At 32.8% G+C, this 67062-nt stretch overlaps 3 protein-coding genes across 3 annotated transcripts; 1 reads left to right on the forward strand and 2 right to left on the reverse strand.

The window, feature by feature from the left end:
* Nucleotides 1-12347: 12347 nt before the first annotated feature.
* Nucleotides 12348-13172, forward strand: LOC133326597 (uncharacterized). The gene has a single exon (XM_061535226.1). The coding sequence runs from the start codon at nucleotides 12348-12350 to the stop codon at nucleotides 13170-13172; it is 825 nt and encodes a 274-aa protein (XP_061391210.1).
* Nucleotides 13173-13276: 104 nt separating this feature from the next.
* On the reverse strand, nucleotides 13277-21606 carry LOC133326598 (protein cortex). Its single transcript, XM_061535227.1, has 7 exons — nucleotides 21526-21606; nucleotides 17471-17605; nucleotides 17134-17383; nucleotides 16086-16268; nucleotides 15566-15946; nucleotides 15360-15509; nucleotides 13277-13554 (listed from the first exon to the last, which is right to left on the reverse strand). Exons 1-7 carry the CDS (start codon nucleotides 21604-21606, stop codon nucleotides 13277-13279), a joined length of 1458 nt encoding a protein of 485 aa, XP_061391211.1.
* Nucleotides 21607-38261: 16655 nt separating this feature from the next.
* Nucleotides 38262-60529, reverse strand: LOC133326599 (structural maintenance of chromosomes protein 5). The gene is made up of 15 exons (XM_061535228.1): nucleotides 60453-60529; nucleotides 59946-60315; nucleotides 59707-59885; nucleotides 57353-57599; nucleotides 48003-48296; nucleotides 47845-47946; nucleotides 47572-47780; nucleotides 47336-47499; nucleotides 47146-47275; nucleotides 42525-42730; nucleotides 42229-42446; nucleotides 41952-42173; nucleotides 41659-41883; nucleotides 38416-38691; nucleotides 38262-38357 (listed from the first exon to the last, which is right to left on the reverse strand). The coding sequence occupies exons 1-15, from the start codon at nucleotides 60527-60529 to the stop codon at nucleotides 38262-38264; spliced, it is 3015 nt and encodes a 1004-aa protein (XP_061391212.1).
* Nucleotides 60530-67062: the final 6533 nt, after the last annotated feature.

A 67062-nucleotide genomic window follows, 5' to 3' on the forward strand; every position in this document is an offset into this window, starting at 1 on the left:
TTTTCGGTACGTTGAAGTTCTTTCCCCCTTTTTCCAATCTGAGTGTCTATAAATTTGAACATTATTGGATCATGGACAACCTACATGCTTTTCTTTCGAACCGAAACGTTGATGCGTAAATCTACTTAATCTAATAAATCGAGTACAACTTTCTTATATTTATTTTTCTGAAAGTGTATGATTTTCTCGATCCTCCCGATGGACTAATGCAAATAGTACGTTTTTTAACTTTTTTGCTTCTTTCGGTAATTAAATGCTAATGGTAAAATTTGTAGTACGTTTTAGTACTTGTGTACCCTTATAGTACGAATTTCTAATACAATATTCTGCAAAGCGCATCATATTATGGGAAATTTTTGTATGTTACTTGTTACAAAATCCCCATTGGAAAAATTTTCGATATTTTTTGTATATCCTCGACATAAAGATCCCGCCAATTATTCATAACATCGAAAGTCCAGTGTGGTTAGAAGACTCATTGGAAATAAATATCTGTACTTTTAAGTAGAAGTTTTAAAAACATTTTTGTTTTGAAGTGCCAACAATTTAGTACTTGTGGTGTTTAGCGGCTGGTTTGCATAGTTTCACTTTTTTGTATATGAAGTCTCGTCCGTTTTTCACTACATCGGAAGTTTAAACCAAAATACATAATCATTCGTTGTAGTATAGATCCATGTCAAATTGGAAACTATATTTTATGTAACTCGCAGTAATTTTTAGTAAAATATTTTCATAAAACATTTTAATTGCCACAGTCAAAGATAAATACTAAAATTCAGATATCTTTCTCTAAACTTTCCTATTTAGTAATTTTTAGTACGAATTTTCAACAAAAAATACATTTTTTAATTTGTTATTGCTAAATATACATACACAATTTGTGGACTCTACCTCTACTCCTTCTGTCGTATACAATATTTAGTTGTTTACATTGTTTTTCATAGAAAAATCCTTGTACCAAATTCTATATCCACCCGTACCGCCGTATACAATATGTTGGGCTTTTTAGTACATTTTAATCTTATAGTTCCAGATAAGTATTTAATAAGAGTTTCTATCTTTATCCGTTTTACCGCACCCAATATTTAGTACTTGTATACTTTTATTTATTTATTTTACCGCTTCTAATCGCTCAATACCCATGTAAAATTTTTAGTAGTTTCCATACTAACATTTATTAGTTTGCGTACTAACAATGGTACAGAATTTTGTACTTATATGTGAAATAAATAAGTAACATACTATGTTTCAGTTGTCCTTTAGTTTTTAGTACCATATTAGTACTAATTTCAAAAAATTATGCACAGCGAAGTAATTGTAATAGTTAAATCAACATACCACGTTTCAGATTTCTATTTCTAAAGGTTTCATTGTATTTTTTATTCAGTACTTTTTATCACCTCCTAAGTACTAATTTGTAATAGTAAAAGCTAATTCCCATCTCTATCGGTTCTATTGTAATATAATATTCATAACTTTTTAGTACATTAGTATTCATTTCCAAATTGTTCCATTGTAATATAATACTTTTTAGTACATTAAGTACAAAATTTGTTCACGGATTCCCCTTCGCCTATCATTGACAAAGCTGCATTCAAAATTTCAGAGTTCTACTTCCAACCGTTCCGGTGTAATATATTTTTAGTACAATTTCAATACTAATTTCCAAAGGATATTTTTGTACAGCATTTTATATGTAACAGCTTAAGCTTCATATACATTTTCAGATAATTATCTCTACTGGTTCCATTCAAATCCAAATTTATCACACATGCCCTTTGGATTATTGTTGACAAAGCTGTATACCAAATTTCAAAGTTCTACTTCCGACCGTTCCGGCGAAATACAGTTATAGTACTTTTTAGTACCATTTTAGTACTAATTTGCAACAAATATTTGTGCACGTCGTTCTTGTTTTCATAGCTTAAGCTACATACAAAGTTTCAATATGTATCTCTATCGATTCCATTTAAATATAATATTTAATACTTTTTAGTACCTCTTAGTACTAAATTCCAATTTTTTTCATAAATACCACTTCGCTCATCATAGACAAAGCTACGTGCCAAATTTCAAAGTTCTAATTCTAACCGTTCCCCCGTAAAGCAGTTTTTAGTACCTTTTAGTACGAATTTCCAAAAACCCTGCCTTATCACACGCCTCCCCACCAAACCCAACCTACATGCCAAATTTCAAGTTTCTAGCTTTAGCCGTTTCGTCTGGGCGTTGATGATCAGTCAGTCGCTTATAACGCAACTCTTTTATATATATAGATTAAATTCTTTCAATAAAATTCAACACAAAACTACTATAAATATAAATACATGCTCTAAACAAAACCTAGTAAATGATATTAAAACCTATAAGATTGCTGCCACAATTTAACAAATTTTATATTTTTATTTTATTATTCTACTAGCGGGCCCGGCAAACGTTGTCTTGCCTAGCAATATTGTTTATGTCTAATTTTCGGAATTTTAGGATTGTTTTTATGCCCTCCAACATACATTTCTACTACTTATAAGATATTTGATATTGGAAATGTTCAACAGAATTGCTTATAATGTAATATTAGGAATACTTATGGAGCAGAAAATCTCTCTAATTAATAATATCAATATTGACACAAATATTCGGATAGCTCCCATATAACGGTATCCCTTAATATTCGGTGTTTTATATTCGCCCAAGCTTCCAAATATCCTCCATCCAATAGTACCCCACATTTTTTGATGCTGTGTCCAAATCCCCCACACGTTTTTAAATCTAATTGGCTGTAATTTGGCATTTGATTCTTATTTGGTAGAATGAATCGCACTAAAATTATCTACATTTTTCCACTCTTTGAGGTAGCTCCCATATATTCGGCATTTTGGGAAGTTTGCTCCAGTGTGGCTGTAATGTTTTATTTTGGATGATCAAAACCTCTTGACCAAAAATTAGCAATATTGGTAAAATTTTCCGTGTAGCCCCATATAATAGTATCCCCCATTGTTTGGTATTTTCTCATGTGGTGTCAAATCTTTCTTCCAAAAATTAATATATATCCATTCTCATTGTAGTAGCTATAATATACCATAACTGCATATTGAGGGGTAACACACATTTATGTGGAAACATTTCTATTTAGGTCCAAGCTCCTACATACAGGTCCCACTCCATTCTGGAATTGTGAAGACTTTGACAGAATTTTCTCATAGAGTATCCCATACATATTTCGCGTTTAATTTTCGGTACGTTGAAGTTCTTTCCCCCTTTTTCCAATCTGAGTGTCTATAAATTTGAACATTATTGGATCATGGACAACCTACATGCTCTACATGCTCTAAACAAAACCTAGTAAATGATATTAAAACCTATAAGATTGCTGCCACAATTTAACAAATTTTATATTTTTATTTTATTATTCTACTAGCGGGCCCGGCAAACGTTGTCTTGCCTAGCAATATTGTTTATGTCTAATTTTCGGAATTTTAGGATTGTTTTTATGCCCTCCAACATACATTTCTACTACTTATAAGATATTTGATATTGGAAATGTTCAACAGAATTGCTTATAATGTAATATTAGGAATACTTATGGAGCAGAAAATCTCTCTAATTAATAATATCAATATTGACACAAATATTCGGATAGCTCCCATATAACGGTATCCCTTAATATTCGGTGTTTTATATTCGCCCAAGCTTCCAAATATCCCCCATCCAATAGTACCCCACATTTTTTGATGCTGTGTCCAAATCCCCCACACGTTTTTAAATCTAATTGGCTGTAATTTGGCATTTGATTCTTATTTGGTAGAATGAATCGCACTAAAATTATCTACATTTTTCCACTCTTTGAGGTAGCTCCCATATATTCGGCATTTTGGGAAGTTTGCTCCAGTGTGGCTGTAATGTTTTATTTTGGATGATCAAAACCTCTTGACCAAAAATTAGCAATATTGGTAAAATTTTCCGTGTAGCCCCATATAATAGTATCCCCCATTGTTTGGTATTTTCTCATGTGGTGTCAAATCTTTCTTCCAAAAATTAATATATATCCATTCTCATTGTAGTAGCTATAATATACCATAACTGCATATTGAGGGGTAACACACATTTATGTGGAAACATTTCTATTTAGGTCCAAGCTCCTACATACAGGTCCCACTCCATTCTGGAATTGTGAAGACTTTAACAGAATTTTCTCATAGAGTATCCCATACATATTTCGCGTTTAATTTTCGGTACGTTGAAGTTCTTTCCCCCTTTTTCCAATCTGAGTGTCTATAAATTTGAACATTATTGGATCATGGACAACCTACATGCTCTACATGCTCTAAACAAAACCTAGTAAATGATATTAAAACCTATAAGATTGCTGCCACAATTTAACAAATTTTATATTTTTATTTTATTATTCTACTAGCGGGCCCGGCAAACGTTGTCTTGCCTAGCAATATTGTTTATGTCTAATTTTCGGAATTTTAGGATTGTTTTTATGCCCTCCAACATACATTTCTACTACTTATAAGATATTTGATATTGGAAATGTTCAACAGAATTGCTTATAATGTAATATTAGGAATACTTATGGAGCAGAAAATCTCTCTAATTAATAATATCAATATTGACACAAATATTCGGATAGCTCCCATATAACGGTATCCCTTAATATTCGGTGTTTTATATTCGCCCAAGCTTCCAAATATCCCCCATCCAATAGTACCCCACATTTTTTGATGCTGTGTCCAAATCCCCCACACGTTTTTAAATCTAATAGGCTGTAATTTGGCATTTGATTCTTATTTGGTAGAATGAATCGCACTAAAATTATCTACATTTTTCCACTCTTTGAGGTAGCTCCCATATATTCGGCATTTTGGGAAGTTTGCTCCAGTGTGGCTGTAATGTTTTATTTTGGATGATCAAAACCTCTTGACCAAAAATTAGCAATATTGGTAAAATTTTCCGTGTAGCCCCATATAATAGTATCCCCCATTGTTTGGTATTTTCTCATGTGGTGTCAAATCTTTCTTCCAAAAATTAATATATATCCATTCTCATTGTAGTAGCTATAATATACCATAACTGCATATTGAAGGGTAACACACATTTATGTGGAAAAATTTCTATTTAGGTCCAAGCTCCTACATACAGGTCCCACTCCATTCTGGAATTGTGAAGACTTTGACAGAATTTTCTCATAGAGTATCCCATACATATTTCGCGTTTAATTTTCGGTACGTTGAAGTTCTTTCCCCCTTTTTCCTATCTGAGTGTCTATAAATTTGAACATTATTGGATCATGGACAACCTACTACCTAATAGTGTTGTAGCATTGTACCAATACGGATGTCCCGACAGATTTAAGGAATATACATATGAGAAGATATAAAAAGTTTGATCTTAACAACATTTTTACATGTTATTAGATCTCCTGACATATTGAGGTATTTGTAATTTTATAGTCACAGGTTCAATACGAATAGGTAACATCACTTTTGATATGAACAGAAAATATCATCGTACATATCGCTCATTTGCTGCGAGACAGGCATAATTAATAAAAGCGATTTTGCAGAAAATGTATCATAAGTTTTCAATTTACTCACACTTTATATGGGACAGAGGAACTTCTACAGATTCTCAATTAGAGTGTGCAAGAAAGATTCATATGCTTTTTTTACACAACATGAGGTCTATTATAGCGATCAATCGTCATTAATTCGAAAATAACGTTTTTTGAATTATGCCTGTCTTGTAGCAAATGGGTGGTATATTAGTTTTCTCTGTGATAAGTTCAAGATACTAACCAACGATTAGGCAAATAAACATCATTTAATGGTGCCACCTGATTTCCCGTGGCATAGCAACATTTTAGGTACTTTAAGAAATAAAATGTCCCTATGGAACTATTATTATTATTTTAAGAAAATAATCTTGGACATGGATCTTAGAATCAGAAATCTATTCCGCATGTCTTCTGATTTTCACCCTTGCATTTGTCCCAAATGCACGGGCATTATTTTTAAAATTCTTACAAAAAAAATCAATACAATGTCAATCCAATTGAAAAAAATAATATTTTCAAAATGTCAATTATAATTGACAAATAAAAGCTTAAAGGAATGATACGCTACCAATTTTCGCACAAAATATTTCAAAATAAAAACTACAACGTGGTGTAATAAAAATAGCTCAATAATAAATTCGTGGAAATGCAAATATGCTGCAAAATATTTTTTTGCAAATTTTTCGCGATTTTCAAAATTTCCTCACCTTTTAAACCTTCCCTGAAGCTCCACGAACATTTCAAGACTATGATAAGAAAAATCCGTTCAGCCGTTCTCGAGTTTTAGCGAGACTAACGAACAGCAATTCATTTTTATATATATATGTAGATAGATAAAATGTTAAATTTGATCCTTGGCTATACAATTCCTTGTATCCTGAACCTTTTTTGGGAAACTCTTTTTCTATAGGGTAAATATTGATGATTGTGCTAGCCATTATAAAACCCTGATTTTTGACACCCTCAACCAAACTTAAACATGTTTCGATGTATGTTTGAGGTAATTGTCATGTTTAAACATCCAAACACGCGGTATAGTTTCTTCAGCGAAGGGGGAACCATCATGTTTTCCAACACGTTTGTATAAACAATCTGAACAATTACTTCTTAAATCTCGCAAATAAATCAATCTGCGTACAATTATTGACCCACCTCCATGCTTCCCAGTACCCTTGCAATACTGAGGTTTGAATCTTTAAAATTTCAGAGCTCATCTTTTTGTACAGTAGAGTTGCTTTAGTTGTCATACATTTATTATATATTTCAAAATGAATTTAAAACAATTTAAAACTGAAAAAAATCATGTTGGTTTTTTCAGTTTTAAATCGGGTACTTTTTTATTTTTTAAAAAAAGTTATACGGCATTTACTATCTTTGCAATTTTAGTTGCTTTAGTTTTGGCCATAACTGTATGTTTTTTCCGATTTTATCTATGTGGATCACATATTTCATTTTGTCCGATTTTATGTCAATAGCCCTCTAATGATAAAGAACGAAAATTTTCACATTTTTACAAATGATATGAGTTCAATTGCGCGGAAAAAGCTGAAATTGGCACAAAATATGTCAAAAGATAATATTTATTTATATTTAGTTTTATATTATGTTATTAATCTGATTTCACTTCTAAAAAGGATAAGTAATAACTACAGAGACCATGGTAAGTAACAAAGAGGAAAATAAAGATAAGCAATTTAAGATGACATTAGTTCTCGCGTTTATAAAATATATTTTTTATACCCTTCACCACACTGTGTACAGGGTATTATGTCTTTGTGCATATGTTTGTAACAGACAAAAGGAAACGAGATAGACCCATAGTTCCTTTTGAGAATATGCATAGAATCACTTTCTGAGTCGATTTATGCATGTCCGTCCTTCTGTTGATGTTCAATTGTAAACAAAGTACAGGTCGCATTTATAATCCGATTTGGATGAAATTTGGCACAGCTCATTTATTTGGCCCAAGGACGAACCCTGTGTGCAATTTTCAATAATGAATTAAGTTATGAGGAATCATTCTTGAGGTATTTTCACCCATAATCGAAGAAAAAATTATAAATATTTTCCATATGTATAATTTTTATAAATTTTTAAATTTATTACCTACGTATTGATCTACGTACCGTGGTACTTGTGCCCATCCAAAAGTTAGCACTGCAATTCATTAAAAAATTGGACTATCTAGATGTAGGAACTCAAAATTATATATACATTAAAAGAATATATATTTAAGTCCATGTTTAAATGATAATCTATCTAAAATTATCATAGTAATTTCGTTATAGCTTTCGAATGGGCTAAGCTTTTTAATTTATTTTTTATATGCCCCTCTGCAATTTTTTGTGGCTTTAGAAAACATGGAGCCATTACAGCGCTAACTTTATATGAGTACGAATGTACCACGGTTATTGATCTATGTATCCTTTTTTGGTTATTAACCGTAGGGTTAAATATGAAAAAAATATTTCAAATCCAAATAGGTCTACCGGGTGGGGAATTCTTGCCATATTCTTTTCATGCTGTCAAATTTTTATCGCGAAATACCAACCAGAACAGGACAAAAACTCAAAATATATTAAAAAAAAGGAAATGATAGTTACGAGCAAGGTTTATTAATAAGGTTAACCGGCAGGCGAATTCATGCCTTATTCTTCTCTTGCTGTAAACTTTTTAATCGCGAAATACCAACCAGAACAAGATAAAAACTCAAAATATCTTTCAATAAAACGCAATGATAGTAATGTGCACGTATATTTTGGTTGGAATAAAAATATTTTTTGCTTATTTATTCTTCAAAGAATAAATTTGATAGACAATGAAGACTTCGAATTCGCCTCCTTGTTAACCTTATGAATAAACCTTGGTTACATATTACTATCATTACGTTTTTGGAAGATATTTTGAGTTTTTATCCTGTTCTGGTTTGTATTTCGAGATTTAAATTTTGACAGCAAGAGAAGACTAAGGCATGAATTCGCCTGCCGGTTAACCTTATTAATAAACCTTGCTTGTAACTATCATTTCCTTTTTTTAAATATATTTTGAGTTTTTGTCCAGTTCTGGTTGGTATTTCGCGATAACATGGATAGTAATGTGCATATATATTATCTCAAGTCTAAGTTTGTTTTTTATCACATTATTTTATTTTAAAATGAGCTGCGCTCAAACGAATTTCCTGGTAAAATATGCCTTGTATTTATTTATTTCAAAAAGTGTATGAAAAATGTTTTTGGTATGTATATACCTTAAATAAATTCACCATTTTGTTTAAAAAAATATTATAATAATGTGTTTTCATAGTAAAATCTCAAAAACATCATATGGCTCAAAACATCATATGGCCTGTCTTTTACACTTTATATCAAAGTATGTTGTGCACGCTTTCAAATTTTGTCATCAAATGATTCCCATGTAATGCAAAAAATAGAACACACAAAAACTAACAGTAAATTATTGATATATTCATATAGTGCATACGATAATGAAAAAGCCAGAGTTATTTGACTTGTTGTACTGTTCCTTTATTTTTATACCCTCCACCATAGTATGGAGGGTATATTATTATACCCTCCACCATAGTATGGAGGGTATATTATTTTGTTTTTCCGTTTGTAACTCATTGAACTAATCACTTCCGACCCTATAAAGTATATATATTCTTGATCAGCGTAAAATTCTATGACGATATAGCCATGTCCGTCTGTCTGTTGTAGTCACTCTAGCGTCTAAACGAATTGAGATAGATATCCAAAATTCGGTCCACGTTTAGGCATAGCTCCCATATAAGGGTACCCCCAATTTTGCGGTATTTTGGGGGGTTTCATCGCATTTTTCGACCGAATTCGCTGAAATTAGATACTTTGTGTTCTTGTTGGGTAGGAAATCTCTATACTAAAAATTATAAATATAGGTCAATTTTTTCGGGTAGCCCCCATATAAGGGTACCCCCCAATTTTCGGTATTTTAGTGTTCTTGAGCGCGGTTTTCTACCGAATTCGCTGAAATTTGGTACATTGGGTTCTTATTGGGTACCAAATTTCCCCACTAAAAATTATAAATATCGATCTACTTTTTATGGTAGCCCCCATATAAGGGTAACTCCCAATTTCCCGTTTTTTGGGGGGTTTTGATCGGATTTTTTTCCACCGAATTGGCTGTAATTTAGTAATTTGAGTTCTTATTGGGTAGCAAATCTCTCCACAAAAAATTATAAATATAGGTCAATTTTTTCGGGTAGCCCCCATATAAGGGTACCCCCAATTTTCGATATTTTGAGGTTCTTGAGCGCGCTTTTCAACCGAATTCGCTGAAATTTGGTATTTTGTAGTCGTATATGGTAACAAATCTCCCCACCAAAAATTATTAATATTCAACCCTTTTTATAACCCCCTTTTTATATTAAAATAGTTATCTGATTTATTTCGTGTGTTGGGGTTGGGTAGTCGTTACGGGGAATAGTCAATGTTTACCCTACACAGACTATTTAGCCATCTGTTGTAAGCATTCCGCCTTCTAAAGATATTGTTATAAAAAAAAATCAAACATGACTATAATGAAATATATCCGCAGACATTTAGACATCCCCTCAATATAGTGATACCTCCTGAAGGAAAGAATTGAGACAAAAAATTAAAATATTTGGTTCAAAATTGGTATATACCGGTCATTAATTAGGCATAGCCCTCATATAATGATATTCCAAATATTCACTATTTCCTACACTATGTAATCAATATTGGTCCCCCTTTAGGCATAGTCTCATATGCCTTTGTAATCTAAATTACAGTAGTTTGAGGTTTTTATACTCTACCATACGTTATCAGTATCAGTCCACTTTTTGGATCTTACAGATTTTAAGAAAAATCCCCATTAAAAATTGCTGAAATTTGTATTTGTTGTACATAATAATTTACATAAATCGGTTTGTAGAATTATAGGTATATGCCCACTTTTTGGTATGTTCCCTATATTTTCATTGCATGTATCTGTCAGTATAACTATGGTGGAGGGTATCCAAAGTTCGGCCCGGCCGAACTTAACGCTTTTTTACTTGTTTTTACTTAAGTTTAATTTGGTTGACTTAAACTATATTAAGGGCAACATACAATTTTGATAAATAAAAAAATTAACATCAAATATAACACTGTGCGACTCGATGTACAAATTCTGTTTAGTTGGAGTCCCTGGATAACGAAAATGCCATTGGTTTTTCTGGGTAACTTCGAAAATTAATTTCATAACGGTAAATATAGAGAAAAGCGTGGTCTCATAGATTTTCAATTTGAAACGCGAATAACTTATTTACTTTACAACGAATTTATATTAAATAAGCTTTCGAAAATGAGAAAAATCAAAAAAATCGGTTAAAAAATGGACGACTTATACACATTTTTGTATTGATTTTATGCATATTCTCTAAAAGAACTATGGGTCTATCTCGTTTCCTCGTTTCCATATTGTGTTTGTAACAGACAAAAGGAAACGAGATAGACCCATATTTTCTTTAGAGAATATGCATAGATACAATACAAAAATGTGTATAAGTCGTACATTTTTTAACCGATTTTTTGATTTTTCTCATTTGCTAAAGCTTATTTAATTGTCTTTCCCGTAATATAATAAAAATTATATGGCTTGATATCATAATTTCATCGTACAGTCCGAAGAAAAATAAATTTTGTCATTTTATGCGTATTTTTTCACATTTCAGCCACTGTAACTCAGCCAATCCTCAACCGATTTACAAATTATATATCTTGTTTGAAAGGAAAATTCTACTTTTCAAAAGGAAGAAAAAATAGTATATATCTGTTAGAAAGAACTGAAGTTATACGCGTTTCAAAGTGAAAATCTATGAAACCATGTTTTTCTCTACATTTACCGTTATAAAACTAATTTTCGAAGTGACCCAGAAAAACCAAAGGTATTTTCGTGGTTCAGGGACTCCAACTAAATGGAATTGGTACATTAGAACCCCTGAAAAAAAAATTATTTTTGTTTTGTGTCACAGTGTAATTTGTGTTAAATAGTGAAAATGTTTAATAATTATCCATAATTAAACTCATTCGTGACATATTGTATGTATATACAGTAGTGGACATTCGTTTTGACCGCATATGATGTTTTTGAGATTTTACTATGAAAACATTATTATTATATATTTTTTAACAAAATGGTGAATTTATTTAAGGTATCGAATATATTGCATTGGTGTTATCTTTACCTTTCATTCATATGAAATAATCTTCACGTCTTTTTAACGGTAACATTGCCAAATACACCACATACATAAAATTTAAAATTATTTACTTAAGTCTTGAAAAGGGGAAATATCATCCCCGGTTTGACCTCCCGACGTAATCTTACAAAACCCCGACCCACTTGTCTTTTAATTTTATACCCTCTTTTTTTAACGGTAATAATTTGATGTGTTCAACAGTATAATCATACAATTTGGGGACGCAATTTTGAAATATACCAACCGAACGTATAACATTATCCAAATAATCTTAAAATATATGGAAAAAATATACAAAAGTCAGAAATCTTCATAGGCAAAAAGGAATCTAATGATGGTTGGGAATAGTGCGAGTTTGGTCATTGTGGTTTCATATTAGAAGCTATTATTCATCGTGATAAAACATGACAAATTTGGTGAAGAAAAAAATTTGAATTTTAATTAGCCTAAGATTTGTGATCAACAATATTTCAAAGGTGAAAGTATATATTTCGATTTGGGCCATTAATATAAATTAATATGTAAGAAACAACGAACATTCAGTTAATAATGAAGCGTTTCGGGTATAGTACAATATTATTGTGTCATCTGACACTGAGTCTGCTGATCATAAAAAGCGAAGTTATTGCTGCAAGTCGTAAAGATAAAATAATCGTTGCCGGTCGGGCCGTTTTGCAGAATGAAGGAAGTTTTCAAGCCGCTATTATATACAAACAGAATTTGACATGCAGCGGATCACTTCTTAAGAGTCATGTTGTGTTAACATCCGCTTCGTGTGTGCGGAATTTCGATTTATCAAAAGTAAAGGTTCGATCTGGAAGTAACGCCTTCAAAAAAGGTGGACAATTGCGTAGTGTTCAACAAATTGTAATGCATCCGTTGTACCAAAGTGGTGAGCACTCCCATAACATTGCTCTGCTAAAACTTAATAGAACTTTCAATTTAACATCGCCTAATATCGACATGGTTCAGTTGCCTACACCAAAACAGTCGGAGTTACCATCGTCCCTCTTCATATATGGCTGGGGAATATCCAGCTTAAATGTTAATGGATCTCTAAGCAAATATTTGCGTGTCTCCAAATACAAAGTTTATTCCAACACAAAATGCCTGCGATATTTACCCGAAAACGACAAACATAACAACCAACCCCCCTTTTGTGTGGGAGATCGCAGCAAGCATTTCGATATATGCAACGATGACAGTGGGGGACCAGCTGTGGATCAAAACAAGACGCAATACGGCGTGGTTTCACATGGAGGGAAGTGCTTTCCAGAAGATATTATAATTCTTACGAATATAATACCGCACTTGCCTTGGATAAGGGATGTACTTCAATCGTGGAATGAACAACACAATTTCGTATATAAATAAACATAATATAATTTAATACAATACAGAGAACATCATAATAAATAAATAAATCGAACGTTACAATACGATGAGAGTACACATAGTTTTCTTTTGCAATATTATAATTATTTTATATTATACCATTTGCGAAATTGATTTCCGTATTTGTTCTCAATTGAGTTGCTTTCCTTCGGTCCATTTAAGCGTTTGAAATAGTTTGGACATCTTGCTGGACAAAATTTCCACATCGTAAGAGTTTCATCACTTCCGGTCGTAGCAACACGGGTTCCATCCGGACTCCACGTAAGAAATCTCGCCCCACCATCTGGAATTCTAAGTATATCCACGATTCGATCCAGCGAAGACATAACCAATACTTTATAATCATTGCATAGAGCTCCATCTGCAGAAAATATATAAAGGAACAACTAAATAAAATTGTAAACTATATGTATTAGAAATATTATATAAATTACAACAAAAGCTTTTAGTTTTTGTTCACTAACTACAGCAGCGATCAAGATAATTTCTTTATTTTAAAAAAGTAGATTTTTTAACTCATAGCAGTGTGGGCTTTAATTCAAGAAATGTTTACATTGTAAAACGGAATTCAGTTTAAATTTAGCTTTTACAACATAAATTGTGCTTAAAAAATGTTTTTGTACGAATCTTTAAGATTAATAAATTTATATCCGCGATTGAAAGAAACAAGTGAGGGGAGCAGTATTGTCGGACGGGGCCGACTCTACACACAACTACCACGGAACTCGAACTTTCTTCCGATGTTTATTCTGAGCCTGGACAATATTTCGTGATATTTGCACCCTCTTGCCCGATAGAGGCCTCTTTCTTATATAATTGTGGCCTAGAGATCGACTCGAAAAACATAAAAAATTAAGTTCTCGGTCCAGTTCATCCCAAAATTGTTATCTGATCATCACAGACAATTATAGGCGTTGTCCTTGACCAAACTGGAGCATCATATAGCGATCAGCACTATATTTCCGTTTTCTAGTGTGATAATGGGTTACTAAATAATTTAGGAATACGAAAGCACATGTAGTGTAACTCCCACATCCGAGTACATACGACAATATAATTGGTATCAATTTAAAGACCAACCACTCCTCTTGGATATATTATCAACTTCTCGGGTCTATGTCCTTCAGGGGTAAGTATATACGCTGTAGAATACAAATTTTGTCATTTTTCAAATAAAAGTTAGGGTCCATTTGAACCGCAAAATATTGACCAATTTTTATCAAATCTTTATTCTTTTTCCCGATCCCTTCCCCATGTAAAATTTCGCGGTGTTTGGGCCATAATTGCGGCCTCTGTGGCGACCAGAAAACCCGACAAAAATTAAGTATTTCATCCCCTAAATATTAACTGATCTTTGCCCAAAACAATAGGGGACTTCATTGGCCAACACCCATTCTACATGCAAAATTTCGTGAAGATTTGTCCATAACTGTGACATGAATCGTGTTTACAAATTATAATAGACGGACACATATGTCTAGATCGACACATATGCTTTTCTAAGTGCCTGTAAAGGTTTACTATTGGATTCAAGTCCAATTACTGCAATTCATAGATCCATAAGATATTTCGTATATTTCTTCCTGCACGTGTCCAGACCAACTCATATGGCTGTTATCGAATAACCATTTCAACAACTATTTACACCGAAGAATTGGGACTTTTAATGTTTGTGTAATTTAGCTACATATATTGTTCTCCGATCAGTTCTGGTGAATATAAGATTCATCATGCCAACAGAAATTAACCGAAATGATTTGAACTCCCCGAAATACCGAGATTTAGAAATTACCGTTAGATGGGGGCTATTTTAAATTATATCTAATTTGGTTGAAAAAAATGCCGAAGATTTGGGGGGCACCGTTATATATGCACCGAACGTTGACCGATATATTTCATTTAATACCAAACATCATCAAAGCCCTATCTTAAGTATTGCGAGCTCTATCGTGATTTTAACAGTCTGTCTGACATGACGGATGGACATAGCGACATAGATTTTATTCTGATGAAGACTTTATATATATATATATACTTTATGGGATCTAAGTGAATAGCCATCAGTGTTGCAAACGGAATGACAAATTTAATATCCGTTCCACCTTATGGTAGAGCGTATAGAAAGTCAAAGAAACCTGATTAATATGTTGGTTTAATTTTATTTACCTTGACTAGAAGTGCTGACCAATAGCTCTCCTGTGATTTTACTGAACGATATTGAATTGATGGCGAATTTTTTTCCATTTTGTTGGTAATAAGCAACTATTTTCTTGCTCGGCACATGCAGTAAAACAATGGATGCCGGAACATCTTCAGCTGAAATTGTTGTTACGTTTTGGAAAGCAAACATCTAATGATCCTGTTCTACTTACAAATAGCCAAATCTACACCAGTCCATGGGTGCCAGTCGAACACAACGTTCAACTTCCGTCTCGATTTCATGGAAAGGCACTCGGTGCACATATTCCAGTTGTAAATCACAATATTGCCCTCCGCATCACCAGTAGCCAAATAACGCATAGTTGGTGAAAATCGTATAATCGTTATCGGAAGTTGATGTTTTTGTAGTTTTTTGATGGTTGTCAGTTCTGGCACCGATAAAACATATACAGTACCGAATCGAGTACCACAGACTAACTGAGTACCTGTCGTATTCCATTCTATGCACAGCACATCACCATATTTAATAGGGAAGACCTTGCCACAAAGGATTGAAAAATCATCCGTTCGTGCCACATCCCATAATTCCAAAGCTGAAAGGTTAAATGATAGTGGTTATAATATCTGTACAAATTGTTGTTGGTATTTAAAATAATAGATATTCGATGGCGTGAATTTTTTTATAAATAGGCCAAAACTACGAAATACTGTAATGATTATTATAGCACTTACCGGGGAAACTTATACATTTGCAACCAATGGCCAAGAATTCTCCAGATGGACTATATGCCAATGATCTCGGACATTGGATATTAAATGCCATTGTGATATCATCTTTGCTTTGCCAGATTATTACATCTTGCCCAAACGACAATGCAATTTGGCCTTTTGTTGACCAGTCCACTAGATTTTGTTCTACATTTAGAATATATTTGAAAAATTAAGTGGACATTTTACCCTACTGAACCATTTTGCTGGTCATATGAAAAATGGATTATAGGAAAAGGGTATTGTAAATTTAGTACTATTAGGAAAATTGCTGATTATTTTGTGTAAAAATATAGTTGTATTTGAACTTATCTCGATGTTCTTCAAATTATGGAGCATATAGGGATAATGAGTGGGTTTATTTTTGTTTTGGTTATTCCCACACAAAGCTCAGAAATTTGAATCCGGTTTGATTCATCGTAATATTTGATGGTTTACATTGATAAACTCTTTTTGTTGCAAATTTGGTACTTTTTAAACATGGATTAAGTGAAAGTATGCTAATTCTTATATGTTCATAAAAGGTTGCGAGTATATATCTGCCGGCAACAACAACTAATAATTTCCTGTCTATATCGGGTAGTTGTAGTATTACATGGTCTGCCCCATCCGACAAAACTGCTTTGTCTACTTTTTTATAAATTTAGTGCTATCTCGCCCGTAGTTTATGATAATTTATTGTATTAAACTATTCCAATAAATAAAATTTAGAAAATACATCGCATAAGTAAGCAAAGCAATACAGTTGGATGAGGTCACATTGGATGTTGTTAAACATGTATTCTTTATCCGACCATATATATCTATACCATATGCTCATTCGTTGGTTGAAATATGACAAAAATATAGTATTTTTATTTATTTGGTCCCGGAAATATTCATCGATTATTACCACGCGCTATAGATGTCGTCTAGAACCAGAACTACATGAACAGAAACATCTAACAACTTGGTACCATTTTACACTTTCGTTCGTAATCCGATTAGGTTTTTGTTTATATTGTTTATTTACCACAATTAGTATTATAATCCGGCAGATCAAATGTTATGTCCGAATAAGCACAGGGTTTAGCGCGAGGTTTGCATGGCCAGTCTTGCCCTATTTTACCAGGATCTCGTTCTCTGATTCGTATACTAGCCGTTGAAATATTGGATAATATTGCAGGATCTACAAGGCTATATATTCGACCGTCATTCATTTCGTTAATGACATTCATCATTGGTATAAAGGCATTTTCTCTCCAGTAGTTTACATTTGTACACTAACATTGCAATTGTTGACGAAACAAAAATAAATAATTAATTAATATTAATATAAGAACATTGCTGATTTTCAAAATTTGTATTACTAATTGTAGGACATCCCGGGAAGGTTTGCCAATTGCCAGTTTTAGATTCCTTTCGCAGGTAGACAGCAAAAAACGGCGGGGAATGAAACGATCGCCATAGGACAGTGGTATATGCTTGTCAGGCGGTACATTGTTCTGAAAATGCCAAATTATTTATATTTGATTTTGTTATTATTCAGGTTAAAATAAATAAAATCTACGATATACAAGAATAAATACACAAAAAAACTATAGGTTGTATTATAATTTGATTTTTATTATTGGATGGATTTTTCTTAAATACTTTAACCCTTTTGAACCCCGAATTTTTTCCGAGATAGGATATTTGACTTCACTACATCCTTGGATTTGGACGATACACTACCTTCTTTCTGAGGAATAAAAGTAAAATATCAAGAAAAGAAAATATAATTTCCACGAAAAATACTATTTAGGTCCTTTTTTACAAGAATCATAAATAATTTTAAGGATACAAATTGGTATTGAACCCATTGTTCGAAATTTGTTATGCATGTATCATTAAATAATTTTTATTTTTGAAGCTGGTTTTAATTATTCTTGTAGTCTCAGCGCGATATCTAAAATTTCTTGATTTCAATTGTTGTACTCGCGAATATGAGTAACTTGCTGCAATGTAATAAATGAACAGCATACCAGTAATATTCATCGAAAGGACAAAATACTGTATCCATTTCATCCCAATAATAATGAGAAACTGTATGATTGATCGTATTAAAATTTCTAAATATTTATAAGGTCTATGCCGAAATTGCATGCGCAAAAAATGAATGGAAATTATCCGCCTTCTACAAAAGTTGTCAGTACACTTTAGCTACCAGATGGAATTTCGCAAAATACTCCTTGAATGAATGATAACGTTCTGTTCTGATGAGTGCAAAATTTATGTAGGTCTCGATTTTTGGTATAAGAAAAAACAAAATACTTACAAAACAAAACTTTACTTATTTTAACTCAATAATTCGTAACAATTTGTACCATTAAATGAGTGCCAGATGAGAGAGAAATTTTACAAGGTGTTCACTGAGAATGTATAAATTCTTACTGGCCAAATTAAATCAGAACAGATTTGCATGTCTATATTTAATAGACATATTCCATATTTTGGAGAAATTAAGCATTATATATTGTTGGATTATACAATATATCAAATATCTAAAATTGAACCCTAACAAATTGCTTTTTAGTATGGAATTGTTTATACGTTTTGCTGAACATCAATGTTGATCGATAACTTTTGTAAATATTAATATGTGATGAGCAATTTGTATAAGAAAAGTAACTTCGTAATTTTTGTTATCAAAATTTATTTTCCAATTGCGAAAAATATTGGATATACGAGAAGCTGTAATCAGAGAATAATAACTAGTGATAGGTTAATGGTACAAACTTATTACAATTTTTTTCTTGTGGAGCCCTTTTTCTGTGAGTTTTAACCCTTTGTGGCCGAATGTTGCCCACAGGCAACAATATATATATATATATATATATATAATAAAAGCTAGTAACTTAATATTTTTTGGTTTACATATATCAAGTCCTGATTATGGACGACACATATCAAAAGAAAAATCTAAGTTAAGCGCTTTTCAATATAGAGAAAATGTCAAAAATGTGTAAAATTTCTGTATACAGTCCCAATTACTTAAATCGCTTCGTATTCAAATTGGACGAAAGGCTCCCATATTTTTAATCTTGTAAAAATTAGCCTAAAGAGTAATTTCAGTGATTTTTCACTGATATTCCATTTGTTTTTCCATTTCATTGGACTTTTATTTCTCGGAGAGAATGTACTGAATCTCCGGAACGCAGGGATCGGGGATGGTCCGTGAGACGATTTTTTAGGTTTTCAACTGTAAAAAAGGTGTAAACGTCGAAAACCTCATATACCTGTATAAAATATAATAAAAGTAGTAATAAAAGGGAAGAATATATAATATTTTTACATATTTCTGAATATTGCATACACATCGTGATAAAAAATTTTATCACGATTTTTGAGAAGAAAAATTTTAAATTTTATGTGGGGGTCAATGAAGCATATGTAACTTCCATATCGATAATGGAAATAAGTCTTTTGTCAAAAACCTAATGGTTTTGCGTGGGTTTCCGACGCTTCTGGTGTATGTATTATAATTCGGAAATGCATGTCATTTACGTCACTGTTTCTGACGGACCATCTCTGGCAAGGATCTAGCGAAGTCAAATGTTGTTCATATCCTATTTATGATAGTTGCATTAAATCTGCGCACAGAAAATCATTCTATGATCACTGATAAAGGCTCAAAGGATTAAACTAACGAAAACAGATGTTTTTAGTTTGGTTTACAACATTGTGGTAAACTAAACTTCCATGTTCAGTGACTTCACTGTAAAATATGTTTATATGTATATATCGCTCATTTGCTGCAACGCAGGCATAAGTCAAAAAAATCGATTTTGCAGAAAATGCGCTTTAAGTTTTCAATTTACTCACACTTTATATGGGACAGGGAAACTTCCACAGTTTCTCAATTAGAGTGTGTAAGAGAAATTCATATGAACTTCTGACACAACATGAGGTCTATTATAGCGAACAATCGTGCACCATCAACTCGAAAATCAGGTTTTTTCTTTTTTTTGAGTTATGCCTTTCTCGCAGCAAATGAGCGATATGTCTTTATAAGACGTTACACTACAGTTTTAATTAATTTAGTCAAGCAATTCAAACTTTATTATTGCGCCAAATCTTCTGTATGAAGACAACTTCTCTACACACTGTCCTCTTGGATTTTGGGCAATTTGATCATATAAATATTATGATCATAGCCGAAGAATTTAATACGATGCGATAATATTAATACCAACAATATCATTTAGTGATGTTCGGATCATACAGAACAACCAGAAAGCCCAACAAAAATACCCTTATTTACCTGTACCTTGTTTACAAATTATATTGATTCAGCTAGTCAAGATACGACTAAACGACTAAAACCTGGTTCTGGCACCAATATTTCCGTGCGTTACAAACCCTTGGGGTCACAAAAACATCTAAAACTCTCACATCATACTTATGTAGGGTTTGACATATTTGTATAATCTATACACTGGCGATATTGGGAGGAAGGTAGCCGAAAAAAATAAACTTACGATGAAAATTAGTACAAGTCACAAAGCGGCATTTATATACTTATTTATATTGGCAGACGGGAAGTTAGTTTAAAGCAATTCATTTTGTGAAATCATTTCTTCATAGGGCTTCATAAAACTTGGACACGGTCCAAGCAATATTTAGTCGTTCTACACGTTTTCAAACAGCATACAAGCGAACATTTGTTCATAACGTTGTATACTCGCAAAAGGGTTGTGAAATAACACAAAATAATAGTCATGCATTCGAACGCTGGGGTAACCGCAGATGCAAGGTTGAATCACAGTTACGGCCGAATACACGACAGATACAATTCCAAGTGTTCAATGCCGACGAAACCAAAATAGTTGTAGACCTTTTGGGGATGGATCAAATGTACATGCTTCTGGTTCAGCACTCGTCAAATTGATACGAATTAATAAATCAGCAATTGAATTTTTATTCTCAGTCTAGAATTCGCTGTTCATTAGTGAAGTGGTGGGTGGTTACTGTTGAATTTTATTATCAAAGTGATTTTAAGTGCAACCGCAAAGAATGTCAACAAACCCATACACAAAGGACTACATGGAGTTATAATTCTGTCAACAACACAGTGCCAACTAACCGCAGAAACACCCGTCCAATAAATACACTTAATATGGTTGGGATTTTTTAGATCAGCAGTTATCCAGATCCCTTGGGGTTTGAAAATCAAAAAACCTTCTACTGGCCTACTAAGTCCCAACATATTGAGTGTACAACACAATGTGCCAACCACAATCTCGAATAGTCCATCACGCGTTTTCATAAACATACAGAGGTGGTCGCGTTTCTGCGCTAAATTGGAATTTTCATGTGGCATTGGTTTGCCATTAATTCACTAATGCCCTTTAAAATTTCAAATAAAAGCATATTTCATACTTACCGTGGTTATTTCGTTCTCCCATTGATCGCCCCTTTTCTTCACCGAAAATGTAACAGTCTTCATTGCGGAATCATTCCTCATCTTCCCGCACATCACAAAACAGCGCTGTTTAATTTTCTGATTTGTTTAAATATCACAAGATCTTATTATTTGCATTTATTTTTGTGTTGTGTATATACATACATACAAACATACATATGAGTGATAAAATGAATAATCGATTTTTTGCTGTCGCCTTTTCCATCGATTCGTATGATCACCCAAAACTTATGCAAAAAAAAAACTAAATTGTAAACAATGCATAACATGGAGCTTTGGACATTCTCGGTTTTAAAATTTTTTAAAAGTTTTAAAATTTTGTATTTTGATTTAATTCGAATCTACACTAATTCAAGAATGTCCCTATGAAATTTTAAGTGAAAATCTCAACAACTCTGGAAGATATAGTCGATTTATTGTGGTAGCATCAAGTGACGGCAAGAGGGCTTTCAAACTTTAAACGCATTTTTCTACAAGTTTTTGCGTATGGCGGCCACGATAACTCAAAAACTAATAATCCGATCGATTCCAAATTTTGGGACGTTTCTCTGTGAGTGTATAGCTATCGTTTGAACTAGGATAAATCCAATCGGTCAAGATCTTCCTTATTTTTTACTTGGTTTGTGATAAAAAATAGGCGATTTTCCAAAAATATTTTTCAAAGGTCCCCCATTGTTGATTTTTGAGCGAAGCCAATAATCCTAGTTCATACGGGAGCCAGGCATGTACCCTTTCTAACACCTTTGGAATTTTCGGATTCCGATGTTCCAGTGAGGAGTTTATCATGCCCGCCATCAAAAATAAATTTTGTAAATTATTTTTCTCTTCCTTTAAATCTTCAAATACTTATCTGCAAAGTTACAAACCTTGATCTTTAAAATTTAATAATTTGTAATTAAATGCTTATTCTGTTTTCCTGCTGGGTAATTTTTAAAAACATAAAATGTCATATCGAAATTGACAGATGGGATTTGCACTTTGTACCATGAGTATATTTATTGTTGTGACAAAAATGACAGAAAAATTTTGGTTGATTCAAGGTGTATTTAATAAGGTGTAAGTGACAATCATATGGTATCAAACTTTTTTCTTGATTGTTTGTAAAGTAAATTGTCAAAAACATTTTCAATACTACATTTCGATTTCAAAAATGGTCTTTAAATGTAGGCTTTTTTAATAACAAAAATTCAAGAAAACTACATTCATAGCGGCGGACGGAAAGGAAGTCTAGGCATAAATCACTTATAACGTCGTTCGCCGAATGGTCCACATATTTAATGTTATGTGTGGAAATCTATTCATAAGTCCCAGCTACTCATAAAATCGAGGAGATTATGCTTGCCTATATAGGAATGGGACCTTGGTGCTTGTCACAATCCTCGTCGGAGGTTAAATACGCCTATGGAAAGATTTTATACGGTCAACACAATTTCCATGATTTAGTTTTTGGCCGGGGATTTATGTCCTTCAATATTCTTTACGAAGGCAAGATTTGAAGCCACTCCATAGAAAAAATAGATTGTAATTCACAATATAAACAATATCACAAGGAGCCAAGGGCTGCATGTGGGAAACTTAAAATTAACCGCGAACAGGTCTTAACATTATTTTTCACTGACCTAAAACCGCCAATAACCCAAGAATATACAAATTCATTAATTATTCCTCAAAGAATAGTTCTTGACAGAAATAAATTAATAATTGTTTTTGTTTATTTTTGTTTAAAACTTATTGTCAGCATGACAACTTAATTTCTATAACAACAATGTTGTTTTTGTAAAATATTCGTTGTTGTATCTGATGCATACACCTTATTAAATACACCTTGGGTTGATTTTAAAACATTAACAAAATCAACCACATATAAATTCACAACCGCTTCAATAGGGGTATACGTAAGACCATGGTATAATAACAAGAAATAGGTTAATTGTACCTGCTGATTACAATTTTTACTACGACGCCGATATTATTATTTTTTTTTTTTTTTTTGGGAATTTGACTGCACACATTTTTATAAAAAATATATGCATATCAGCTGTTTCTCATGTTTACTATCAAAATCCATTACTGTGAATTGACTTCCATTATGAAAATGTAAGCAACGTGCAAACTTTTGCCATCAGACTTGACCTTATTAATAGATCTTGAGTCCGGCCTTTGTATTGCCCCCAAAAAAAAATGTAATGGAAACTGGAGGGGGTAAAAAATTATGACGCTTCCCCGGTATTTTCAAATATACTTACAGAGTACAGATTAGTATGAAAAATGTGTGTTAAAATTTCGGAACCAGGGAATGTGGTCTATAGGTCTGTTTGAAAAGTGGCTAAACAGAAACCATAAAATTTGGTATGTCTTCGCCAATATGAAAATATAATTTGTTTCTCAAATGAAATATGAGTATATCAAATTGTATATCAATCGGACAGAAAATTCGATTTTAATGACTTAAAATCAACTTTTACCATACATAAGGAAATACGTTTTGTTTTTCATCATAAAAGATTGACGCGAGGCTATACCTAAAACGAGAAAAATATTGAGTTGTCTTTATATGAGGTGCTATGCCTTTATTAGGCATGTAGCGATTTAGCTCAATTTCGATTATGAATTTCATATTTGTTGGGTTTAAACTGACAATTTCGAGTACATATGTAGCATGATGCAATAATAAGGTGATGTATACCAACAAAAAGCTTTGTTTTTGTCTCGATTATCTGTCAAATTTTTCCATATTATATTTCAAATGGTGTGCAGTGTTGCCGCACATTGAATTCAAGTAGAAATTACCCACTTTGACAGTTAATCAAGACATCAGCTGCGCTAAGTGGACTACCTATTCATTGTGCCATGATATGTAGTATCACCCATACTATAGTGGAATACCCCCTTTTATATATAAAAAGAGGTTTATATGGGGACTACCCCTAAAAGGGGGCTAATATTAATAACTTTTGTGAGGGAGACTTGTTACCATATACGGCTATAAAATACTAAATTACAGCGAATTCGGTTAAAAATTGCACTTAAAATCCTCAAAATACAAAAATCGGGGGTATCGTTATAAATATAAAAATAATTACTTGTTGTTTACTATAATTTAAAACTACAAATGTTTTTATGCATTTTTGAACTAATGGGAAGCAATTCCGTTATAAATAATATATATATATATATATATCATTTTAATACTAATCTTATCAGCTAGCATTTGGTTTAAGGATTGGATTTAAAATCCATATTCGAAACGCGCTTTTATATCCGTGGCATAACTATACAAGGTAGTCTCATGCAGTCATATATTTCTTAATAAATTTGCTTTTGACAACATGCAAAATTTAAACGAATATATCTTCCTTTGAAATGAACGAAAATCATGTGTCCAGTGGCAAAAAATGTTGAATCTTTTATGTATATATTAATATTTTTAAGTTCCCTGCCTATAAAACCTATAAATATAAATTGCAACATTCTTAGTTAAATCTTGAAAAAAATTGGTCTGTTCCAGTACTGCAAGAATCTACTACTTTTTACTACTATAACGAATTTTCCTTTATAATTTAAAAAAAAGTTGTAAAATCTAGTAGACTCTTGCAGTACGAGAACAGACAAAATGTGAAGCTTTAGAAAAAATATTTTTTTTTTTGTTGAAAATTTGCCAATCAAAATCCTATGGAATTTATTTTTAATTTTTATTGAAATTGATATATGAATTCCATATTTAGAAGGGTTGCCATTATCAATTTCTCAAATGAGACTACCTTGTATAGTTATACCATGGGTTATCACTTACACCATGATGCAATAATAAGGTGATGTATCAAAACAAAAATCTTTGTTCTTGTCTCGACCATCTGTCAAATTTTTCCTTATAATCAGCCTTATTCTGGATATTCGCTGGGAGATATCTCGCATGTGAAACATTGTTTCGCTTTCACATTCTCGCCTTATTCTGAATGAATAGGGAAAAGCACAAAATGCGAGATGCGGATTCGAGCTTTTCGAAAGCTCGTTGAAGTGGTTGAAAAAAGGATTTGTGTTGCCATATTGTAATTTAAGTTGTAATGTGTGTGGCCATATTGTAATTTAAGTTGCAATGTGTGTTGCCCCATTGTAATTTAATTGTGTAATATTTTTCAATATTTTATTTATTGATTTTTTTATTAAAAATATTTACTTTTTATTGTTATTTAAACTATATAACAATACAAATGTGAAATATCAATAATCCGCTGTATAAATGCTTTGTAATTAAAAGAAATTAATTTAAGGGACCCCCCCCCCCCCCATTCTCAATTTTTTATTTTTAAGATTTTAAATGGACTGGTAAATGAATACCAATGCTTGTTAAGGTTTGTAACTTTGCACATATATATTTGAAGATTTAAAAAGGAAGAAAAATAATTTACAAAAAATTTTTGTTGTTGTTTTGTTGTTGTTTTTTGTGATCAAAGAAAACTCCTTATTTTTGATGGCGGGCATGATAACTCCTCACTGGAACATCGGAATCCGAAAATTCCAACGGTGTTAGAAAGAGTACATGTCTGGCTCTCGTATGAACTAGGATTATTGACTTCGCTCTAAAATTAACAAAATGGCGGACCTTTGAAAAAATATTTTTTGAAAAACGCCGATTTTTTACCAAAAACCACGGAAGTTAAAAAATAAGGAAGATCTTCACCGATTGGCTTTATCCTAGTTCATACGATAGCTATACACTCACAGAGAAACGTGTAAAAATTTGAAATCGATTGGGTTATTAGTTTTTGAGTTATCGTGCCCGCCATTTGCAAAAAAATGTTTAGAGAAAAACGCGTTTAAAGTTTGAGAAGCCCTTCAGCCGTCACTTGATGCTGACACAATAAATCGGTTATATCTTCAAGAGTTCTTGAGATTTTTACTTGAAATTTTGCAGGGACATTCTTGAATTAGTGTAGATTGGAATTAAGTCAACAAAAATTTTGACCCCGAGAATGGGGGGGGGGGGTCCCCTTAAAGTTTAAAAATATGGCATGTGAAACAGCTGTTCATTGTTCACAGATTACAAATAATATGATGGCAAAAACACAACGAATAATGGGAAGAAATCGGCGATTGAATTAATTAATTCACAATTTATTATTTCACTACATACTTGAGTGCCTTTTTATTTAATTTCGATATTTTATCTCCCCAAATTCTTATAGTGGCCAGCTATGATTTGCTCCTACTCCTTTATTTCTTCCTTCAAATGATGCACACGATAATTTTGAAAAGCGGCTCATCTGGCAAATTTAGGTTTTCCATAATTTTTAAAATTGTTTTCTTGAAAAAAAATGCATTAAACTCGACTTTTGTATTCCTTATTACCTTTACACATTCCTCTATACATTCTAAATCGTCATAGAATAAGTATTGTGTAACTATTTTTTATAAAAATATTTATTACTTATGTTTTTGTAGTCAGCCCCCTTTGAATTTATTAGCGAAAAATTTCGCACAAACTTTCATCTCATTCTCCCACTCCCTGTAATCCTAAAGCGGATTTTTTCGCTTTCGAACTTCATTCAGAATAAGGCGAAAGCGAGAATGCGAAAAAATTCACAGGAAAATGTTGTTCAGAATAAGTCGAAGGGAAAGAGCGAGTAAATTCACGTGGAAATGACATCCAGAATAAGGCTGAATATTTCACATGTTTGGCAAAATTGCACATCGAATCGAAGTAATATTCAGCAAATAAACATTTGATTCAAGAAAACATTTTTATTTGTGCCAAGATAAACAAACAAAGGACGAACACAATTAATTGTATTGCATTTAATATTAAAAATAAAATGAACATTCATAGCATTCATAACTATGCAAGGTAGTCTCATGAAGTCATATGTATCCATTTTTTTCATTTGACAACATTCAGTTTTCAAAATTTAAACGAAAATATCTTCCTTCGAAATGTACGCAAATCTTGTGTCCAGTGGAAAAACATTGGTTTCAACAGGATAAAGATCCTTTTATTATAATTGTTAGTGCAAAAATAGTCAATTATTTATTAGTGGGGAAAGAAACTACAAAGTAAGGCACCAACGAACTTCTCAATGAGATAGTATTGCTGGTGACGTATTTACACCGATTTATTGCGATTCTAATTTGGGTATAAAAGGTTTTTTGTAAAGATGCTATAAATAGCTTCTGGGTGATTATCCCTACCAAACAAATATAAAAGCGGCTCGAATAATCAATTTACATCCAACCGTTTGAATGAGTTGAATTGGTTTTCTGCTATGTTTGATCATAAACACCCAATCACATAAATTATATTAAGTTGAGGAAAAAGAAATCCATTATTATTATTATTTTATTTACTTTTTTCTTTTGTAAATGGTTCAAAACAGTTATGGTCCATTATTAGCTCCTGAGCGATGCTGCGACTGCTAACATGCCGGTCAAACTCGATCATTTCTCCGGTTTTATCGACATTTTCGACGACCGGCCTACCTGTGGGAGGTGCATCTTTAACATCAAAAATCCCTGAACGGAATCTACGAAACCAAAATTGCACATAAATGTCTGTTACAGTACCGGAACTATAAACACCATTCACAATTTTAGCCGCTTGGCTTGTATTCTCGCCTTTGTCAAAGAAAAACTGTAAAATGTATCGAATTTTCTGATTGTTCCCTTCTATTTTTAACACCCAGTAACTTATTACTGAATGCACCAAACAAAAAACAGCAAAATAATTTTTACTGCGAAATGTCAACCTCCTAAGGACATAAATCTACTTTTACGAGAAATCTATCTATCAGTACACCCATCTGCCGAAAAAATAATGGATTTCTTTTTCCCCAACCTAATATAATTATTTAAAAATGTGATTTTCTAAATGTTTTTATCATGCAGTCACATGTTTCCAATTTTTTCATAAATTAGCTTTTGACAACATCTAGCTTTCAAAATTTTAAATTCCTTTCTTTCGAAATGTACGAAAATATTGTGTTCAGTGGCAAACTTTTTTGAATCACTTATATTTATTAATATTTTTATGTTCCCTGCCTATAAAACCTATAAGTATAGAAACCTATAATAATAGAACCATGTGGAGATTTAGAAAAAAAAATATTTTTTTTAATTTGTTGAAAAATTGTTGAAAATAGGCGAGTTTACTTGTGGTAAGTCTTTGTTTGCTGGATTGAGGGGCAAGGGGAATAGAAATGAAAAAAATTGCTTGTACCGGCAATTTTCTGGCAATTCGTTTTGTGTATTTTTTTTTTAGTGTCAGTAATTTTAAATACTAATCCAGAACGTTTTTGAACATATAAAAAACATTCACAAAATGGAAAAAAAATAGTTTTGAAACCGAATTGCCATGTATCATGGTATAATAATAGAAGGTAACAGCAAGTGTTGTTGTACAACAAACGATACAGCAACCACATGGAAATTTGTTTTTGTAAGTTATACTAGTGTCAACGTCATTTGACAGCAAAATGTAAACAAACAAATAAATTATATTTATTTTGAAAATAAAATATTTTCGAATCCTCAAAATATAATTTGAAAAACATGAATGAAAATCTTTCAAATTTATATACATATGAAAATGCAGTGAATTGCGAGTTATTCAATGAAGAACGATTTGCTTCCTCAAACTTTCCAAACAGGCAGATTGAGTAAAATGAATACGGGAGGACATTTAATAAAGAACAATTTCGAATTGTATGCGTTCCCAATTTTCCTGTTGGGTGATTTTTAAAAACATAATTTGTCAAATACATATTGACACTAGTATTACGTTGGAATCAAATCAGCTGGGACTTGCGGTTACCTTTTATAATTGTACCATGGCCATGTATGGACGCATGAAGAAAGTTCAAAAGAGAACGATAAGAATTGCCGCAAGTAAACTCGCCTAATCTAAATCAGGACCAACACTTTATGGAATTTATTTTTCATTTTATTTAAAATTGATATATGAATTCCATATTAAGAAGGGTTGCCATAATCAATTTCTCAATACTTATGTCATGTAAATTACCATGGCATAATTACAGAAGGTAGTCACATTATATCTCTCATATATCTCTATCTCTTCTCTATATATATAAAAATTACGATCACGAACATGATCGATAAACTCAAAAACTACTGCACCGATTTGGACCAAATTGTATGTACATGATCTATGATCTGTGTAGTTTGAAGTTCATCCGACAGATGGCGTAAAATTTAGTTTTTTAGTGGGTTTTCACTATAATTCAAGAACGTCCCCATAGGACTACGTATATGTCCGTGCGTGAGTAGTGTTTTTGTGTTTAATTTCAAGTTCGTCCGACAGATGGCCCGATATATAGCTTCTTTGTGTTTTGCCCGATTAGAGATTGGATGCTTAACCCGCGAGTGCCGATGTTAAGTATTCCAACACCGACTCATACATAACCTGTTTTCGTGAAAAGCGCGTGGGAGTCAAACGAAAAAGAATAACTTATCAAATTGAAGTAAAATTAATTTAAATCTATTTATAAAAAATGATGTAAAAATGTAAATCATCAATTGAGAACGCCGGCACCGAATTTCTTTCAGTTGCCTGTAATTGAAGTGGGAAGGCTTTTATCAAAGAACATTTTGAGAAAAATCGGCGAAAATCTTGCAAAACATATTTTGAAGGAACGGCTGGACCCATATGCCTGTCATTATGTGGGAAATACCATAAAGTGATACTATGCCGACAATTTACAGAGAAGTTCCTTACCCTACATGAAATACCGAATAAAAGGCAATTTATACGGTATTTGTTACTACATTCAAAGTACATAAAATCGTACTATGCCAAAATTTGGACAAATATAATGAGGTTTAAAAGCGCACAATAATGGTGAGCTATTTTTTTACATTATAAAACCAACACATGACATATATCCCGCGCTATATCTGAATCATTGGCTGAAACTTGAACGTATTCTGAATAGGAAATATAAAACTGTCAATACATATATATATATAGGATATATCCCTATATGTATAGGATATACCAAATTTTATTATATTCGGGAAGTATATATATAAATATGAATTCTATCTTATATGTGCCTTTATGGTTCCTCAAATATATTATTCATGATGTGAAAAAATTTTCCAATTTGCACCAAATTGACTCACATTTTTCGTCAATCGTTTTTAATTGCAGTGGGAAGGGTTTTGCCAAAGATAAATTTGAAAAAACATAAAATGTCGGAGATTGGAGTGATTGAACACAACACACATTTTATAGGACTTATTAATCGTATGTGATCAAAATAGGAATAGTAATTATCGTTTGAGATAAGAGTAGTTAGATAAAAACTTGATCTTCTACTGAAAAATGTTTGGTGGAATAAGTTCGATCAATTGATAAGCAGAAATACCACACATACTGACATAATTTAATATTTAACAACAACAATATTACTTACAGCCTGTTTTTCTATTTCGAACGAAAATCAATGCGAAAGAAAGTAACTCACTCACTTTCGTTTAAAAAAGCGTTCATGTATTTCGAAAGCTATCGTTCGTTTGCCGTTACGTATACCATTCGAAAAACTACTAAATTAAATGTAATGTTTTACAACAATGTTCAATAAATGAGAGTCAAATGGGAAGTGAGAACAAACTACACAAATACAATCACATATTTGAACCAAAAAAAAAAAAAAATTGTCAAATGAAAATTTTCAGTACTTGTACAATTTTATTTTCTAAAAACATGAATGAAAAATCCAAGCGATACCTATAAAACATGTTCCAACATTTTTTATTTTGTATAGAGATTGTGTTGTGTGAAAAAGCTTCAAATTTTGGTACATAATTCGCGATTTTGTAATTCATTCGAAAGCTATAAAGCAAGTGAGTGAATATGACATTCTCGTTCGCATGATGACAGCTTTTTCGTCATACATAAACCCAATTTGTAAAGAAAAAATATACGTTTACGTTTTCTTTCGAGTTGTTTATCGTTCGACTTCTTTTGCCTGTAAAAAGTTTTTATATGAACCAAAATTGATTTTCATTCGCATTGAAAACGAAAGAAACCTTTCTTTCGAAATACATAAACAGGCTGTTAATATTCTGGAGTATCAGTAAATGAAGGAAAGTATTATTCATATTTTTTGATTGTGGAAATTTGACGTACATTTTTGGTAAATAGGCTCTGAAATATATTTTCAATGAATTCGTTAATTTTTACCAACCCCATATTGATGCAATTCTGATAAGGCAAAACAACGTTTGTCGGGTCTGCTAGTTTTTAAATATTTTGAAGTTCCCTTCCTCTAAAACTTATAAATATAAGATGTAACAACCATGGTTAACACTACGGCCAATAACCAAAAACCATCATTAACCATTATTTAAGCATGGATTTAAATATATATTATTTTAATGTATATATAATTTTGAGTTCAAATAAAAAAACTCACGATAGTCCAATTTTTTAATGAGTTACAAGCTATCTTTGGATGGGTACAAATGTACCACGGTTATTGATCTACGTAGGTAATAACTTTAAAAAATTTTAAAAATTATATATATGGAAATATTTATAATTTTTTTCTTCGATTATGTGTGAAAATACCTCAAGAATGATTCCTCAAAATTTTATCCAAATATCTCCATTATTAAAAGTTTTACAGCATTTTTATTCGAAAAAAGGTACAAATGTACCCGGTTATTGACCGTAGGGTTAAATCTTGTGAGCAATGTTCAGCTTTAGACAAAATATTTTGTTTCATTTATTGAAAATTTGCCAATCGACATACATACATATTTATATTATTTATTAAAATTGATAGATGAGTTCCAAATTAAAAAGGGTTGCCATCATTAAATTGTCAAATGAGACTACCTTCTGTAATTATGCCATGATTTCAAGATATGTAATCCAAAATGTATGCCATTTTTGGAAAACAAAAATGACTCAAACAAATGTGTCATCCTGTTTCATAAAGGTAGTTGGCGCTGTTTGCATAATATTGGTAACAAACCCCGTATTCGTACAGGTGGCAGACTGCCTTTTGAGTGCCGCGCATCCAAAAAGGATATCCATCTATATCTTTAATTTCTTGATCTTGTTATTTTGTACGAATACGTTTTTGTTTCCACAAAAATAATCTGCCTCAGGCACTGCCTGGCACTAGGCTCTAGGTCTCAAATGTTTTGAAAAAAATCATATTTATGAATTTTATGTACGATTTTTTGACGATTACCTTCTAATTACTAATAATTTTCACTTTCATTATAATCACAAGTTCCATCTCTTTAATTGACCGTCATTTCATGTAAATATGTTGGCACAAGGATATATAACATTTTTCAAATATAAATTTTATACAGAAAAATATGAATGCATAACATTTTATTCAGTCCCCAGATTTAAAGTATATAACGCCTTTTCCTCTCTACCTGAAATGGACTTTTTGCCAAAAAATTGGATTCCTGACCCATAATGGATAGGGGACATCTTTGATTTTTTTTCTTTTTGGTTTCAAGCCTCATAAAATTGTCTATTTACTAATTGTTGAGTTTTTAAAATCTTAAAATTACGACGTTTAATATATTGACCAAAAACGTTGATAATGACCACCTTCGTAAAATATGAATATATTAACATAATATATTCATATTCAATATAGGAGATTACGTCATTATTTTCATTATATTAATCATGGTATAATTATTACAAGGTAGGTAGGCCACGGCTACCAACTGATTACAATTTTTTTTCAAGGTGGGTTGTTCCATCAAATCAAAATACACATTTTGTGTATGTGTGTGTAATGTGTTAAATACTATGTCAAATAAATTGAAATATATTCCAATTTAATTGAAATGAAAATTATGTTTTTAACATGTTCGTCTGGAAGTAATTACTTTGTTATGGATGAAACAAACATTTGATGGTATTCCCAACTGGGTTTTGGAAATAAATCATAACCTTTCATTCATTTTTCGCGTTATTAGTTTTGTGTTGAAAAAATGTCAAATAAACATAAACACTTGCTGCGTATATTTATTTTATTTTTGGCAGAAGAAGCCACACGTGCATAGTTGCTTTTTTGTTATTCACCTCAAGCTGCCCTACCTTTTATTATTGTACCATGATTTTAATGACATGATATCAAACTCACACAAGTCTGTGTAGCGGTTTGTAAATTACAGGGACAACTAAACAAGATATTGAGGAAAATTATTTGTTTTTGGTTCGAAGAAATAATGGCATCATGTTCATTTTTTAGTTTTTTTTTTTACAAGAAATTTTAGAAACAAATGTTGGGGTTATTCTTATATTTAACCTGAATTTCACCGAAAAATTGATACATACATATATAAAAACCAGTGAGCGGAGCAGTATAGTCGTACGGGGCCGACCATATGATACCCTACACAACTTCCACGAAAAAGTAACTTTCTGTGGTACTACATTCTGAGCTTGGGCAATACTTCGTGATATTTGCACCCTCTTGACGACTATAGGTCAACAAATATCATTATTACTAATATTCAGTTATTACTAATATTCACCATGGGTTGTGTTGTAATGTTCGGCTTTCAATTGCGGTCTATAGATCGACTCGAAAAAACACAAAATATTAAGTTTTCGGTCAACTTCATCCCAAAATTATTATCTGATCATCACCGAAAATTATAAGCGTTGTCCTTGACCATACCTGGATCCTCATAGAAAATCAAAGCGATCCGCGCTTTATTTTCGCCCTCTAATGTGGTAATGGTTTACTAAATAATATATGAATACGTAAGCACCTGTAAATATTGAAGTGTAACTCCCACATCCGAGTACATACGACAATTTAATTGGTATCAATTTAAAGGTCAACCACTCCTCTTCGATATACTATTAACTTCTTGGGTATATATCCTTCATGGGAAAATATATACGCTATAGAATACATTTTTTGTCATTTTTCACACAAAAGTCGGGGCCCATTTGACCCGCCAAATATTGACCGATCTTTATCAAAACAGGCATTCTTATTCTTTGGCCCGATCCCTTTCTCCATGTAAAAATTCGCGAAGTTTGGGCCATAATTGCGGCCTCTAGAGCGGCCAGAAAAACAATTAAGTATTTGGTCCATTTCATTCCCTAAATATTAACCGATCTTTATCAAAAACAATAGGGATCTTCATTGGGCCGAACCCATCCTAACCTACGTAAAGATTGGTTCATAAATGTGGCCTGCATCGTATTTACAAATTATAATGGACAGACGGACGGACACACATATCGACTAGCTGAGTCGATCTAGACTCCCAGTTGTTCAAAAAATATCAATTGTCTGCTATTATATAGTTATATAGCTACTTACAAATTGACCTAGTTACTTTATACCCCAAAATGGTACAAAAAGTAGACAGTTTGATCTATTTGTCAATTTAAAAAAATTGTATAGCAATATCATTCCAATTCAATAGTTACTGCCAGTAACTTACTGGTAATGCAAAGAGTTATGAATCAACTATTTATTTTATATATTACCAATGGATAGAGAAATAAACAATTATTTTCATTTCGAAAAAAATCTATTGAAAAACAAAATATAACAATTGTTGTCATTTTTTAGACAATTTTGTATTCTTGTTAATATTGAAAACAATTGTAAGTTTAAATTCGCTTTTTTCAGCTTTATAGCAGCCGTTTATAGAAGGAAATGCTGTCCAACTTGCTTTCATATCGTAATGATATATGATACGTAAGTTTTAAAATGAAAGTGAAATAAATTCGAATCTATGTCTTCTGCGGAATTCCGAAAGACTGTCCAGAAGTATTCAATTGGTACAGATAGCAGACCTTCCAAACCTACATATGACAGCCTTCTACAGATATACTAGATGCTCCACAGGTGTTTTATAAGCAAGACTTTTCTCAGGGATATGATGGCGGTGTAATCTAACTTGCAGATGAGGTACAACAATATAATTTCGATACTGCATGTAATTGAGTAAAAATGCCAAATAAATATATGTATATACAGAATAACTTTCATACAAAAATATTTTTAAAACTGTTATAATAGTTTATTTTATATAAATATCTAACTAGACACTTCACCTGTTAAAGGTATCTACCCACTTAGATGACTACAATTCTACTCAAAGTACTATAATTTTTGACTACCTAAATGGCTGGTTACTGGTAAGGCAGGCAGAGGACAATTGACTTCCCCAATGACATACCCATGTTAAATTCACCAGTCTAGGGCATGATTTGGTAACTAGTGGTAGTTACAGGTAACTTGTAAAGTTTCTAGTTAATCACCAGTTACTTGAACAACTGGGGTATGATAATCACTTTTTGTGCTAAAATGCAAAAAGGCGTAACTAATAAAAAAATTGGAAATTGACTTTTTGAATGAATATTGTGAATGTCAATACATGTGTTGACAAAGTTTTACACGTCTGCGGTAAGGAGCTTCTATTAACAAATCTTCATCTTCATTTGACATGTTTATAGTTTTCATTCAAAATAGTTTTTTGCTTCTCCTACACAATTATGCTTTTGTTAGTTACGCCTTTTTGCATTTTAGCCAACTATATGGGGTTCTATAAATAAGAATAAATCTTAAAATAAAACTATACTATGAAATATACATTTTAAATTGCATCTAAATCCTTAATAATCCTTAATTTGCTCTTGGTAACCGAGTCATTGACATTGATGGCTGGTACACCCAAACGTCCCTCCTTGAACATTTTTCATGGACCAAATTGATCAAATCACCACCATCATCCAAGATCATGTTCAAGGGTTGACCATCGGGGAAGACCAAAGTTTGTTCAATGCACCATTGGTATTCTTCTTCGGTTTCACCCTTCCAGGCATAGACGGGTACACCGGTGGCGGCAATAGCAGCAGCAGCATGATCTTGTGTACTGAAAATGTTACAGCTGGACCATTGAACCTCAGCGCCCAATTCAACCAAAGTTTCAATAAGTACAGCAGTCTGAACCGTCATATGCAAACAGCCGGCAATACGGGCACCTTTCAAAATTTTCGAAGGACCGTACTTCTTGCGGCAAGCCATCAAACCGGGCATTTCATTTTCAGCAATAATGATAGCCTTGCGGCCCCATTCGGCTAACTTAATATCAGCTTCAACATTTTGCGTTTTTTGTTAATTTTTGCGGTTTATGGGGGGAAACAGGAGTGAAGTACAAAATAGATGCCGCGGTTCAAAACGATGGCTCTCGCTGGCTGGCTACGATTCAAAGAACCTGACAACGATTGATGATCCTTAAAATCATTTGATGCGCATGCGGTTTCCATGAAATACTAAATGTTGTCTTCCAATCCATGCATATTTTGCGAAATTTATGCAACTACACGTTGCATTGAAGTACCCAAAAACTCATAAAACGCGAATAATTTCCGAAATAATATGCCATTAACGAGTATCGGATTTCGGCGTGCACCCTGAAAAAATACATCGATATATATCTATTTCAATGCGGTCCATTAAGAGCCATGGATGACCCAGCTCACACTATTTTTGAGAAGAATTGAGTGCATCTCTCTTTTGGTTGAAGATTTTAAAGTTCTGTTTTCGCAACAGTTCAAAATCCGTAACAGGTTATTTATTGAAACGGAAATGATCCACAGAAAATGCAATTAAATCCGCGATATTTTCAAAAACATTATTTGCCAAAATTTCGTGTTTTTGAAGACCAGTTATTTCGCGGGTATCCATATCATTCAATTGATAGATTTAAAAATTTGGCCCGAAAAAGGGTTTTTTTAGAAATTTGATCGCACAACATTTTCACATTTGGATGAGAATTACTTTGAAGCTGTGCATACTACATACACAAGACCGTGGAATGAGTGGGTTAGTCACAAATCGATAGAGAACATAAAAAACTGGTTCACCTCAACCTGTTTTTCACATTTTTTTTAAAAAAAATTAAAGTAGACACAGCTTCCACCCACATAATGTTTGGAGGTCAATATCATGAAAAGTTTGCAACGACAGATCAATTAACCCAAAACGATTCACTTCTTTTCATATACTTAAGTAATTCCCGAGTTTTAATGAACCTCGGCTTCAGCTATGTTAAAAAATAGGCAATATTGTCCTTATTATTATATATGTATGTATAATCAAAAATGTATTTATTTATTAAAAAAACGTAAATATAAATGTTCGAAAATTAAAAAATCAGATGAAAACTTATTGTAGTGAAAACAGCAGTTAATTTCGTAGTCTTATTAACCCATTTCAAATTTAGAGAAATCGAAATCAAACGTTACCATCGCCGCTATTTTATTGGTATTTACTGGACATGTTTAAAGGTGTTTCATTTCACGAAAATTTATAATATTTTTTTAGTTTAAGAACTTAGCTTAGTTGCCTTTAAAACTAATGTTGAATTGCAAATAATTTATTCAATGAAAGAAAATCACAGAATACTTACTATACAGTTAAAAAACAAAATTAAAAAATTACAATGACACTGCAAAAACATTTTCGTCCGACTAGATTTGGTCCACGACTATTTCATCAGCGTTCAAAAATGTCCCCTATACTTTTTAGAAGACCTAGGAATGACAAATTTGATATACCCTCCACCTTTTTACAAGAGGAAGAAAACGATTTTTATAGGAATAAAATATATGTTCTATTTTATAAATTATTTAAAAAAATATATTCTGTTTTTAATTCCAGAATGAATGCTTAGATAACAGCAAACGCCTTTTGTGATTGAACCATACGTCCATTGAAGACGACGTGAACAGTCATTCTCTCGTTAGTTTTCAATTTTGGTAAAAGCTGAAATGCAAAATATAATTAACGTTGAATAATAATAAATAATTGTACTAAACCATACCTTAGGCGTTACAAAGAAATATTGAGCATTTCCTGTTTTTGTTGTTTCGTCTACCAACATTTCAAAGATTTTTCTTTCATTTCGGGCATCCATACCTTGGTTTATTTCGTCAACACATCGGAATGGTACATGTGTTATATGTTGCATGGACATTGTGTATACAGCGATGGCAACAGCTCTCTCCCCACCAGACTGGACATGACGATTCAGAGCTTGAAGTGGTACGTTTTTACGATACTGCACCAAAATCTCTATACCATATGATTCAAAGTCATGCTATAGGGATAAATTATATATGTATGTCAGTATTTTACAATTTTTTCATTTAAATTTAGTAGCTGGAACCTTTAATACGCTCTCACTTCATTTGAGAAACTTGTATAATTTTGTCGAATTTTTTATATATTCTCTATTTTTATTATATCCAAATGAATAATATTCCCTGTGACATTAATTTAAATAGACCGCATCCTTATAATTTTATGTATGTTATATATTTATGTTGCAGATGGAATTTTTGTTTAAGTTTATGAAAATGTATTATTCATGGCCCGCAATTATTATCGTGATTGTGAAAATGCTACTTGTCTTATTTCATATGTGGAGGATTTTCATATTATTTTTAATTTTAATAAGAGCTTTTAGTGTATTAATAAGTGCTAAGATAAGTGTAAGACTGTTAATTTCTTAAAAATAATGTATATAAATAAGAAAATAAAACAAAAAAGCTTATAAAAATATCAATATCAAAATATAATTTGAAAATGCTGTGAAATTAATAGAAATTGTGTCGTCATTTCCTAAGAATTGGGTTCGGAAAAATGAAAAGCCTGGCCAGTAGCACAGTAAACGTTCTAGCGTTTCAATATATTTACGCTCTACACCAGTTGCTTCCATCCAATATTATGTACGTTGGCCTGCGGGCCGTTATGTGCTGTGAGAATACCTGTCACTCCGCTGATTTCCACTTTGTTAGGATTATGACTTTCTTTGTCTCATCCTCATTTATGTTTCCTCGTAAAATGTTTGTGATATTCAAATGACCTCAATTCTAAATGCATGGCCATTTTTTACACTCGCCAAAAGTGCTATCGATATATCGTTTCGTTGGTATATCGTTTCCTACTGTTCTTATGTAACTCGGTATCCATAAGATTCGTAGGAGACCATGTCGCAAGAAATTATGGTTTTTATACATTTTAACACAGTTTTGGATTTAACTGTTTTAGATGTTTTTATTTTTATGACAAATTTTTTTATGGCATGTTTGCTAGTATTGCGCTATCACATGAATCCCTGTCTGTTATAGCAGTTTCACATATTGTGACTACTCTTATTTCAGCTATTCGATCGACTCAATACTACTAATTACGGATCCGATTGTGGCCTGTACTAATTGGCCTATTGTGGCCGGTGTCGATCCACACGTCTTGAAGTTGTGACGGCCGCTTCTTATTTTATTTGGATGTCAATAAGATGTATATATGGGCAATATTGCCAATTGTTAAAACATAGTGCATCCCTTTATAATTCGGGAATTAATAAAGTATAATTTCTTGTTGCTGCTGAAATTTACAAGCCGCTCCACAGTTTTGTGTGATTTTGATATGGTTTTGTTTAGCGGTTTGAATTAATTTTTATGTGGATATATATATATATATATATAATTTTTGCCGGCAACCACCAAAAAATTCATCGCGAACTTAATCGGAGTCATTTTCTCCTAAATATGTACCAAAAATCATCGAAAATAAAAATACTTTTTTCGGAAATGGAATATTAAATATTGACACTATTTTCCGTATTACCCAAATACGCAAGGACCTTATTTACTTGAGTGTCAATTGAAAAAGGCGAAAATGGATGAAACAAATTAACTGAAAAATGTTTACTTTTATAGAAAAACAAATTTTCGATGACTGGAATTCTATTTTCAAAAAACAAAAAATTTAAAGTACGCTTGTCAATGCTGAAATTGATAGATAAGTTAATTTCTCAAAAGGGGCTACCTTCTGTAATTATGTCGCAATGACACAATGCGTCTTTGGGTAGCATTCATTGAAATACGTGTATTTAACTTTTGAGGTGAATAAAATCGTAGGCATACGCATGAATTTAGGCACGACCCGTAGGTGTAACCATGGAACAATAATACGAGGTAGGGCAGCTTGAGTTGAATAACAAAAAAATCAACTATGTAGGTGCTGGCTTCTTATGCTAAATATAAAATAAATATACGCAACAAGTGGTTGTGTTTATTTGAATTTTTTCAACACAAAACTAAAAACTCGAAAAATGAATGTAAGTCCCAATTTAGATTAGGCGAGTTTACTTGCGGCAAGTTATTGACTGTAGGAGAGAGGGGCAAGGGGAATAGAAATGGAAAAAAATTGCTCGTACCGACAATTTTCTGGCAATTCGTTTTGTGTATCTCGTATTTCTTGACATTTTATATTTATTAAAATGTGAAAAATCTATTGACATCAAATGGAAAAAGAAATATTTTTGAAACCGAATTGCCTTGTATAGACGCATGAAGCGAGTTCAAAAGGGAACGATAATAATTGCCGCAAGTAAACTCGCCTAATATAAATCAGGACTAAGGTTATGATTTCTTTCCAAAATATAGTAGGGAATACCATGAAATATTTGTTCCATCCATAACAGTTACTTCCATACTTTTCATTTCAATTAAATTTGAATATATTTCAATTTATTTTGAATTTATTTGACATAGTATTCAAAATATGTATTTTGTTTTTATGGATCAAGCCACCTTGAGAAAAAATTGTAATCAGTTACAGCTATCAACTGCCTTGTAATAATTATACCATGGGTGGAACTGTTATGTGTATTTTTAAATACTATGTGAAATTGTTCTAAATAAATTCAAATTCAACTGAAATATATTAAAATTGGAATGAAAGCCATTTATTGCATTATTCGTCTTGAAGAAATTACTCCGATATGAAAGAAACAAATGTATAATTGTATTCCCTATTCGATTTTGGGAAGAAATCATGACGTTTCATTCATTTTTCGTGTTATAAATAGTTGCGTATATTTATTTTATATCCGACGGAAACGTTCGTTTTTCAGACAGTGCTGGAATATTTTTGCCATTTTTTTCATTTTTTTCTGTTTCAGAACCTGCAAGAACTGTTTTGATTTTCCCTTTTTAAATTTCGAAAGTATTACCACATTGATAAAATGTCTGAATTAATGTCTTAATTGAATACTCACTTCTTCTTTGTAAACTAACTTCACTTCACCAACATAACCCATTGATTCCATGAACTGTCCAAAATGGTCGTTGATAGTCGTTACGACTTGATTAACAATAGGATACCATGTGTCATAAATTTTCTTTATTTCGCACAAATAATTGTCATTGCCATGCAAGTTAGCATCAATGTCTTTCTGTAGTGCCTCAACTTCATTTCTTTTAGCATCGTATTCCCGTACAATCTAAAAAAATAAAGTTATAGATAATTTTAAGGAAAAAATACCTACACATATTAACATTGGCTTCATACCTCACCATTAACATTATCCATGCAGTCCAAACGTCCACTAAGATCACTTATAATATCACGCAATTCTTCAAGACTACCAGTTAAACTATTATAGAACTGTTTGTAGGGATATTTTCTGTCTGTTGGCTCCATCTGATTGGTGTATTTTAGGGTCTCGGACAGTTTTTGTTTCACATCTCTTTTAAGATTGTTGCATTTATTACTAATAACTTCTACACGATTCTGTAATTGCAATATGTTGTCTTAGTTTAATTGCCTTGGAAGAGTTATTAATTACCTTAGAAGTATCTCTTTTCTCTTTTGTAGCGGAAATGACACCAACAATCTCATCGTTCTCTAATCTAAAGATGGAAAATTTGCTCGTAGAGTATGATTTGCTTTCCATTGCCTTCTGAATTGCTTTGAGAACTTCAATTTTTTCTTTTTGGAGTTTTAGTATTTCCTCTATTGCCTTTTTACATGTCTGTTTGAATTCTTCCTCAACCTCGGGAGTAACTATATTATGAGAAAATAGTTGTTGCAAGAGTTAATTAAAATAATCATGTGTCGTTAATTAAAATAATCATAACGCACCAATAGCATCTCTTTTAAGTGTTTCAATCTTTTTCTGCTGTCGATCCAATTGAACAATTTTTTGCTTGAGTTCAATTTCTTTCGCTTGAAGCTCCTTTTTCACTTGAAAAACCTCCTCGTAGCGTATTTTCTTTTCGCGTATTTTAACTTCAATTTCATTCCGCTGGTTTCGTAAATTATCCGCTTTTCGTGTCAGTTCATTTAATCTATAAATATAAAGTACAATTTTTACATATATTCATTGATTTTGCATTTGTTTTAGTTTAGACGAAAATCTATGTCTATCTATGTATTTTAAACATGCAAATACATAGATGATTTTCGCTGAATAGAATCAAAATATTTTTACCGCCACATACGGACAAAATCAAACTATAAATTTTTTAAATGTTTTTCATTGTATCGCATATAGTATGTAGACACTTTGTTCCATTAATACTATTATTTTATATCCATTTTTGGAAAGTGAAAATATTTGCTGAAACATATTTGAAGAAAATTGTTGAATTGTTAATTATATTTTAACTTTCACTTTTGGTCGATGTGTTGAGGAAAAGTGAAGCAGGTTATCGAAAACAACATCAATATTTTTTTTAGATTATGGAGAGTGGGGATCAGGGATGGTCCGTCAGAAACTGTGACGTAAATGACATGCATTTCCGACGTATAATACAAACGTCGGAAACCCACCCAAAACCATTAGGTTTTTGTCAAAATAGCTATATCCATTAATCAATTTGGAAATCCATATAAAATATAAAAATTTTCTTCTCTAAAAAGTTTTGAATTTTTTATCAGTAACTGAATAACTGAATATGGTAATAATATTCTAATAAATGACGTTTACTACATTTATTGCATATTATACTGGTATATGACGATTTCGACGTTTACACCTTTTTGACTGTCGAAAACAAAAAAATTCGTCACACGGACCATCCCTGGACATGGTTGACTTTGCCGTGGAAAAAGATAGTAATGGTCAAGATAACTGGTCATATTCTCAATTAGGTCGTGTTCATTCTAATGTCTGACATATCTAATAATGTAATTCGGAGTTTCGCAATTACATTCCAGATCAGGAAAAGATAAAGTATGAGTAAGATCGAAGTGGTTCACGATTGATATTATGTTGCCCCATAGCGATAAAGCTGGGGCTTGTAGGCGTGAGGAAACAGGACGCAGGACCTGAAAATCTATCTAACGGTATTTGACCAATGCTTCGCATTGAATGTTTGGCAAATAATACTTGACTTTTTTCTCAGATATACATTTCGTCGTCATAAACAGCATCAAAAATTGTCATGCCTTATTTATCATCCCCAAGAAAATTTTGAAAGACATTAATGACCTGGCTGTAATCATATTAAATACAGATATAATAAACTATCCTATAATTATTAGTACTTTATTCCTGCAATAACTCAGAGGTTATCCCCACGATCCTTATACATGCTGCATTTTATTGCAGTTCGGTATTTTCTGCAATGTTCTTATTGTGCCACAAACGACTGAACATAGTCCGCGCATATATAGCATTTCCACATTAAATGAAACCTTTTACAAATAAAATGAACCCTTTTCCAAATTAAATGAAACCTTTTCCAAATTAAATGAAACCTTTTCCACTTGAAATGAAACCTTTTACAAATAGAATGAAAGCTTTTCCAATTGAAATGAAACCTTTTACAAATAGAATGAAACTTTTTCCAAATTAAATGAAACCTTTATTCTTATCTAAGGAAATATAATATTTGCACTAATTTTAAACCAATATTTCAAAATTAAATCAAAGAATATTAACAAATATAGTTGTATGGCTATGTAATTAACATAAATATTCTTTAATTCGGTGTGATTTCATTTAATATCTTTACTACATAAAACTAAATAAATAGTAATACAAACTGGGGTATTTCTTGACATTTTAATAAATAAATATTTAAGAACAAGAATTGAATACCCGGTCCTAAATGCGAAATACATATTTAACTTAATAAATTGTTGATGATAAGGTAACTGCTTATCTTAATGAAGGGGTTCCCGACTTGCAGCTTGTGGGATTTTCAAAACCATGTCCATAACGTAGTTAGAACAATCTTGCCGAGTAAGCTTTTGAATACTTCGCTCGATTACATCAACAATGTTATGTTCCATTGAAACGTCACACAGCTCAGCTCTTGCACATAATTTTATTTTTGCAAATGCATTTTCGATTGGATTTAGCATTGGAGAATAAGGCGGTAAGAATTTAAGGTTGCATCTTTTGGATTCGATCAAATTTTTTATGTCATGTCGCTTGTGTATTTGAGCGTTATTTTCCAACTCTGGATTGATTTTCTCAAAAAAAATTCTATAAATAATTTAAATCTGTCTGCATTGACACTGGAATTAGAAACAATTGTGTGATGTACAACTCCCGCGTTGTTTATTGCTGCAATTATAGTGACATTACGACCTCTGACCGTAGGCAACACAATGTGTGCTCTTGCTCCTTGTCTTGAACGGGCATGGATTCTTCGTATGTGAAGATTAAATCCACACTCATCAATGAATATAAATTTTTCTCCTTGTTGGGGTATCCATTTTGTAAAGTCTTGAGCATATTTTTGTCTCAAGCCTAATGTTCTGGAGTCATTATTTCGTTCTATTTCAATAGAGGCCATCTTAAACGTAATTTTTAATTTCCGTAATCCATATTCTATGCAGCTTGTGGAAATATTTATATCATTTTCTCTCAACAGTTTAGTTTTTATGGCTTTGAGGGTAATTCAAGGTTGACTTTCTATATAGAACTCGATCAGACTTAAAACTTGTGGTGTCAACAACTTAGTTCTATTTCCTCCACGCTTATTTTCCTTCAATGTTCCAAAATTTTTTTTGTAATTACTTCACATTGTCGAGAGTTTACTGTTTTGGATGTTCACATTATCGAGAGTTCACTGTATTTAAAAATAGCAACGTTTAAAATAAATGCGAACCTGACCGGGAAGCTCTGATAATTGGGAACCTGAGGAAGAATCAATATCCTCGCCAAGTATTGCAAGTGGAAATGCTCTACAAGACCCCGAAACAAATTGGGTCAGTATAACAAAATAACAAAAGACATGAAATTGTTATTATTTAAATTCTATGAAGAGGGGAGAACCATTTCCGAGGCTGCAAATTTAACCTGCATAAACATAAATTCCGAAAAAAACATTTATAAGAAGATACAAACAAAATTTTGGAACATTGAAGGAAAATAAGCGTGGAGGAAATAGAACTAAGTTGTTGACACCACAAGTTTTAAGTCTGATCGAGTTCTATATAGAAAGTCAACCTGGAATTACCCTCAAAGCCATAAAAACTAAACTGTTGAGAGAAAATGATATAAATATTTCCACAAGATGCATAGAATATGGATTACGGAAATTAAAAATTACGTTTAAGATGGCCTCTATTGAAATAGAACGAAAGAATGACTCCAGAACATTAGGCTTGAGACAAAAATATGCTCAAGACTTTACAAAATGGATACCCCATCAAGGAGAAAAATTTATATTCATTGATGAGTGTGGATTTAATCTTCACATACGAAGAACCCAAGCCCGTTCAAGACAAGGAACAAGAGCACACATTGTGTTGCCTACGGTCAGAGGTCGTAATGTCACTATAATTGCAGCAATAAACAACGCGGGAGTTGTACATCACACAATCGTTTCTAATTCCAGTGTCAATGCAGACAGATTTAAATTATTTATAGAAATTTTTTTTTTTGAGAAAATCAATCCAGATTTGGAAAATAACGCTCAAATACACAAGCGACATGACATAAAAAATTTGATCGAATCCAAAAGATGCAACCTTAAATTCTTACCGCCTTATTCTCCAATGCTAAATCCAATCGAAAATGCATTTTCAAAAATAAAATTATGTGCAAGAGCTGAGCTGTGTGACGTTTCAATGGAACATAACATTGTTGATGTAATCGAGCGAAGTATTCAAAAGCTTACTCGGCAAGATTGTTCTAACTACGTTATGGACATGGTTTTGAAAATCCCACAAGCTGCAAGTCGGGAACCCCTTCATTAAGATAAGCAGTTACCTTATCATCAACAATTTATTAAGTCAAATATGTATTTCGCATTTAGGACCGGGTATTCAATTCTTGTTCTTAAATATTTATTTATTAAAATGTCAAGAAATACCCCAGTTTGTATTACTATTTATTTAGTTTTATGTAGTAAAGATATTAAATGAAATCACACCGAATTAAAGAATATTTATGTTAATTACATAGCCATACAACTATATTTGTTAATATTCTTTGATTTAATTTTGAAATATTGGTTTAAAATTAGTGCAAATATTATATTTCCTTAGATAAGAATAAAGGTTTCATTTAATTTGGAAAAAGTTTCATTCTATTTGTAAAAGGTTTAATTTCAATTGGAAAAGGTTTCATTTCAAGTGGAAAAGGTTTCATTTAATTTGGAAAAGGTTTCATTTAATTTGGAAAAGGTTTCATTTAATTTGGAAAAGGGTTCATTTAATTTGGAAAAGGGTTCATTTAATTTGTAAAAGGTTTCATTTAATGTGGAAATGCTATATATAATAACATATTATTGATTTACCATACCTGGACTTTATAGCGTTTATTTCGATGTCATTTCTACTGCAGAGTAAGCCTTTGGAAGAAATTGTCCTTTGCATAAGAGACGCTTCCCTTTGGCCATATCTGGAAATTGTAAGGGTAAAGTGATTGTCGCCTACGAAATAAACAAATAATACTTAACAGAGAAAAATCATATATGTGAGTGAGTACTTACCGCCAAAATAACTTCGAATGTCATGAGGGATTTGATCAGTGCAACTATTTACGTTGTCGTTCCCATATGGAATGTTTTGCAAATTGTATAATGAACAGAGGCAACCCAATACAGCACGTGGTCCATTTACTAAGTTTATCAGATATGATTTAAACCCATATTGCCTTCAATATTTAATAAGCAATAGTGGTTTTAATGTATGATTATTACAGTATTAAATGGAAGAGTTTATTTACCGTATTTCATCGATGGGTATTTTCGGCGTGAATATCGAATCCGATGGAACTGGCGCGTGGCAAATATTAACTTGTAACTTTCTCTTAGAACATAATTCTGTGGCTAATAGAGACAAGTCGGATGCACTTTCACATGAAAAAGCCAGCAAATCTCTTATATTTATAATGTTCTCCAAATATTTAGCATAATTTTGATCCATCACTGTCAACTAAAAGTTAAAGACATATCAGCATTTTCGGAATGATGCACATTTGCAAATATCAAATAAATACCTCAAGAATAACTGGTTTGTAAACTCTCCCTTCAAACATATCTGCATTCTCATCTATCCATCTAACAGCATTATACACATCAGGGAACTTATCTCTTAAATACTATACGAAATTGACAAGATTTAAACAGTTCAATATTGAATATTCTTGAAAGTTACCTTCATTTTTTGCTCGCTAACGTTCTCCAAAGATTCTAGACGAGATTTCAAAGATTGTATCTCTGGTATGTTCTCTTCCAACTTATTCTGTATATTTCTGTGTTCTTGATTTAAATGGTTTATTGCTTGTCTTAACTGTTCCATTTTCAAATCATATTCCCTAAGCCGTTGCTCACGATTGGGGTTCGACATTTCTTCAGTGTTAAGTATTTTCAAGTCTTGCGCGTAAACCTGTAGCATCTTTACCTCCTTTTTAATCTCATTTTGGCGCTCATTTGAATCTCTCTTTCGTTTCTATAATTTTCATTATAAAAATTGGCATAAATAAATATAGTATCGAAGAGTCAAAATCACTTTTGACGATATTATCTACATATATATATATATATATAGCATTTCCACATTAAATGAAACCTTTTACAAATTAAATGAACCCTTTTCCAAATAAAATGAAACCTTTTCCAAATTAAATGAAACCTTTTCCAAATTAAATGAAACCTTTTCCAAATTAAATGAAACCTTTTCCACTTGAAATGAAACCTTTTATGACTCCAGAACATTAGGCTTGAGACAAAAATATGCTCAAGACTTTACAAAATGGATACCCCAACAAGGAGAAAAATTTATATTCATTGATGAGTGTGGATTTAATCTTCACATACGAAGAACCCAAGCCCGTTCAAGACAAGGAACAAGAGCACACATTTTGTTGCCTACGGTCAGAGGTCGTAATGTCACTATAATTGCAGCAATAAACAACGCGGGAGTTGTACATCACACAATCGTTTCTAATTCCAGTGTCAATGCAGACAGATTTAAATTATTTATAGATTTTTTTTTTTTTTTTTTTTGAGAAAATCAATCCAGAGTTGGAAAATAACGCTCAAATACACAAGCGACATGACATAAAAAATTTGATCGAATCCAAAAGATGCAACCTTAAATTCTTACCGCCTTATTCTCCAATGCTAAATCCAATCGAAAATGCATTTTCAAAAATAAAATTATGTCCAAGAGCTGAGCTGTGTGACGTTTCAATGGAACATAACATTGTTGATGTAATCGAGCGAAGTATTCAAAAGCTTACTCGGCAAGATTGTTCTAACTACGTTATGGACATGGTTTTGAAAATCCCACAAGCTGCAAGTCGGGAACCCCTTCATTAAGATAAGCAGTTACCTTATCATCAACAATTTATTAAGTCAAATATGTATTTCGCATTTAGGACCGGGTATTCAATTCTTGTTCTTCAGGGACCGAAAATAACAGTTATTTTTTAAAATGCGAACAAAAAAATCTTCATGTTAGAGACATGGGACACCAATAGTGTCATATACCAATAGATTCGTACTGAGGAGCCCATTAAGGATATTGAGTGATCTTGAGAAAACACTCTCAGTTCCCATGTTAAAGATTATTTTTTAACGGAAAAAAAAATATTTTTAACGATTTTTATTTTTTTTAAAGTCTTTTTGCGATTTTTATTTTTTCCGTCAAAAATAAAAGTCTTTTTGGGACTTTTATTTTTTCCGTCAAAAATAACAGTCTTTTTGGGACTTTTATTTTTTCCGTCAAAAATAAAAGTCTTTTTGGGATTTTTATTTTTTCCGTCAGAAAATAAAAGTGTTTTTGGGATTTTTATTTTTTCCGTCAGGAAATAAAACTCTTTTTATGTAAAGAAGTTTATACAACTTGTAATCAGTTATAAAATTACAATTTATAAATCTCTGTCCTTATTACAACAAGTGTACACATAAGTAATCAAGATCAAAGGTAAAAAATATTTGTTGTAAATTTTTAAAAAATAGTCTAGTGTACCAAATCATGAATATAAATTAAAGAATCATTCCCCTGACTATTAGGTCAAAGGTTATATAACTGGTACCAAACTCTATATGTTTATTTACGTAAAAAGACTTTTATTTTCTGACGGAAAAAATAAAAATCACAAAAAGACTTTTATTTTTGACGGAAAAAATAAAAGTCCCAAAAAGACTTTTATTTTTGACGGAAAAAATAAAAGTCCCAAAAAGACTGTTATTTTTGACGGAAAAAATAAAAATCCCAAAAAGACTTTTATTTTTGACGGAAAAAATAAAAATCATTTTTAACAGTTAAAAATCAACGTTTATTTTTTCCGTTAAAAAATAAATAATTAAAGTGGATTTTTTTTATTTAGGTCACATAATAACAGTTATTTTTTACCTGATTTGATATAAGTTATAACCGTTACGGTCCCTGTTGTTCTTAAATATTTATTTATTAGAATGTCAAGAAATACCCCAGTTTGTATTACTACTTATTTAGTTTTATGTAGTAAAGATATTAAATGAAATCACACCGAATTAAAGAATATTTATGTTAATTACATAGCCATACAACTATATTTGTTAATATTCTTTGATTTAATTTACAAATATTGGTTTAAAATTACTGCAAATATTATATTTCCTTAGATAAGAATAAAGGTTTCATTTAATTTGGAAAAAGTTTCATTCTATCTTTAAAAGGTTTCATTTCAATTGGAAAAGGTTTCATTCTATTTGTAAAAGGTTTCATTTCAAGTGGAAAAGGTTTCATTTAATTTGGAAAAGGTTTCATTTAATTTGGAAAAGGTTTCATTTAATTTGGAAAAAGTTTCATTTAATTTGGAAAAGGTTTCATTTAATTTGGAAAAACCTTTTACAAAACCTTTTACAAATTAAATGAACCCTTTTCCAAATTAAATGAAACCTTTTCCAAATTAAATGAAACCTTTTCCAAATTAAATGAAACCTTTTCCAAATTAAATTAAACCTTTTCCAATTGAAATGAAACCTTTTACAAATAGAATGAAACCTTTTCCAATTGAAATGAAATCTTTTACAAATAGAATGAAACTTTTTCCAAATTAAATGAAACATTTATTCTTATCTAAGGAAATATAATATTTGCAGTAATTTTAAACCAATATTTGAAAATTAAATCAAAGAATATTAACAAATATAGTTGTATGGCTATGTTATTAACATAAATATTCATTAATTCGGTGTGATTTCATTTAATATTTTTACTACATAAAACTAAATAAATAGTAATGCAAACTGGGGTATTTCTTGACATTTTAATAAATAAATATTTAAGAACAAGAATTGAATACCCGGTCCTAAATGCGAAATACATATTTGACTTAATAAATTGTTGATGATAAGGTAACTGCTTATCTTAATGAAGGGGTTCCCGGCTTGCAGCTTGTGGTATTTTCAAAACCATGTCCATAACGTAGTTAGAACAATCTTGCCGAGTAAGCTTTTGAATACTTCGCTCGATTACATCAACAATGTTATGTTCCATTGAAACGTCACACAGCTCAGCTCTTGCACATAATTTTATTTTTGAAAATGCATTTTCAATTGGATTTAGTATTGGAGAATAATGCGGTAAAAATTTAAGGTTACATCTTTTGGATTCGATCAAATTTTTTATGTCATGTCGCTTGTGTATTTGAGCGTTATTTTCCAACTCTGGATTGATTTTCTCAAAAAAAAAATTCTATAAATAATTTAAATCTGTCTGCATTGACACTGGAATTAGAAACAATTGTGTGATGTACAACTCCCGCGTTGTTTATTGCTGCAATTATAGTGACATTACGACCTTTGACCGTAGGCAACACAATGTGTGCTCTTGCTCCTTGTCTTGAACGGGCATGGATTCTTCGTATGTGAAGATTAAATCCACACTCATCAATGAATATAAATTTTTCTCCTTGTTGGGGTATCCATTTTGTAAAGTCTTGAGCATATTTTTGTCTCAAGCCTAATGTTCTGGAGTCATTCATTCGTTCTATTTCAATAGAGGCCATCTTCAACGTAATTTTTAATTTCCGTAATCCATTTTCTATGCAGCTTGGAAATATTTATATCATTTTCCCTCAACAGTTTTTATGACTTTGAGGGTAATTCCAGGTTGACTTTCTATATAGAACTCGATCAGAGAGTTCCACTGTATTTAAAAATAGCAACGATTAAAATAAATGCGAACATGATTTTAGCTCGGGAAGCTCTGATAATTGGGAACCTGAGGAAGAATCAATATCCTCGCCAAGTATTGCAAGTGGAAATGCTCCAGAACCTACCGAAGCTACATCTACAAGACCACGAAACAAAATAGAACTAAGTTGTTGAAATAAATAGAACTAAATAGAACTAAGTTGTTGTACATCACACAATCGTTTCTAATTTCAGTGTCAATGCAGACAGATTTAAATTATTTATAGAAATTTTTTTTGAGAAAATCAATCCAGAGTTGGAAAATAACGCTCAAATACACAAGCGACATGACATAAAAAATTTGATCGAATCCAAAAGATGTAACCTTAAATTCTTACCGCATTATTCTCCAATACTAAATCCAATTGAAAATGCATTTTCAAAAATAAAATTATGTGCAAGAGCTGAGCTGTGTGTCGTTTCAATGGAACATAACATTGTTGATGTAATCGAGCGAAGTATTCAAAAGCTTACTCGGCAAAATAATTCTAACTACGTTATGGACATGGTTTTGAAAATCTCACAAGGGAACCCCTTCATTAAGATAAGCAGTTACCTTATCATCAACAATTTATTAAGTCAAATATGTATTTCGCATTTAGGACCGGGTATTCAATTCTTGTTTTTAAATATTTATTTATTAAAATGTCAAGAAATACCCCAGTTTGCATTACTATTTATTTAGTTTTATGTAGTAAAGTTATTAAATGAAATCACACCGAATTAAAGAATATTTATGTTAATAACATAGCCATACAACTATATTTGTTAATATTCTTTGATTTAATTTTCAAATATTGGTTTAAAATTAGTGCAAATATTATATTTCCTTAGATAAGAATAAAGGTTTCATTTGATTTGGAAAAGGTTTCATTCTATTTGTAAAAGGTTTAATTTCAATTGGAAAAGGTTTAATTTAATTTGGAAAAGGGTTCATTTAATTTGGAAAAGGTTTCATTTAATTTGGAAAAGGGTTCATTTAATTTGGAAAAGGTTTCATTTAATCTGGAAATGCTATATAAACATGAATTGCTGTTCGTTAGTCTCGCTAAAACTCGAGAACGGCTGAACGGATTTTTCTTATCTTAGTCTTAAAATGTTCGTGGAGCTTCAGGGAAGGTTTAAAAGGTGAGAAAAAATCGAAAAGCGCGAAAAATTTGCAAAAAATTTATGCAGGCTACTTGCATTTCCACGAATTAATATCGAGCTATTTTGATAGCACCACGTCGTAGTTGTTATTTTGAGATATTTTGGACGAAAATTTGTAGCGTATCATTCCTTTAAGCCTATATTTTGCCAAATATTGCAAATTTTCAAAATATTTTTTTTTAATTGAATTGACATTGTATTGAAACATTTTTTGGGAGAATACAAAAAAATAATTGAGATGTATATCATTGCATCTACAAGCGATCATTGCATGTACACGTTTTCCATTGAATGCACGTATATTTTGGACTATGCAAGGATGTAAAATCAGAAGACATCCGAATCGAGTTCGTGGTCATTCAGGGTATTCGAATTCTAAGATCGATGCACTAAATTAATTGGTTTGAAAATAATAATAATAGGAACATGTTGTTCTTTAATATCTTTGAACTTATAAACCGAACATCCGATACCAAAAATGTGTATTACAGAGAAAACTAATATACGAGATATTTTCTTTGCAAAAATCTATCAAACAAAAAACCAGCAATATTAGAAAAACAGCATACTATATAATTTAATGGTTAAACCAAAACCTCCGTCCGATGTTACCTATTCGTATTGAACAGGCCAACTACCGATAACACACAGATTGGAAAACGGAGGTAAGAACTTCAACATACCGGATATTGAACGTGAAAAAATTATGGCGTCTTTTTAAAACGTTAAGCTGTAGTGCATAATTTCTAGGATGCTGTTTTTTATCCACAGGAGTCCGTTATGCCTAATTATAGCCAACTCTATGAGAAAATTATGTCAATGTCTTTATAGTGCCGAAAATGGGGCGAGAACTGTATGTATTGCTATATTAAAACTTGGACCTAAATATATAATTTTTAGCATGCCATGTTTTAGATACTACAATGGAAATGAAGATATATTAATTTTTAGTAGGAAGATTTGACACCACATGAGAAATTGTGGGGGATACCATTATATGGGTCCTACCCAGAAACTTGGACCAATATTGATAATTCTTTGTAAGGAGATTTTGTACTCACTGATTATCTAAAATATAAAATTACAGCCAATTTGATTGAAACCCGTTACCAAACCCCCCAACATACAGAAGAGTGGATCAATATTAACAATTTTAAGTAGGATTCGTGCTACCAAATAAAACAACCAATTGTAACTGATTAGGTTGAAAAACGTGCCTAAATCCCCAAAAATGTGGAGTGCCATTATATGGAAGCTTTTCGGAAGCTTGCGCAATTTTTTAGGAATATTTTCTACTCAATGATCATCCAAAATATAAAATTACAGCCACATACCGAATATTAAAGGATTACCCGGATACTTGGGCCAATATTGATAATTTTATGTAGATAGATTTTCTGCTCAATAAGTATCCCCAATATTTAATTAAAAGCAATTCTGTTGGAAACCCTGGCCAAGAACTTCAAAATACGGAATTTTTATTGATAAAAAATCGTCAAAATGTCTCATATTGCGAGGTACCTTTGTATGGGAGCTACCCTAAATAGTGAACTAATATTGAACATTTTCAATGCCAAATATCCTAGGAGTAGCAGCAATGTACGTGCAAATTTCAGAAAGTAGAAAAACCTAACTTAATATTGAGCTATCGTTATTTGAATTATACATCAACAATATTGCTATGCAAGACAACGTTTGCCGGGCCCGCTAGTTTATAATAAATATATCGACTATAACGACAATATCCAAAATTCCCGAATTTCTTCTCTAAGTTAGGATACAGTTAATATTTAATGTTTTTGGCCGTGAAAAATGTGGTGCACAAAAAATGTTTTGAAAAATCAAATCAGGGATCGGGTTTATATAGGAAACCGATATTCGGATACAAAGATAGTTAAGAAAATAAAATCTTGATGTAATTGGTAGATTAATGGCAAGATTCCGAAATTTCCCCTAATAATATGATTTCGGTAATTTGTTCTGAATAGTTGTAATGTAGTGCAACTGGTATGGGTTTAAATCAGCAGTGCCCAAAATAGGTCTCATGGGCTGTCGGTGTGTGTGTGTGTGTCAAAATAAAAAATATTTTCAATATTGTCATTCATTCCTTTTTGATTTCATACACTGAACGAAGAAATTAGGACTTTTTAGGCAAAAATTGGTTGAGAAAAAGTCAAAATATGTGACCAATACAATGGGGATTGGCGAAACAGAAGCAAATCTATCTTCATATAGGAAAATATATCATTAACAAGCATATTTGCATTGAATACAAAATGTTCTTCTGTCTTAAAATTTGAAATACAAGTTTTTAAAATTTTCTCACAGTTTAATAAGAGTGAATCATAAATTTGAAAATTGTGTATTTGAAACAAATACAATAACAAACATTTGCATGTATTAGTGTGGATAGCCCTGGTTTAAATAATAGAACTATATATTAAAAATTGATATGAGGATTGCCAAAAAGAGGCTTTCACACGAACAATTTAAACAATTATTAAATTTGTTACAACTGGTGTTGGCTGAGCGAGTAGAACTAGAATCTTCAATACAGTTATGGGAATCATGTTAGCTACCCAGTTGTTCAATAAATATCAATTTTCTGCTTATATACAGTTATATAACTAGTTACTATGTTATCTAGTTACTTTATACCCAAAAATGGAAAACGTTTTCTATTTCTGTAGTTACTGGTAATGCGAAAAGTAATGAATCGAAAAAAGCAAAACAGAAAAAAAAATTGTCATTTTCTTCAGACTTTATAATTTTTTGAATTGTGAAAGCAAAAGTTTGATAAAAATATGTGTTTTATACAAAAATATAAGCAATCAATATTCACGATGTTGAAGATGAAGTGTCGTTTAAATAAAAAAATCAAGAATCTAAAATGCAATGGTTGAATCTAAGGTAAGTTCTGGTTTTCTGACACAATAAATACATACGTAATTTTTTCAACAAAATTATTCTACAGATTTTCAATTCAGAAGCATACAACAGATCGGGGGAACAAATAAAAGTTTGAAATACATAGGTAAATACTCCAAAAGCTTCTACTTAAGAGACCAATGTCTGGTCTCTTAAGTAGAAGTTACTGGTAACGCAGGTAGGGGACAATTGACTTCCCCAATGACATACCCATGTTAAATTCATCAGTCTAGGGTATGAAGTGGTAGCTTATGTTCCGATATATGAATGTATTTTTACAAATCAACACTCCAACTGCACAAAAGCACTAACTGGATAAGTTTGTGGACGAAAGGTAAACAAATTGATACACTAAGTGTGTGCAAAAGATATATATTTAAATGTTTTGTGAGGGAATCACGAAAAACGTTATATTGATGTTGTGATTATTTGAATTCGAACTTTTTGCTGGTGAGAACACCTAACTTACCAACTAAAGAAATTGTATGAAATTAAACTACGTGAAAAATATATCTGATATGATGATTACAGATTGACTCATTAAAATTCAAAACAAAAGTGTTTTTGTGCAATAAAGAATGTGCTGGATAAATATTTTCTACAAATAGACAACAATCTAGAGAAACATAAAATGTAAAGAAATTGGAATTGCATATTTCCAGCTTATATAAATTACATCATCATAGCATGAAAACATTTTTTGATTTTGTAATATTTTATCTATATGCCTTTGTGCCTTTTAAGTGGTTTGATGCAGTTACATAGAACTTGACACAATTATAAATATGCATATTTTTTAAACTTACTTCAAATTTAGATTTTTCCTCGCTTATTTTATTTTTCAGCATTTCAATTTTTCTTATTATTTGGGTTTTTCTATCATCTGCACTTTTTAATGTTCGTTCCTGAAATTAAAAATATATATATATATAGCCGTTAAAATATATATCTATTTAGTTACAGAAATGTAAAATATATTTATATTGAATGCTAATACATAGTTGACATTCGTTTGAGATATCAATAATAAATGATATGCAAACAAAAAATTAAATTTATAAAAGTAAAATTAATTTGAATGAAAATAGAGCGAAATATAGTATAAACATATGTACATTTAACATATTCCTCATATCTTAGTGTTTGCAACGACAAATGTATCAGTTATTCATTTGAAAATTATAACTTTTTCATACAAAAACGCGAGTAATCTTTAAAAGGAAATAAAATGTAGACACTCACCTTCTCTTCAATCTCCTTTTTAAACTTTTCTGTCGTAGTATCGATCATAGATTGCTTTTGTAAAACATTTTGGTAATCCCGTTCATTAGCTGCAAATTGTTCTTTTGCCAATACCAAGTCATTTTCATGATCAGCTAGTTTATTTTGAATTTCTTCAATTTCCAATCGAAGCTTCTTCGCCATGCAAACACTAAGTTTATCTTGAATATCTTTACGGACATTGAAAAGTTCCAACTGAACTTTTAATCTAAAAATATAATAATGTAGTAAAAAGTTAATTGTATATTTACAGGCAATCCAAAACAGAATTTCTGTAGAAACATTTATAAATATTTTTTGCAACATAAACCACTTTTTTTAAAAAAAGGGCTAGAAATAGAAAAATAATATTACAGCTTGAATACAAATATTTGTCGACAAGGCGCGTTTAATGTAATTAGCACTCGTGGTGTGCATTCTTTACAAGGGAGCCATATATTGTCAAAATATGGTAAGTTGGCTCAAGGACAAAAACCATACCCTCTTCGCCCCCATCACCAAGGATAAGGTAAGATCGTTTATTGCTGCCAAGAAAGATTTGAATTTAATCCCATTTGGAAGTTACAGTTACTGTAATGTCACCACCGTAAGTTTGGACAGATGACATTGCCTCTGTTTGGAACGAAACAGAAGTGTTATAAGAATCTTAGAAAAACGAAGTGGAATTCAATGCCAAAACAGCAGAGGGAATCAGTGAGCATTAGGACTCCCAGCACGCCTACACCAAAGGCAAATATGTAGACACAGCTTTACACGAAACAGAGGGACATATTGAGAGAAATTTGGAGAACTCCAACTTCACGTTTTCGCATTTCCCGAGTCAATCACTTGAAGACGGAATGGTAGAGTAACTTCGGGTAATGTGGACCACCATTTTCTTTTTTTGATATTGTGGGCCTACCAACGGTTAAAACTGAAAACAAATTGTTTTCAAAACATAGTAGATTTGTTGGCTAAATATATTCCAGGTCAAAAATTATATATATTTATCTATAAAAATATTATTGCATTATAATTCAAAAAACTCTAAGCTGCAAATAAAAATAACTTGGCGGGTAATGTGGACCAGTATGTGTGGGTAATGAGTATTAGTAAGTTAAAGGTAGATTGTGGTTTGGTTGTGATAAATTTCAATTTATTACACTCTTGGGTAACAATGAATGCAAAAATATATGGGTTCATGTTTTGGAATAGCCCTCATTTAAGGTTACCGCCCCATTTGCGGTATTTTGAAGGTCCTTGCTTCATTATCCAACCGAAGCACCTGTAATTTCGCATATCGAGTTTTCAGAGGATAGAATACCTCCTCGCACCCACGTTTCGAACTCGTCCTCATGAAAAGATCCCACTTTTTTATAGTGGTCACATTACCCGACATTGAATATTTTTATATAAAAATAATTATCGGCTTCAAAAATGAATAAAAATTAAAAATTGCCGATTGTAATTACAGCTAAACGTATATTTTTGTTAAAGAAAACAAGAAAAACCACATAACTTCTTTATATTCGAGAAAAACAAAGTGTTCGACTATTGTGCAAAAACTTTCGACTATTGTGCTAAAAAATGTTCAAATCACACTTTTACAATCACAGCTACATTTTCTACTACTACATTTTCTACAATGCATTTATTTATTAAAAACCAGTTTTGATGTTTGTTTTCACTAATAAGGAAAATATTTATCAAGGCGGCATTGACATATTTCAAGCATTTTCTTAGATATAGGGGGTGGTCCACATTTGACGCATAGTCCACATTACCCGAAGTTACTCTACTGTTCATTAAAAAGCGGAAAAGTCCAAATTCTTTCAGCCTACACCAGATGGAGTAGAGCGACATCCTAGACCACCGTTTATCGTGGAAAAGGAACGTACGATTGGAGTTGAACAATGTACAACAGTCATTGTTCGCTCAGACAGATTTATTAACACATTCACAGAAGTAAAAGCTATAGCATCCATTTTTATGCTGAAGTTTAATGCATTTGCGTCCGTCAATGTGTTAATTAGGTTAACCGATAAGACCAGCTGAGTTTTCATTGACTGTCAGAAATTATTGTTTGAATAAATGAAAAAAAATCTTCTTCGAACCAAAATATACGTGCATAATTCTATTATTGGTCTTTAAAAGATATTTTGAGTTTTAATCCGGTTCTCGTTCGCGATTAGAAAGTTGACAACAAAAGAAGACTAAGGCATGTATTCGCCACCCGGTAGACCTTATTTAATTGACCATGATTGTGACTATGGTTTGGTAGGGGAATTCGTTTTATGAGCGCATTACCAAATTATATCATTAGAGAATGTACTTACTCTTCCACCCGAACCAATGTGCTGTCAAGTTTTTGTTTTAAATTTTTATAATCAGATTTTCCATTTTCTTGAGTTTTACGAAGGTCCTTAAGCTTTTGGAAATTTTCGATTACATCTTGACTACATACAGAATTTATGGTATTTAGAAGAATTTCTTGAGGATTCATTTTAGCAAAGTCCTAAAGAGTAAACGATATTGGGTTAATCGATTTGCGTAAACTATATCAAATAATAATTACCTGAACCCGATCCTGTGGTAGAAATTGGCATAGGTTCCCGATTTGAATTTTATAATTGTTTACACATTCCAAAAACTTTTTTTGAGCCACCGCTTGATCGTTGACGAAATACTGGGACTTGCCATGTAAATCAAATCTGCGTTGAAATTTTGTCGTGTCATCGCATTGGTCAAAAATTTCCACAAGTACTTTTGCCGATTCGCATCCATTTTTTACATAGTCCCCAATCGAACTAGAGCGCGCTAGAATCTTCGGATCACCACCTAGACCAAGAACAATAGCAGATACTAATGTTGACTTTCCGGTACCATTAGGTCCAATTATAACATTTAGATATTCAGATGGATGAAAAACACATTTCCCGTAGGTGCTGCAATGACATACGTAAACAGAAAAATGATCAGATGGGTGGGTTTCTTTTGTTCATATGTCCATAAAATTACAATCCTGATCTTATGAATAGAACATTAAAGTGTCATAATAAAGAATATTGACAACATATCTTACACAAAATTTTCGCAATAGACGCTTTTAATTTTTCCCGTTTTTGCGGAGCGTGAAACCCCTTTCCTCCCGACGATCATCTTTTCCTAGTTTTTTTCTCCTGGAGCAAAGCCTTCCAAAGGAAATTTAAAATCGTACTCGTGAACCTACCAAAACTAAAAACGTTCCACCTGCTACGAATAAGACAAGGCCCAAGATCTATTAATAAGGTCACCAAGATAGCAATCGAAATCGGAAAACAGCTGTTTTTCTCAAGTCTAATGTCAAAAATTTCGACTTTGTTTACGTTTTCATAATGGAAGTCAATTCACAATAATGCATTTTGACAGCAAACTTAAGAGGTATCAATAATCAGCTGGTCTCCCTTGGTGACCTTATTTATAGGACATGACAAGGCCTATAAACAAGGTTATCCAGAGAGACTAGCTGCCACTCAAGTTTGCTGGCAAAATTCATTATTGTGAATTGACTTAAATTATGAAAACGTAAACAAAGTCAAATTCGATTGCTGCCTGGGTGACCTTATAAATAGATCTTGGAATTAAAGACAAAGAGGAAAATACCTTATGCCATGTACAGACGAGCGTTGTTCGCTCTCTCATTCGTTGTTCGACCCTTAATTATGAAGTAATTACTTAGTTCCCCATACAAAATTGTCTGAGCGAACACCGACTTTTGTACGTTGTTCAATTCGAATCACTCTCTGAATAACCAAGAAATTTGTCCCATCCCTAACAATTGAGAGTATTTATCGAAAATAAATTAATTTTGACAGCATGAAAATATTTATAAGATTTTCAAACTTTTTCAGTAAACTTGAAATTGATGAATGAAAAGTAAAAAATTTTATAGTTTTTATATATGCAGCAGGATGTAAATGTTGTTTTCTACATAATGCAATATGCATTTCTTTTCCCTTGGTTATAATTAGCGTACAAAACAAGAAACAAATGTGGGGCAACTCAAACAAAAAATTCTCCAAATTTGTATATGTGACAGTATGTGACATTTGAATTGAGAAAATATAAAAATGTATTAAAAACAACAACTTTTTCAGAAAAAATAGAAAACATGAATGAAAAGTAAATAGATATGGGTTCATACTATAGTCAGGAGAAAAAGAATTATTTTTTCTATTTAGATCCCTATGTAATTCACTAAAATATGTTAAATTTTTGGTGTAAAACAAGAAACAAAAAGTTTGAAATAAAAAAACTCTGTTGACATGAATTATGAATAGTGTTGTATGAACGGGTTAATTCATGTTCGTAATTCTGAGAGCGAACTACGTTGTTCGGATGCCCGTCAGAACATGGCATTAGTCCAAGGTAGATATACAAGGTAGCCGCATCGGCGAATTTCTACAACAAACATCGGTTGTTGTATTTTGATATGTCAAAAATATTTTGCCAAAACAAACAGATTGGCAAGATTTTTTTACACAAATTCTTGTAGAAAATGTTAACAAAAGTATTGCCAAAAAAGCTCTTCGAAATTCGGAGATTTTCATTCATAATTTTGTTTTTTAATTTTTTTGGTTCAACATTACAACAACATTTTTGACATTTATTTGTCCAACAGCTGGGCCGATGCGGCTACCTTATTAAATATACCTTGCCTTAGTCTGCTTTTCCACAGGCAGATTTTTATTTGGCAAATACTGAGTTTGTAGGCGAGAGGGGTGCGAGGAAGAAAAACAAAAATTTGCCTGTTCAGAATTTGCCGTACACGCCAAGGTAAATATACAAGGTAGCCGCATCGGCGAATTTCTACAACAAACATCGGTTGTTGAATTTTGATATGTCAAAAATATTTTGCCAAAACAAACAGATTGGCAAAATTTTTTTACACAAATTCTTGTAGAAACTGTTCATAAAAGTATTGCCAAAAAAGCTATTAGAAATTCGGAGATTTTCATTTATAATTTTGTTTTTTAATTTTTTGGTTCAACATTACAACAACATTTTTGACATTTATTTGTCCAACAGCTGGCCCGATGCGGCTAACTTATTAAATATACCTTAGGTTAGGTTAGGGATGTACGGCTGTTGTAACAACAGTCCACTCGGAAACTATGTCCATTGTGATCATCCTTTATGTATAGGTGTACCTATAAAGAGAAAGAAGAAAAGATAGTGGAAGAGTAGAGAGAGAGGTAGTCAGAATGGGTGGGAGCGGAAGAGACATTATTTTAGCCAAGTCAATTTTTTGACAAAGCCTAGAATTTGGTTAGGGTCTATTTTGGAGAAGAAGACTAGATTATCAATTTCATAACATCCAAACTGTTTATGTCTTCTGCTGATCAGCGATGGACATTTGCAAAGGATGTGCTCAATTGTTTCCACTTCTTTTTCATCCTCACATAGACGACAGTAATCCTCTCCACTGGAGTCCCACTTAGAAGTGAGAGATCTAACTTTGCAGTGACCAGTAATGATCCCCACAACGACCTTAATCTCCCTCTTGTTGTGATCCAGCAGCGAAGACGTTCTTTTACGAGAGAATTCTGGCCAGATAGATTTAGAGATTCTGCATGCAGGTTCCCTTAACCATCTGTTGCCGACTACCTCGCAATGGAACGCGCGGATTCTGCCAATGAAATAGCTAATAGGAGGTTTCACAGATCTCTCAATCAGAAGACTGGACGACTGTGACCCCCCTCGAGCAAGCTCGTCGGCTATCTCATTCCCTTCAATATCGTTATGTCCTGGAACCCAGCATAACCCAACTATTTGACGTATATCATTCAGAGCGGTTTTACAATCATGAACTGCTTTCGAGTTTATTGTATGCGACTTCACCGCTTTCAGGGCCGCCTGACTATCTACGTAAATAGTCACCGGTCCTGTAATGTCTGTATTAAGTGCTTTTACTATCTCGGCCGCTTTCGTGATTGCAAGAATCTCTGCTTGAAAAACGCTACAATCATTGTTGAGTTTATATGAGTTTCGTATACCTAATTCCCTGCAGTAGACGCCTGCGCCAGTGCCTTCCTCCATCTTGGACCCGTCTGTGAAGATTGACAGACCTGGCAGAGGTAGGGAGCCACTAGTCCAGGATTCCCTGTTAGGAAATTCGACTTTAATGTCATTAAAATCCCTGTGGGGGGGAATATAGTCACTGATATGACTATCCCCCCTAAAAAGGTCATAACTTGGCGTTATGTTTAGAATGCTGGCATGACCATAGTTCAGCGATTTCAAGGCATCTGTTTCCCGGAGTCTCAGGGCACACCTAGCAGCCTGGAATTTGATCAGAATGTCCAATGGTTGGAGATTCAAGATTGCATTCAAGGCTGCTTGTGGTGTGCTTCTTAATGCTCCAGTGATCAGAATTGAAGCCGATCGCTGTACTAAGCTCAGTTTTGTCAGCAGCTTCTTTTTATTCACCCCCTGCCACCAGACAAGACATCCATAAGTAAGTATGGGTAAGACAATCGTCGTATACAACCAGTGTATAATTCCGGGTCTCAATCCCCAACTCTTGCCTATGGAGTTCTTGCATGAATAGAGTGCCATCAATCCCTTCTTAGAGCGTTCCTCGACATTCCTATTCCACAGTAACTTGCGGTCTAGGACAGTGCCAAGATATTTAGCTTCATCAGAAAGGGTTAATGTCACTCCACCAAGTGATGGCAGACGGAAACTAGGAATTTTGTATTTCCTAGTGAAGAGTACCAGTTCGGTTTTTGTGGGGTTTACACCAAGACCTTTGGTGCAAGCCCAATTTGACAGGGTTGAAAGAGCACCCTCCAGGATGTCTGATATTGTCGTAATAAACTTACCCCCAACCAACAAGACTACATCATCGGCATAGGCTACAACCTTTATCCTGAGATGATTGAATTTCATAAGTATCTCATTTATCACCAGAAGCCACAAAAGGGGGGAAAGAACTCCACCCTGAGGTGTGCCTCTGTTGACAGATTTCCTCACGGAACTCTCTCCTAGGGATGAGTTGATAATTCTGCTTTCCAGCATTCTATCAATCCATTCCGTAAGGAGTGAGGGGATACCTATGTCTACGAGAGCAGAATGGATTGCCTCTAGCTTCACATTGTTGAAAGCTCCTTCGATGTCGAGGAATGCTGCCAACGTGTAGCCAGAGGACTCCATATTCTTCTCGATGTATCCAACCACCTCATGCAGAGCTGTATCCACTGATCTGCCCTTGATATAGGCATGCTGGGATTTACTAAGTTTATTACGGTCAATGGTATCTCTAATTTCTGAGTCTAGTAACCTTTCTAAAGTTTTTAGTAGAAAGGAAGAAAGACTAATCGGTCTATAGTCTTTAGGTACCGTATGACTCGGCTTCCCGGCTTTCGGGATGAAGGTCACGGTAACCTCTTTCCATAGACTGGGTATGTACGACAAAAGTAAACAAGCCCTAAAAATGTCCTGCAGATATGATATTATCCGTTCATCTGCGTGTTGCAGCATGGCCGGTGTTATACCATCTGGACCAGGAGATTTGTAGGGTTGAAAACTATTTATCGCCCATATCATTTTTGGGTATCTTATAGTGTCTTCTATCATCTTCTCCTCTTCCCTCGTCCGAACTGTAGGCTGATGCACACACTGCGCATCTTCCCTATAGTCCTTACAACCAGGAAAGTGGGTTGATGATAGAAGATCAAGAGTCTCACTACCAGAGTTTGTCCACGTTCCATCACTTCGCTTAATACTTCCTATGGATTTTGGATCCTTAGAGAGTACTCTGCGGAATCTGGCCGCTTCGTTGACTCCTTCGATCGACTCGCTATAGCAGACCCAAGACTCACGTTTAGCTTTCTTGATTTCGCCCTTGTACCTATTGAATTGTCTTTTATAGACATCCCAATCTGTACTGAGCTTTGTCTTACTAGCTCTATTATAAGCTTTCCTTGCAGCCTTCCGCAAGGTTGCAAGGTCCTGTGACCACCATACCGGCTGAGATTTCTTCCCAGGGTATGTTAGAGGACAAGATGCCTCATAGCTCTTCAGAAGAGTGGCCGTGACATTTTTCACAGCTAATTCAACATCCTCAACCGTTTTGAGATCATTACGATCCCGAAAAGAGGCTGCTGTTTTAGCTTTGAATTTGTCCCAGTTCGTCTTCCGAGGATTCCTATAAGGTTTCTGTTTAGCTCTAGAGGTAGGAATCTGGAAGGATATGAGTCTATGATCCGAGAAGGAACATTTCTCAGACACCTCCCAGTTTACGACCCCAGAGTCGTCCATATTTGTGAGGGTTATATCGATGACTTCACCTCTCACCCTATTAACAAAAGTTGGTGTATTGCCTCTATTACAAATTCTAAGATTATAGCTAAGTATAAACTCGAAGATGGACTCACCTCTTGTGTTTGTGTTGCTGCTTCCCCAATAGAAGTGATGTGCGTTGGCGTCACATCCCAAGATGATATCACCAACTCTGCTCATCTCCTCCAATAGGCGGCATACAACAGTGCCGGGTGGGTCAGGAGCTTCATAGGGAAGATAGACGGCAGAAACTATCAGTGGCTTCGTGGTACCTCTGTCTAGTCTTGCTGTCGTCATATCTCCATTGCTGAAATTAGAAAGAAGCATTAAATTTAACTCCTTTTTAGCAAGAATACACGTTCTCACCTTCTCTCCATTGGATGTAGACAAAACGAGGTTTCTCCACCTCCTCGTCTGAAGGCCGTCGTTCTGCTTCTCCAATAACCTCAGTGTCTTCTCCAGCCCCTTGAAAGGTTTTGGGATAAACACCGAGGTTACCATACCGCTCGGTATCTCTCGAACCGCTACGGCTGCCAGACGACCACCATCCCAAAGGGGGTCAAGGCTGTTGATTGTCTTCTTAAGAAAATCTGAAGTCTTCTTAGTGCGACAATCAACAACCTTTACTCCTTTGTAAGAGGAGGTCAGGCCAGACCGCAGGCTCTCTCGATCAACCTCGTCGGACAGGAAGAGGTCCTTCAGATAGCTGTCGACCAGCTCCCATCTATCCTCACTGATAAACCCGTCAGGGTCAGCTCGGTCGATGATCGCTACCCGCAGATCTTCCGGAACCTCTTTCGGATCAGCAGAGTCGCTTTGCTCAGTTGTAGGTGTCTGGGCTACCTGCTTCGAGACAGCGTGTTTGGTTTTCACCCCACAATCGCTGCTCTTGGCAGGTTTCTCCTTCGACGCTACCACCGAAGCAAAAAAAGCAGAGCTCTGTACGGCCGACGACTGCGTGGGCCTCTTTGCAGCAGGTTGTTGCTCCTCCGAGGACCTCATTCTCTTGACAGCCGTGGGCTGTGGCCGAGATTTGGCACCCGGGGTAGCAGCTACTGCAGAGGTATGCCCAGCAGACGCAGGCACCTGCTTCACGTTCGCTACCTTCTGCTTGACCACTAGCGACTGCCCAATTGTCACCGCCTTGGCTGTGACATTGGCTCCATAAAAAAGTGCTGTATGTGAGGATTTGAGGTCGACCATGGCATAGCCTCTTACCATGGCAAGGACTTGGCAACTAAGCCTGAAACACTTGTTGAGGCGCCCAGGTATCAACAAGGCTTCGTTCTAATACAGTCGGTACCCTGACTGCAAACCGTGGAACGCTGATAGGCACGAGGTCGCATGACACCCCAGCGTTAGGGGGGACA

Source organism: Musca vetustissima, unplaced genomic scaffold (genome assembly GCF_032173495.1).
Source record: "Musca vetustissima isolate MV318-11 ecotype Yass unplaced genomic scaffold, APGP_CSIRO_Mvet_v1 utg1963, whole genome shotgun sequence".
NCBI classification, from domain to species: domain Eukaryota; kingdom Metazoa; phylum Arthropoda; class Insecta; order Diptera; family Muscidae; genus Musca; species Musca vetustissima.

What these genes read in the sequence shown, in the direction of transcription:
- LOC133326597 (XM_061535226.1), top strand. Translation starts at nt 12,348, where the DNA reads ATGAAGCGTTTCGGGTATAGTACAATATTATTGTGTCATCTGACACTG.
- LOC133326598 (XM_061535227.1), bottom strand. Translation starts at nt 21,606, where the DNA reads ATGAGGAATGATTCCGCAATGAAGACTGTTACATTTTCGGTGAAGAAA. An exon ending in CAAATGTATAAGTTTCCCCG is followed by an intron (nt 15,947 to 16,085) that starts GTAAGTGCTATA and finishes TTAACCTTTCAG; the next exon opens with CTTTGGAATTATGGGATGTG. An exon ending in TGGTGTAGATTTGGCTATTT is followed by an intron (nt 15,510 to 15,565) that starts GTAAGTAGAACA and finishes CAACAATTTCAG; the next exon opens with CTGAAGATGTTCCGGCATCC.
- LOC133326599 (XM_061535228.1), bottom strand. Translation starts at nt 60,529, where the DNA reads ATGATCGTCGGGAGGAAAGGGGTTTCACGCTCCGCAAAAACGGGAAAA. An exon ending in TTAGCGAGCAAAAAATGAAG is followed by an intron (nt 47,947 to 48,002) that starts GTAACTTTCAAG and finishes AATTTCGTATAG; the next exon opens with TATTTAAGAGATAAGTTCCC. An exon ending in ACTTAAAAGAGATGCTATTG is followed by an intron (nt 42,447 to 42,524) that starts GTGCGTTATGAT and finishes CTCATAATATAG; the next exon opens with TTACTCCCGAGGTTGAGGAA.